The 72,089-nt window shown below is 37.3% G+C and overlaps 1 pseudogene; it reads right to left on the reverse strand.

The window, feature by feature from the left end:
* Positions 1–14,159: 14,159 nt before the first annotated feature.
* On the reverse strand, positions 14,160–22,882 carry LOC133256076 (mitochondrial adenyl nucleotide antiporter SLC25A23-like; annotated as a pseudogene).
* Between the last annotated feature and the right edge of the window lie 49,207 nt (positions 22,883–72,089).

The following is a 72,089-nucleotide window of genomic DNA, read 5'->3' on the forward strand; positions in this document are numbered from 1 at the left end:
AGTTTTCCAAATTTGCTGGCGTATTGAGTGCAACACTTTCACAGGATCATCTTTCAGGATTTGAAATAGCTCAACTGGAATTCCTTTCCTAGCTTTGTTTGTAGTGATGCTTTCTAAGGCCCACTTGACTTCACATTCCAGGATGTCTGGCTCTAGGTGAGTGATCACACCATCATGATTATCTTGGTCGTGAAGCTCTTTTTTGTACAGTTCTGTGTATTCTTGCCACGTCTTCTTAATATCTTCTGCTTCTGTTAGGTCCATACCATTTCTGTCCTTTATCGAGCCCATCTTTGCATGAAATGTTCCCTTGGTCTCTCTAATTTTCTTGAAGGGATATCTAATATTTTCCATTCTGTTGTTTTCCTCTATTTCTTTGTTCGCTGAGGAAGGCTTTCTTATCTCTTCTTGCTATTCTTTGGAACTCTGCATTCAGATGCTTATATCTTTCTTTTTCTCCTTTGCTTTTTGCTTCTCTTCTTTTCACAGCTATTTGTAAGGCCTCCCCAGAAAGCCATTTTGCTTTTTTGCATTTCTTTTCCATGGGGATGGCCTTAATATAGAGCAGGGGGTGGTGGTGGGGGTGGTGGTGGAATTTGTCCTTTCCTCCTCCTTGAAACTTCCAGACCTTTCTCTCCTTGGGGACCCCAGGACTTCTTATCAACCTGCCTAGGAATTGACCCTCTCACAGTGCTTAAATATGTTCCTCCATTACCTTTAGGCAGACATAGTTTCAGAAAACAAGACTGTTGTTGTTTTATCTTTGTTCTGTGTGCATACTCTGTCATTTTTTTCCTCTGAATACTTTTAAGATTTACTCTTTTCATTGATATGTAGGAATTTGATTTTGTTATGCCTTTAGGCATTTATTCTATATGAATTTTGATGATATTTTTGCATATGTAGATTTATAGTTTATGTCATATTTGGAAACATTCTTAATGATTTCTCTAAATATCTGGTTTCCCATCCTTCCTCCTGAAATCATATTTACTCATGTATTAGATGATTTTTTTTTGGTTTTTATGGTTCTCAGAATTATGCTTCCCTGCCATTCATATATCTTTATCTCTGGAGTCTGTGAATATGTCCCTTACAAAAAGGATTTTACAGATGCGACAATGTTAAGGACATTAAGATGGAAATATTTTCCTGGATTATCTGGGTGGGTCCAGTATCACATAGGCCCTTAAAAGCAAAGAGCCTTCTCTAATTGTGATAACAGAAAGAGCAATGGCCATTAGAGGGTCAAAGGGATATGAGGATTCAATTTACTGTTGTTGACTTAAAAATGGAAAAAAAGCTGTGAGCCAAGAAATGTGGGTAGCCTCTAGAAACTGTAAAGACAAGGAAACAGATTCTACTCTAAATTTTTGGAAGGAATGTAATCCTGCCTATACCTTGATTGTAGCCCAGTAAGTCCTATGTTGGACTTCTAACCCACAGAATTGTACCATAACAAATTCTTGTTGGTTAAGCCACTTAGTTTGTGGTAATTTGTATGAAAACAATAGAAAACCAGTAGAGTCCAACAGGTTACTAATATGCTATTTATTATTTTTCAGTGTTTGTTTTCCTCTGTGCTTTATTTTGAATAATTTCTATTAGGGTGTCTTCAAATTCAAATAACTCTTCATACCTTCTGCAGAATCTAATTATCTGTTAATCCCATCCAATGTATTTTCCATTTAATATATTTATTTTCATCTCAAGAAGTTTCAGTTTAGTTTTTGTATTTTTATTCACTCACCTCATTATATCCATGTTGTCCTTTACCTTACCTTTATGATGGTTAAAATTTTATCTTCTAATTCTATTCTTTCCACAAATTCCAGGTATATTTCTATTAATTGGATTATTTTCTTAACTTCATATGCCTAGAAATATATTTTGGATGCCAGATTCTCTGAAATTTCATTTGTCCAGTGCTAAAACTTGTATCATTTCTTTAAGAATGTTAGACTTTGTTCTGGCATGCAGTTAACTTACTAGCAGATCAATTTTATCCTTTTGAGGCTCCTTTTTTAAAGATTTATTATAGAAAATACAGTGAAACATTTATTCTGGGACTGCTGCTGCTGAGTCACTTCAGTTGTCTCTGACTCTGTGCGACCCCATAGACGGCAGCCCACCAGGCTCCCTCGTCCCTGGGATTCTCCAGGCAAGAACACTGGAGTGGGTTGCCATTTCCTTCTCCAATGCGTGAAAGTGAAGTCGCTCAGTCATGTCCGATTCTTAGCGACCCCATGGACTGCAGCCTACCAGGCTCCTCCGTCCATGAGATTTTCCAGGCAAGAGTACTGGAGTGGGGTACCATTGCCTTCTCCAATTCTGGGACTAATTTAGCCAATAGTGGAAAATTCTTCTGAAGATTCTAACCAGTGTTTGAATTTTTCAGTGAGGTTTTTACAATCCTGTCTAGTGATAACTTGAATTATTTCTAGTTTGATTTGGGGAGATTTGTTTGCTTTTTGGTGCTAAGAATCTTTAGGTCAACCTGAATCTTGTGAGCTTTTATGCCATACATGTTCACATTAATTCAGAGCCAAAGATACAGAAGATCTTACATATTATATTGTATTATTCTGCTATTTCTCTTTGCTCAATATTATATTTAGAGATTCATACATGTTGTGGCATATCATTATATTTCTTTTTTCTTTCTCTATAATATTATAGTATACGAATATACCAAGAATTATTTATTATCCTGTCAGTGGTTCACCCCTCATATTTTGCTATTACAGAAATGTCTGTAAGTTTTGCAAATTGTTTTCTGAAGTAGTAGTCCCAATTTATACTTCCACTTAGAGTGTATAAAATTTGACTGGGATCACTTAAAATTTTGACAGTGTGATAATTTGCAACAGTTTATTATTGAAGTTTTAATTTGCCTAACTCTGATTACTAATGGAATTAAGCATCTTTTCATATATTTATTGATTTTTTGGTTTCTATGAAATGTAATTTTATATTTTTGCCAAGTTTTCTAGTGAGTAGAATCTCTTTTTAATATGGAAAATTAACCTGAATACTAACCATTATTGTTTGGTAGTCCAAATATCTTCTCATTTTTTTAAATATATATAAAATTTGATAAACAGATGCGTAATTTTCAGTTCAGTTCAGTTGCTCAGTCATGTCCAACTCTTTACAACCCCATGGACTGCAGCATGCCAGGTTTCCCTGTCCATGAAAACTCCTGGATCTTATCAAACTCATGTCCATCAAGTCAGTGAAGCCATCCAACCATCTCATCCTGTGTCCCCTTCTCCTCTCGCCTTCAGTCTCTCCTAGTATCAGGGTCTTTTCCAATGAATCCTTCGCATCAGGTGGCAAAAGTATTGGAGTTTTAGCTTCAGCATCAGTTCTTCCAATGAATATTCAGGACTGATCTCCTTTAGGATGGACTGGTTGGATCTCCTGCAGTCCAAGGGACTCTCAAGAGTCTTCTCCAACACCACAGTTCAAAAGCATCAATTCTTCATTGCTCAGCTTTCTTTATAGTCTGATTCTCACATTTATTAAAGTACAATTTGTACAAATTTAGTTCTATAGTTTTGGGGTTCTTTGATCTTCCTTGAGAAATGATTCCTTAGCTCAGGACATAAATACATTATTTATCTAAATATTTGAAATAGTACTTTTACATTATTAATGTTGAACATTCTTAATTAATATATTTTTATAGAATTCTTGAAATCTGCTAAGTGGAGCTTCCCTTTTCAAGAGTGTCTTGGGTACTCTTGTGGTTTTCTCTTATATATTAAATTTAGAAAAACATCTATAAAGCTAAAAAAAAATACTCCTGAATTTTCTCTGAAATTGTACATGATCTATAGGTTAAAATAGGGAAAATTGATATTTTTCTATAATGAGCATTCCTATCCAATGTGTTCTATTTCTTAATATGTTTCATTATTATTGCTATTTACATTAAATATATATATTTCATGAAATTTGGACAAAGTATATTATAGGTTTAGTAACTGTAATGGTTGACATTAGGTTCAGCTGCATGTAACAGAAAATCCAAAGATAATATTTCTAAACAGGATATAATTGTATTTCTTTCACATGTAAAGTCTGGAGACAAATTTTTTATAACTCAGTTGTCATTAACACAAAACTTTACCCTCATTGTCCAAAATGACTGCTAGAACTCTAGCCTTTAGGTCTATATTGAAAAAAGATAATTTTTTTTCACTGTTAAGATCAGTGCTTAGAAGTTGCACAAACACTTCTGATTATATCTCATTAAATGAAACTTGGTCAGGGGTGACTAGGAAATATAATCTCGGTCCAAAAAGCAGCATGACCAACTAAGAATTTTGCCTTCCACTGATACTATAGACTGAATGTTTGTGACACCTCAAAATTCCTCTGTTGAAATCCCAATCATCAAGCTGTTGGTATTAGGAGATGGGTCTTAGAGATGATTAGGTCAGGGGGGTGAAGCTCCTAGGAGAAACCTTTAGATGATGCCCCAGAGAGCTCCCTTGCTCCTTCCACCGTGTGAGGTCACAGCAAGTAGTCAGCTACCTATGGACCAGTATCAGGCCCTCAGCTGTCGGTGCCTTGATCTTGGACTTTCCAGCCTCCAGAACTCTGAGTAATGAATTTCTGTTGTTCCTAAGCCACTCAGTCTATAGTATTTTGTTGTAGCAGCCCAAAGGGAGGCAATAAGTTACTATAAAGGAAGAGATAGTAATATAAACCCAGCATCACCTGTTCCTTGAGTTTTATTTTAATTAAACCACCTAAGTGTTAGAGAATTATTATACATACCCTAGGAACAGCACTCAGCCAATGACTGATGGAAATAAGTCTATAAATGCTAGGTTCCTTTGCCACATTGATGTGTGACTCTATGGTGCATATTATACAGACCCCCAGATTTCCTCAGCAGAAGTAAACAACTTGCTTGATCATTCCAACTTTAATGACTGCCTTCTCTTCCGTATGCCACTTTTACTGTCTCCTACCAGTGATTCCTGGGATCAAATCCAAAATGGACTTCTCTCTCTGAGATGGACACATATGTCTATATGTCTATAAGCATATATATATATATATATATATATATATATAATTTTTACAAAGTACATTAAAGGTCTTCAACTTATAAACAGTAACTGTAATGGTTCTATATGTCTGTTTGCAAATATACATAATGTACATGCTTTTTCTACTGGAAAAGTAATCTTTAAAGCTTAATTTTCAAGAAGAGAAAAACAACTTTAAGAATCATTACTTTTATAAGTGGTCTACATCCTGAATAGGTTAAAGAAATTGTTTTCAGTTCAAAAATTTTTAGATAAATTCATTATCACTTTCACATAGATCAAATATAGGCACACCTCAGTTGATTTCTAGTGGATAATTAATTTTTAGCTTAAAACGAAAGAACATTAACATTCAGAGGATTTTAGTAATCATGACCAGAGAGATGCTGACGATTTAGAGCAGAGAGAGTTCTGTTCATTAATGTACTCATAGCAGAAAACAGCCATCTTTTCACATGAGCCTGTTTTGTAGGTCCCTGGCTTCTCCTGTGGCTTTGTTAAACACAGGAATCTTAAATGGGCTTATTGACTTTTCCAATCCATATTAGCATAACTCTCTTGTGTAAATAGCTGGTAGTAGGGAGTTTGCAGCATTCCATTGTTAGCAACACTTACTGAAATCAGTAATAGAACAGTGGGAGTAAAATCACAGAGGGGTAGAAAAGCTAGCACACTAAAATATTAAAGTCTAACTGTGAAAAGCTTACTATGGTACTTTTTTCCATATCAAAATGCATTTTAAACACTTTTTGAATATTATTATAATTAGCCATAGTAGCTTTGTAAGCAGTTCCTTTTGTAAGCAAAAAACCTACCATGACTTAGAGGTTACTAGTTTTTGACATGGAGCCCTTAAGTGGATAATTATATATATTGAGAGGTGATGCTCACTTGACCACTTGGTGTTTTGGTTTAGGCCAAGGGGAAACAATGCAGGTAAACTGTTTTTATTTATAATGTAACAGATATTGCTATTGTGACTCCATTTCTCAGGCATAGTTGGTTAACTAAATCTTTATTTCCAGCAACTGCAGTGTTCTTCTCTTCCTTGTTCTTGGAAAATTAAAAGCTTCTACCTTAGTGAAGTGAATGATACATTATCCACTCGCTCTAAATTGAACCCATTTGGAGCTATTTGCATCTTGTAGAACCTACAGCTGAGTGCTGTGCGCAGAGGTGTAATGAGTGGTTGTCACAACACACTGGAGGTGGCCCCATAACAAAATGATCCCCTGTCAATCCCCTCACAGGAAATGCTTTGGCAACCTGTAATTCGGCCCCAGTATTAACATCCTGCCTGGGTTTTGTTAAATGGCACTTTCTAGGAAGTAGATCTGGGGAACCTGTGTTTAATAATGTTTTAAGAGGAATATTTGATGGAAGTTTTAGAAAGCATCACATGGGGTTAACCGTGATTTATCATTTGTTTCTAATTAAAGGACCTAATCTCTTATCACTGAAGCAGTTTTTTTTATACTAAAGGCACAGATGTGAATGGAAACATATTAATGAGATGTCATACTACATAGTCATTTAGTGTTTTGTTTAACTTAAACATAGCAGAAAATGTGTGTCTAAGTAGACACATGTAATGACATCCTGATAGAATTATAATTTCCTGTATTTGCATAATCTTCAGTAAAATTCACACTAGGTTCACCTTGCATTGCTAATTTCATTTCCCAAATCTGCCTTCTCAGAAAATTAAAGGAAAGCCAGACCTAAAGTACTATAGAAGCAGAAAGGGGCTTATTGTTAGTTTCCTTCAAATTAAAATTGGAATTGTAATTTAAATATAAGAGTGCCAGGTGTTCTAAAAAAGTGACAGGAACCATTCAAATTGACAGAAAGTTTTGCATTTCCTGAAGCTATTTAAAATCTTCTGTGCTAAATCATCCCAGGAGCTTGGCAGATCTTCATTCTGAGCTACAGCTGAAATGTGACTTCTGGGTCTAAGAATCTGTGTTTGATCAAGTGCCCTGGTGTGCCCAGGTCCAAGATTCCATGAGCTGTAACTTCCAAGAATCAGGTAATTGAACAATGAGAGAGGCATCAAGAACAAGCATATTTAACTACCCCCTGGTGTGTCCCACATGACTCTCCATTAGCCCAGCAAGACAGCGCTGGATGTGGGTTAAAATCAGGTGAGCTCAAGATAGGTTGAGGATGTGTAAAGACACTGAAATTAGACACCTACCTCAGATGATCAGTGTGGTTGCCTGTAGGAAAGCCTAATTATTCTAAAGCCTAGTTAAAAAGTACTTCAGAAAATATCTCCCAGGTTTTGTCTACATGGTATGTTGTGCTTCAGGGATCCCATTCATTTAGTGGGGAAAAAAAAAAAAAGTGCTCATTGAGCCTTACCAGCAACCAGACATTGCGAGGAACAAAATTATGAGTTTCTCTACTCTCATATATAACACCAAATATATTTTTACATGCACAAATTGCTTTTAGTAATGCAAATGAAAGGTGCTTTTTCACAAAGATGGGAAACAATGCAGTGGACTGTTTTTTTCTTTCTGCTAATTCTGTTGTCCCTTTAATTGTTCTTAAGCTCACCTAGGATCTACATAGTAGCATTGATGATCTCACTTGGCTACACACAAGTACTTACTCATGCCCAGTTAGACACAAAATAACCTATCAGATTAAAAGGGAATGGACTCTATAGTTTAAAAGTGCAACCCATATATGACGTGCAGACACAGTTGATTAATTCTGTAAAAGGTAACAACCAGCAAGAATATGCAAATGTTAAAACTAGTAGTTCTGAAGTTTTATTGCACAGAAATTGTATATTAAAATTTCATGTAAATGTAGATTCTTCTTCCCAATCGTAAGGGATTTCAATTCAGAAATTTTGAGCCTACTGGGATTCTGCTTTTCCACAGGCTCCAAAGATTATTAGGACTTGGCACATAACCAGGCTTGAAATAGTCTGTTCGGTTTTCAGTTTTTCTATTAAAGTTATTTGGTGCAAACTCATTGTAAATCATAATATTATTGACAAAGTGGTATTTCAACATTCAGAAAACAAAGATCATGGCATCCGGCCCCATCACTTCATGGGAAATAGATGGGGAAACAGTGGAAACAGTGTCAGACTTTATTTTTCTGGGCTCCAAAATCACTGCAGATGGTGACTGCAGCCATGAAATTAAAAGACGCTTACTCCTTGGAAGGAAAGTTATGACCAACCTAGATAGCATATTGAAAAGCAGGGACATTACTTTGCCAACAAAGGTTCGTCTAGTCAAGGCTATGGTTTTTCCTGTGGTCATGTATGGATGTGAGAGTTGGACTATGAAGAAGACTGAGCGCCCAAGAATTGATGCTTTTGTGGTGTTGGAGAAGACTCTTGAGAGTCCCTTGGACTACAAGGAGATCCAACCGATCCATTCTAAAGGAGATCAGCCCTGGGATTTCTTTGGAAGGAATGATGCTAAAGCTGAAACTCCAGTACTTTGGCCACCTCATGCGAGGAGTTGACTCATTGGAAAAGACTCTGATGCTGGGAGGGATTGGGGGCAAGAGGAGAAGGGGACAACAGAGGATGAGATGGCTGGATGGCATCACTGACTCGATGGACATGAGTCTCAGTGAACTCCGGGAGTTGGTGATGGACAGGGAGGCCTGGCATGCTGCGATTCATGGGGTCGCAAAGAGTTGGACACGACTGAGTGACTGATCTGATCTGATGTAGAATGAGAGCTAATATGTGTTCCTTTTCATTTATTTAATAAGGAATGTTCAAGTTCACATTTGTAATTCCCAGAAGACAGAAAAAATTATTTTTCTGTGATTTTTCTATACATTTTACCATTTTGTTTTTTATAGGCAAGCCTAGCACACACTATATACATGGGCCAAGGTGCTACTCAGTATTAGAAAAAAAATCAACTTGGAAATTAAATCAAACAATTTTGTGATTGACAGTTGTGGCAGATTTTCTTCATCCTTATAAAGTTTTAAAATTCTTTGAATTGTAATGAAAGCCAATTTTATTTTAGGCATACTTGAGAAGCATCATATTTTTAATTTTTAATTATTTTTATTTTAAATTGAAATAGTTATTGATATAATTCACATGCATTTGTAAGAGATTAAATAAGAAGATCCTGAACCCAGGGCTGCTGCATTGCAGGCAAATTCTTTACAGTTCAAGCCACCAAGGAAGCCCAAATATTTACCTAGTTTCCCCCAATGGTAGCATCTTACGAATTTATAGTAACACACTGTAACCGGGAGATAGATATTGGTACAGTTCACAGTTTTTCAGATTTCCCCACTTTATCTGTGTTTGTTTGTATGTGTGCATGATATTTTTTAGTAGTATCCAATTATTATATACTTTCTCACTTTTGACACTTTGTACTACTTTTATTTTATAATAAAATCAGAGAATATAAACTAACTTAAAAGAACATACGAGAAATCAGCATCCAACTCTAATAATGAGGGTGAAATCCAGTTATATAGTCATTATATGTTTCTTCTTCTTCCTCTCCCCTCAGAGGAAAACACCACCCTATATTCAATATTTTAATATTTTACTACATATATAGTGAAGGAAAGGAAGCCATGGTCTGCTGAAGTCCGTGGAGTCACAATGAGTCAGACACGACTTAGTGATGGAACAACAACAACATATATACAGTTAGATACAAGCAATATATGTTAAAGTTTTTGAAGTGTCAGACTCGGAACAAAGGGTATCATAAAGTACCTATAGCATCTGAATGTAAGCATAACATATTGTATGTTCCTTTTGTTGAGCCTTGAAATCATTTTCATTTAACCATGATTATAGCAGAGAATGCAATGAACATTCCCGTTCATGGGTGGATGTTGAGGAGTTTCTCAGAATAGTAGTGGACTTTTCAGATACTAGGTTAAGTGAAAGTCACTCAGTTGTGTCCGAGTCTTTGCCACCTCATGGACGATACAGTCCATGAATTCTCCAGGCCAGAATACTGGAGTGGGTAGCCTTTCCCTTCTCCAGGGGATCTTCCCAACCCAGGGATCAAACCCAGGTCTCCCACGTTGCAAGCAGATTCTTTACCAGCTGAGCCACAAGGGAAGCCCACTAGGGTAAGGGCATGGTCAACTTCCCTGAATATTAGTAAACAGTTCTTTCTATTGGCTGCACATTTACAGTTAGTAGAAGTATATTGGAGTTCCTGTTTGTCTATATCGTTGCACTAACTTTTAAATTCTTTTTCTGTAAGATAGGTCCTATACTTTTGCATTCAGTCAGTTTAGTTGCTCAGTTGTGTCCGACTCTTTGTGACCCCATGGACTGCAGCACACCAGGCTTCCCTGTCAATCATCAAGTCCTGGAGCTTGCTCGAACTCATGTCCACTGAGTTGGTGATGCCATCCAACCATCTCATCCTTTGTCGTCCCCTTCTCCTCCTCCCTTCAATGTTTCCCAGCATCAGGTTCTTTACCAGTCAGTTTTTCGCATCAGGTGGCCAAAGTATTGGATCTTTAACTTCAACATCAGTCCTTCCAATGAATATTCAGGATTGATTTCCTTTAGGATTGATTGATTGACTGGTTTGATCTCCTTGCAGTCCAAGGGATTCTGAAGAGTCTTTTCCAACACCACAATACCAGTTTTGCATTAGAAAACCTCAATTTCCTCACATAAAATTGTGTGAAATTTGTGTAAAATCTGTTCTTTGGTTAATCTGTATCACTTATAAATTTCCTTTTTTTTTTTTTACAACATAGTATTTCCTTATATTCTCAGAATTGTATTAGAAGTTTCAAGCTTCATTCAAATTTCTTTAAATCACTAAGAAAATAAATTTTCTAGACTTTCAGCAGTAGTATTAGATGCCAAAATACATGGAAGTATATCAAAGTTTTCAGTAAATATAAATTAGAAATCTAGCTGTCTATTCACACTAAGTCAAACAAGTGAGATGAAAATGTGATAAATATTTTAGCTAGGAAAAATTTATAAATTTTCTAACATATATTATACATGCTATATATATATATATATGTATATATATACACACACACAAAAGCTTTTTTGCTATGCTTCATAAAGGCTTGAGAAAGAACAACAACAGCAACAACAACAACAAAAAAAAACAGATGGAGAAATTGGAAAACATAAACTAAGTGAAATGAATATGAAATAGAAAAAGTGAAACAAACTAGATAAAAGTAAAAGTCCATCACAAAATCCAGTTGTTTTTAAACATGGCTGCTCATTGGAAACACATCTAGAGCTTTGGAGAAGAAAGCAATACCTGGGCATTTTGAGAATTTGATATTCAAACTCCAACTAAAAATCTTAACTTATCTACTTAAAAAATAATAATTATATACTGGACCTATAAAATAGAAAACCTCAATTCTCACATTTGTAAAATAATATCTACTTCACAAGTTGTGATTAGTTCTAAATATGAAAATCCATATGAAAGCACTTTGCATAGTTTCTGGCACCCAAAAGAAATTCAAACATTTTATATCAAAATGTGAAAAAGTACTTGGAGAAGGCAATGGCACCCCACTCCAGTACTCTTGCCTGGAAAATCCCATGGACAGAGGAGCCTGATGGGCTGCAGTCCATGGGGTCACGAACAGTCGGACACGACTGAGTGACTTCACTTTCACTTTTCACTTTCATGCATTGGAGAAGGAAATGGCAACCCACTCCAGTGTTCTTGCCTGGAGAATCCCAGGGATGGGGGAGCCTGGTGGGCTGCCATCTATGGGGTTGCACAGAGTCAGACACGACTGAAGTGACTTAGCAGTAGCAGTGAAAAAGTACAAAGTGTTCTGCTTTAAACTGCATCAATCAAGATGTCTCCTTAGGTGATATTTTTTGTTGTTGTTGTTAAATCTCTCAGTCATGTCCAACTCTTTGTGACCTCATGAATTGCAGCATCCCAGGCTTCCCTGTCCTTCACTATCTCCCAGAGCTTTTTCAAACTCATATCCATTGAGTTGGTGATGCCTTCCAACCATCTCATTCTCTGTCACTCCCTTCTCCTCCTACCCTCAATCTTTCCCAGCTTCAGAGTCTGTTTCAACAAGTTGGCTCTTTTCATCAGGTGGCCAAAGTATTGGAGCTTCAACTTTAGCATCAGTCCTTTCAATGAATAATGAATCCCATGAACATGTGAAAGGGTGATATCTTTGCTGTTAATTAATTAAACCCCCTTTTATTGGTGTTTATGGTTAAACATGATAATAACAACAGGCTCATGCAATCTAGTACTGTTTCTGGCTGTTCTCAGACCCTAAGACTATTGTAAATAGTGCAGGAGGCACAAGAGACTCTGATTCAATCCCTGGGTCAAGAAGATCCCCTGGAGAAGGAAATGGCAGTTGGCTTCAGTATTCTTGCCTGGAAAATTCCACAGACAGAGGAATAAATAATAATCTTCCAATCACCTAAAAGTCTTTAACCTAGTCCTACCTTAGTAAACATGAGATTGTCAGACTGTCAGAATTATAAAATTGCAATGACCTTGTGAGCATCCAGAAGAGGTGGTCCTCTAACAGAAGACTTCAGGCAAATAGATGGAAAGGCAAGGATAATTGAATGAGTTATGAGGTTACCTTGAGATTCCAGAATCCTCTCATATCCTGAGGACATGCCAAGGACATAGTTTCTGGGGACAAATTTGGTTTGATCTATAGTCACATTTTTGGCTATCTAGAATTGCCTTTGTTGTCCTGAGCGGAGTGTACATCCACTGAAGAGAGAATAGACCTCCAGCAGAATGAATGCCTGGCTGTGAATGTGAGGTTTGTGAATAGGGTTTAATAGCTCAAACTATTAGAATGATTAGAAATCTAGTATATTTTCAAAGATGAACAATAGTATCTTTGCTCAAATATTAGCAGACTTCATCATAGCAAATTTTTCTGGAAGTAGTCAGCAGAAAAATAGGCAGAGAATAATGCTGTCGAGAGAATGGCCTCTGAAATCAGAAAGCTATGCCAGATACCAGTTGTGTGATCTTAGAAAAGTTATGTAATCCCTTTGTCAATTTTCTCATCTTTAACAGTATTTACAATGTGAGTTTATTACGAGAATCAAGTAGGATATCTTATCAAAACAAAAAATATGCATGGTAAATTTTAACTTATCCACCAGAAAGGCCTCCTGAAGGGGAATGTCTAAACTATATAGAATTTCAGTCCACAAGGAGTAATTCCATGCTGACTTGGAAGTAACAAAAGCTAGAGAGAAACCAACCAAGCCACATTAGACTTCAAAAAAACTCAGTCAAGTGTGTGAGACTAAGTGTGACAGAATGGACAAAGTGAAGTTCTATGCATTCAGAATTTTAAAACCTCAGAAAGAATGAGAGAAACTCCCAACTACCAAGACCAGTTATTTGGAGGTGATCAGCCAGGTTCCTGGAAGGAAACAAAAAGCACCCACTTCTGGGGTTTTAAAGAGACTTTTTTTTATTGGGGTTTCTTTGCTTTATAATGTTGTGTTAGTTTCTGCTGTACAACAAAGTTAATCAGTTATATGTGTCATATATCACCACTGTTTTGGATTTCATTCCATTTAGGTCACTACAGAGTACTAAGGAGAGTTCCTTGTGCTGTAGAACAGGCTCTCAAGTTATATCTTTTTTATACGTATTAATGTATATATGTCAATCCCAATTTCCCAAATTATCCCAAACATCCTTTCCCCACTTAGTGTCCATGTTGTTCTCTACATCCATGTCTCTATTTCTACCTCACAAACAGGTTCATTGGTACAATTTTTTCTAGAATCTGCACATATGCATTAATATACAATATTTGTTTTTCTGTTTCTGACATATTTTATTTTATATGACACTCTCTAGGTCTATCCACGTCTACAAATGACCCAGTTTCATTCTTTAATGGTTGAGTGATATTCGGTTGTGTGTATATATGTGTGTGTGTGTGTGTGTGTGAGTTGTTCGGTTGTGTCACAGCCTTTTGCGATGCCATGAACTGTAGCCTGACAGGCTCCTTTGTCCATGGAATTCTCCAGGAAAGAATACTGGAGTGGGTTGCCATTTCCTTCTCCAAGGGATCTTCCTGATCCAGGGATTGAACACGGGTCTCCTCTTAGGTGGCCAGGTCAATGCCCACATAGGGGATGATGCCCAGAACCTGTTGGGCAGGTAAGCTATTGTAGAAGGCGCGGGGCCCCTCTCACTCCAGAACCGGCCACTCACAGTCCAGCAGCCTCTTTTGCTGGCCCGTCAAGCAAAGGGTCAGCCGCGTCTTCAGCACCTCCATGGGGTAGATGATGGTTTGGCATGTGGCGCCAGCCAGGGAGCCGGCCACAAGGTGCTCTTGCACGTGCAGTGTCTGCTGTTGCCCCTGGATGGCTCACTTGATCTGCTCATAGGCCATGAATTTGATGTCCGACTCAGGTGCAATCTTGAGCACGTTAATCCGTTGCCACACCACAGGGAGCGCACGGCCCTCTCTTGGATCATGCTCCTTCCGGAGGCCCCCCAGGATGTTCGGCCGGTTGCTCTTGGAGGTGTGGATCTGCGTGAAGACCTTGAGACGGTCCAGAGGGGCTGTGCCTCTACAGGGCATGGCACCTGCCTCTGCGTCCGCCACCAGCTGCTTCCACCACTCCCCAGTCAGCTTCTCCTGCTCCAATAACTCATCTGGGGTGGTCAGGCACTCGCCAATATCCAGGACCATGGAATGCTTCCAGAAATACAGCACGTCTTCTACGTTCTCCAGTGAATGCAACAGGAACTAGTCACGCCACTCCTGCCAGTCAATGGGCATGGTGCTATTGCGTGTCTATGCTGTGCAGGATTTTCTCTGCTCCAGCTAGATGGAAATGCTCAGGGCTCGGAAACTCTGCTGGATCTCAGAGACATTGAAATGGCCATCCTGATTGCGGTCCAGACTGGAACAGAAGTAAAAGGCGTTGTCCCTGCTCCTGCAGGTAGAGGATAAACTCCTTTAGGTCAAGGCCATCATCTGGGTCAGCGTCACCCTCAGGGGACATGCCCTGTTGGCCGCCGTGGTCCTGGTGGCCCCAGCCCAGGAAGGCCAGTCCCTGGAGCAACTTGCGGATGTCCACGCAATCATGCTTATTACTGTCCAGCTCCTTGAAAAGAAGACCCCAGCCCTGACGCCTCTCCCCACCCCTCCCTACATGGCGCCTGGCTACAGAGGGGAAGGGAGGCTCAGCGGTGGCCTCAGCCGCTGCTTGACGGCTTCTCCTCCCCTCCCTCTCCTGGGGCCCTGCCAGCCTCAGCACTGCCTGCTGGGCCCTGGCACTTGTAGAAGGCAGTGACTGTACACACACACACACACACACATCTCCTTTATCCATTCATTTGATGGACATTTAGGTTGCTTCCACTGTAAATAGTGCTTTTACAGAGGTTCCTTAAAAAGTGAAAATTGAATTATCATATGACCCATCAATCTCACTTCTGGGCGTATACCCAGAGAAAACCAAAATTTAAAAGGAGACTTTATTGAAGGAGATATTTACAGTGGTATAAGTGAAGTTAAAGAAATTCACAAAGAATGGGAACAGGAAGGGAGTAATGAGAATGAGAAACCATTGCTATCCCTGAGGTGAAGAGGCAAGGGAGGACTGGTGTTTTCAGAGCTTAGGGAAAGCTAGAGCCTCCAGAAAGAAAGGCCTGATGGAAGCTATGGCTGAAAAACAGCTCCTCAGAACTCCAGTTTAAAAATCACCTTGCTGCTGCTGCTGCTAAGTCGCTTCAGTCATTTCCGACTCTGTGCAGCCCACCAGGCACCCCCGTCCCTGGGATTCTCCAGGCAAGAACACTGGAGTGTGTTGCCATTTCCTTCTCCAATACATGAAAGTGAAAAGTCAAAGTGAAGTTGCTCAATTGTGTCTGACTCTTAGCGACCCCATGGACTGCAGCCTACCAGGCTCCTCCGTCCATGGGATTTTCCAGGCAAGAGTACTGGAGTGGGGTGCCATTGCCTTCTCCAAAGATCACCTTGAGTTACTGTTAAATAGAAAGTTCTGGTTATGTCTCTCTATAATATTTAAGCCCAGATTCTTCAGTTTTAACAAGACCTCAAGTGATTCCTGTGCTATTGGGATTCCATCCTTGGACCATGCTGTAAGAAGCAAGGACATAGAGAAACTAACTTAATCACTGCCACATCCAAGACATTTAAGCAGTGAAGCATCTAGCTCCCTGGCAGCCTAGATGTTAAAGAGTCTGCCTGCAATGTGGGAGATCCAGGTGATCCAGGAGATCCTCTGGAGAAGGAAATGGCAATCCACTCCAATTCTCTTGCCTGGGAAATCCTATATATGGAGGAGCCTGGCAAACTACAGTCCATGGGGTCACAGAGAGTCAGATTTAACTGAGCAACTTCACTTTACTGTCGTCACTTCACTTCTGCAGTTTTAACAAGACCTCAAGTGATTTCCTGGAGAAGGCAATGGCACCCTACTCCAGTACTCTTGCTTGGAAAATCCCATGGATGGAGGAGCCTGTTAGGCTGCAGTCCATGGAGTCGATAAGAGTCGGACACGACTGAGGGACTTCACTTTCACCTTTCACTTTCATGCATTGGAGAAAGAATTGGCAACCCACCCCAGTGTTCTTGCCTGGAGAATCCCAGGGACGGGGAGCCTGGTGGGCTGCCGTCTATGGGGTCACACAGAGTCGGACACGACTGAAGGGACTTAGCAGTAGCAGCAAGTGATTTTCGTGCTATTGGGGTTCCATTTTTGGGGCATGCTATAAGAAGCAAGGACGCAGAGAAACTTAGTAACTGCCACATCCAGGGCATATAAGCAGAGAAGCATCTGAAAAAGAAGTGTTCCTTGTCCCTGTGTTAATAGCGGATGAACCTTTTCCTCCTCTACCCTATGGAAACGGTATATAGGGTAGAGTTTCCTGATGTAAATTGGATTCAGAGTAGATGAGATAAAAAATCCCTTTTCTTATATAATACTATACTATAAAACTCATTTACCCAAAACTAAAATTAGATTTAGGGAAGTGAACAGAACATAAAGGAAAACATGATTTCAAATGCAGTTTTAAAACACACTGCCATGAAATAAGCATCCTGTCTTCAAAACTTACTACATTAGGTATAGAGAAATAATGGAAATTATACAAACCAAAATACTGTAGCACCTATTTCTGGATAATAGAATACCAGAGATTGGTATTTTCCTCTTGTTTAGATTTTTTTTTTAACTGTTTCTATACTCAACATGTATTATAGCAAAAACAATATAAATTTTAAAAATGAACAAATATAGATATTTGATAATATTTAAATTCAAAAGTTGCTTTCTGCATATAGTTCTAAGTGACAGATACCTCTAATAAATGGTTTGAGAAAAATATTTAAAACATGAATCAAAAAAATAAAAATAAAAAAAAAAACATGAATCATTATATTACTTACATGTGTAAAGCTTCTAGAGTATCATAGTAAAATAAACTTTTGTACCATAAATAAATCATTAAAGTTGAGATTGAAAGCTTCTATAGAGAAAATGAGTTGCTGGAGAAACAAACACAGCGCATCACTTATTACAGATGATTCTTTACCTGATCAGGCAAATGTGAGTGTCACTATGTCCATAGAATAGAGGAGAAAAAGACCATGAGCTATCACATGTACAAAAGAAAAGCTCTTTTATTTCCACCTGTGGGATTGTCCTATGATTTAACATTTGGCTCTGTTCTTCCCAATCCCTCATCCCAATAAGACAGTGCTTTTTATAGCTTTAACAGTCATTTTTTTTTTTTTTTTTAAGGCTACCCACTCCAGTATTCTTGGGCTTCCCTTGTGGCCCAGCTGGTAAAGAATCTGCCTGCAAGGAGGGAGACTTGGGTTTGATCCCTGGATTTGGAGGATACCCTGGAGAAGGGAAAGGTTACCCACTCCAGTATTCTGGCCTGGAGAATTCCATGGATTGTATAGACTGTGGGGTCACAAAGAGTTGGACATGACTGAGCGATTTTCACTTTCATTTCCAGAACTTTTTTTTTTTCATATATGATATTATACATGTTTCAATGCCATTCTGTTTTGACATAGCTTCCAAGTTTCTTTAACATTTCTGAGAATTTTGATATGGTTTTTCTGTTAGTATCTACCATTCAAAGTAAAGGGATGGTGGAGGAGGGCCAAGGAAGTTACAGAAAGTTTATATATATTTATATCTCTCTCTCTCTCTCTCAAAGAAAGAGTCCACTGTATCTCCTATTTTCTTATGTGGGAAATATGCATAAGTGAGATTAAATCTGAATAAATAAAGGAGAGTCAGAAAATCATTCTTAATGTCAATATCTTCAAAGTCTTGAGAGAAAATTATTTTCTCTCAAACTTAGGATCTTATATATAGTCAAACTGGCATTAAAATGACATGGCAAAGCATTTTCCAGAAAAGTGAAGATTCAGAAAATTTCTCTGTCTAAAGCTGTGCCTGAAAGAAATTCTAAAACCGGTATTCCATCAAACTAATTAAAAAAAAAAAATTGAAAGATATGGAACTTAAGAAAGAAAGTTGAGAGAAAACTAGCAAAGAGTAAATACATAGCTAAGAATAATTTGTGTCATGAAAGTGAAAGTGTTAGTCATTCAGTCGTGTCCAACTCTTTGCTACTCCATGGACTGTAGCCTGCCAGGCTCCTCTGTCCATGGAATTCTCCAGGCAAAAATACCTGAGTGGGGTGCCATTCCCTTCTCCAGGGGATCTTCCTGACCCAGGGCCTGAACCTAGTTCTCCTTAATTGCAGACAGATTCTTACCATCTGAGCCACCAGGGAAGCATACAGAATTATAAAATTATTATTTCAGTAACAATATCTCTTCTCCCAGCTGTAGATACTGGAAAGGGATCTTTCCTTCCTTTCCAGTAGCACTTCCTTGGCCTCTACCTCAATTGCCTAATCACTGTGCTATGTTAATAAATACCATGGTAATAGTATAATTGGTGTATCTAAAACTAAATTAATCATTTCATAATAAATTTCATCACTCCTACTGAGTTCAATATTTTCTTCTGACTTACTCTCAAATCTTTAAGATAGCAGATGACTGCTGATTGCTTTCTATTTTGTAGTATTTCTAAGAATTTCTCCACAGGAAAGATGTGATTCCAATTATTGGTCAAAAGACATTACAACCTAAGATAGTGTGGTATCAGGCACCCATGAAAATACATATATTTTTCTTTTCTGGTAAAGGAAACCTTAACATTTATACCTAGCAGTACTCTACTTGTAGAATGAGAGAGCCAACCATCGTATTTCTCTGTCTGACCTTCCCCAAGTTCCATTCATGTGTAGGAACCCTAGAAGTTCTAACTGTCTCTAAACTGATTATTGGGATTTCCACAGGGACATCATATTAGGAACTAGCTCCTAATTGTGGAATATAAATCTTCTCCTCTTTTCCTCTGGTGGCTCATTATGATGCTGCTTCCTATTAACTAAAGGGATCACACCAGTGTCTGCCTAGGTTTCCAGTGTACTGCTTAAACTCGCAGAAGCCAAGTGAAAGCTGCTGTTGCCTAAGGCCAGAATCTTGGGTACCTTTGCCAATAACTCACATTTTCTGTAGTGTTGGTCCTAGAGAGATCACTGCCATTGCCAGCCTAGCTGCTGCAGGCATCTGTACCTCAGCCATCTGCAATTGCCATACTTGCTTTAGCCATAAGACTTCCACCAGTGGTGAGACAGTGCTCTCAGAGTCCATGAGAGTGACAGAGTAATGAGATTTATTCATTTATTCTACTCTTTCCTGAAGAGTCAGGCCTGAGTGAACAGGAGATAGGCCAGTGGAGACAGGGATGAGGCCATATTATTTCTCTATGAAGCACTCTTGGTGAACACAGTTATCTTGTTTTTTGCACCAGTTCCACTCTCTTTCCCTCCATGTCCCTATACCCATGATTCAAACAGTCCATCCAAACTGACTATAAAGAGCCCATTTGACCCAGCCTTCAGATGAGTGCAGATCTCCTTGAAATCTAAAATTATGTTCAAGCTGAATCTCTACCAAAAAAAGAAAAAGAGGGGAAAAGGACATTTAGAAAATTATTTCTGTTCTATCTGCTTTGTATTTCAGAAACTGCTCTCAAAATAAGTTCAAAAGAATAAAAAAAAGGAAGAAACAGACGCAAATGCTAGTGATATGCTGAAAATATTAAAAAAAAAAAAACAGAAAAACAAACGAACAAAAAAACCTGATGATCATACATACATTAACTTTATAATAGTATTTACAAAATGGTAAGATACAGCAGCTACAAGGCATGCTGCCAGCGGGCTGCACAGTGCGGATTTCTGCAGTGCCCGTGAGTCTGTGCAGCAAATCTTTGGGAAAGAGAATGGTGGGGTCTAATGTTAGCAGCGGTGGAGCAGCCCCCTAGGGAAGGCCTATATAGATAACACAATAATAACTGCAGGGTGGACACCAGAGGTTACATGGCTGTTAGCTGCATTTGAGAAATCAATTAGGTAGGCCACTGAGAAGTTTAAACTGAAAAGAGAGTTATTTGATATTTTAGTAGAGAAACTCACTAGGATATATGAAGTAGAGTTTAAGAAAAATGGTATTGAGGAAAAATATTATTTTAGTATGAGTATACTCACTCATATGAGTGAGTATATACATAGACTCATATACTAGGAAACAGATTGTTAGAAATTTTAGGAGGAACTGAGGCAGATGCTAAGAGAAAGATATTTATTGCTTATGTAAAAATGGCTTAAAGAATACTTTTTTAAAATAATAAAAATGATGGATCAGGAATTAGAAGATTTAGAACTGAAATCAAATTATTTTTCTTTGAGAATATCAGTAGTTTTCAGAACTGCAATTCTTGAATAAAAACTTCTCTAAGTTGGATCTTGGGAGAGGTTGAAGAAGTAGTCGTAAGGATAATTGTCAAAGAGCAGCCTTTTTACTGAATAACTTGTGCTTCCTTTGAGGTTTTTTTTTTTTTTTCTTCATCTGTAAAGAAAAGAATATCTAACTTTCGGATAAGATTTTAGATTAAACAATGTACCTAAAACCACGTAGAGCTTCCCAGGTGGTGCTAGTGGTAAAGAACCCACCTGACAATGCAGGAGACTTAAAAGGTACGGGTTCGGTTCCTGGATCGGGAAGATTCCTAGAAGGAGAGCATGGCAACCCACTCCAGTATTCTTTCCTAGAGAATCCCATGGACAGAGGAGCCTGGTGTTGCTACAGCCCATTGGGTCACAAAGAGGTTGACTGAAGCGACTTAGCATGCAAAACCAAATAAAATCACCTAACACTGATTTCTATTTGAGAACATCTATGCACTAAAATGACTTCCCTCCTAGCTCAGGTGGTTTAAAAAAAAAAAAAAAAATCACTTGCAATGCAGGAGACCTGGGTTCAATCCCTGAGTTGTGAAGATCCCTTGGAGAAAGAAATGACTACCCACTCCAGTATTCTTGCCTGGAATATCCCATGGACAGAGAAGCTTGGCGGGCTACAGTCCATGGGGTCATAAGTGTTGGACACGATGCAACTTAGTGACTAAACCACAACCACCATGCACTAAAAATACAATGGGTTTTTATTTTTAAATTATTTTCCCAAGTTAGTATTTGAGAAGTTTCAAACCTACAGGAAAGTTGAAAGAATGGTACAATAAACTGTGCAAACTCTTCACCAAAATTCTTCAATTCTTAACATTTGCTCATATCCATATTCCTTTAACTCCATTGTGTTATAACTAAAATACCTTAGGATGCATCCATCTCCCAGAATAAGAATATTCTTCTACATACTCACACGTTAAAATACTCTAGAAATTTAAAATTGATCTTATTATCTAAAATGGATCCCATATTTAATTTTCCCCATCACAATAATAATATCCTTTGTAACTTTTTTTAATTGTTTCTTTGTATTTTCAGTTTTTTACTTTGTTTTTATTCCAAAAAGCAATCAAGGATCATACACAGCATTTATTGATTCCCAGCATTTTCCAATGGGATTGCTATATGGCACTAGTGGTAAAGAATCCACCTGCCAATGCAATAGACATGGGTTCGATCCCTAGTTTGGGAAGATCCCCTGGAGGAGTAAATGGCAGCCCACTCCAGGAAGCTTGCCTGGAAAATTCCACAGACAGAGGACCTTGGCAGGCTACAGTCCCTAGGGTCACAAAGAGACATGACTGAGCACAGAGTGTATAAATAATAATTTCATTTCCAAATTAATAACGCTGATTTTTTAAGTCTCTAAGCCCACTTTCTCTCAGTTCGGATTATCTGAGTGTTTCCTCATGATTAGATTCTAGTTACAAATAGGAATTTTGGGTTTTGGTTGGATAATGCATTCTTAGATATTGTGTACTTCTCAGTCCTTCAACCATGGAGAGAAATATGTTTGTCCCATTGTCAGGGAGACTGAATGATTTCAGGTGATGCTAGATTTCTCAATTATAAAGTTATTTTTGTTAAGGCAAGTTCATGTGCCAGATGCACAGAGAGACTAAACAAACTGAAATACTGACGTTTGGAGCAGAGAAAGTTAATTGCAGGCCATGCAAGGAAATGGGTGACTCTTGCCCTAAAAAGTCATGAACTCCCCAAAGGGTTTCAGCAAAGTCCTTTTTTTTTTTTGGCTGCACTGGGTCTTTGTTGCTATGCAGGAGCTTTCTCTAGGTGCGGGGTGCAGGCTTCCCATCGTGGTAGTTTCTCACGTTGCCCAGCAAGGGCTCTAGGGCGTGTGGGCTTCAGTCGTTGCAGCTCCTGAACTCTGGAGCACAGAATTAGTAGCTGTGGCTGACAGGCTTTGTTGTTCCGCCGCATGTAGAATCTTCCTGAACCAGAGCCTGAACAGATTTCCCCTGTGTGGCACTTTTAGAAGTCAGGTGAGGGGAGGTGGGTCACAGGGTCTATGATCAGCTTGTGCACAATTCTCTGATTGGCTGGTGGTGAGGTCGCAGTGAGGTGTCACAGGGGTTAGCATTCTCAGTCCTTAGGCTCCAGGAAGACTGGGGCTATGTATTCAGGGTCATCAAGTCATTAACATCTTCCAGTGGGGGCAGGAGTCCAAGGCTGCAAAACAACTCAAGAAATTTGCATCACATACTATAATCTGGGTACTTCAGAGAGGAGCTAAAGCAGAGAATGTGGGGAAGGCCTGTCCTGGGAAGACCCCCTTAAGGTCCTTCTCGGTTACACCTTTGCCTTTTCTAAGTATTAAGCAATATATGGCTATGATAATATGTTTTTCATAAAAAGGGTATTGCAAAACTCTTTAAAAGACAATTTTTAAAAATACTCAAAACACGAAGCAAGTCAGTTTAAATATTATCTCTTACTTTCATTGCCATCCTCCCAGCTGAATAAATGTAATCTTTTCAGCCCTAATCTCTACTAGGGAACACTATAAATGCCAAGGTAGTCTCTTGCATAGAGATACTAGAAATTGGAATGAGAGTATTTTCTGTATCTAGGAGGTGAAATCTTGTTTAAAATTTATCTTTCTAAACAAATACATTTGTGAGTTCTTGAATATTTATTTTCAGAAATGATTCAAAGTGTTGGTGCTGGAGGTGAGTGAAGCTGGCAGCTGCAGCTCTATTTCAAGGTCCTTTGGGATGGGTAATGCTGTGGTCATGACTTAGAAACACAACTTTCCCAGCCCCACTTCCTTCAATTACATGAAACTGGAGCCTGTTTTATATCTCTTTGACTGACTGAAAGTCCCACTAATGTCAACACCATACCCCCAATCCACACACATGATCCTTAGAAAATAATAAGACAATCCACATCTTTCTGCTGAACCTCAATTTTTTTTTTTTCTGCTGGCTGATGGCAATAGCCTGTAACTCTACCTCAATCCTTTTTCTTAAAAAAAAAAAAAAAATCCCCGCTAAATGCTGCCTGTTATTGGTAATTTACCAAATGTTTCCATCTCTCTTTTCTTCCTTTTCCTTCCTACTCTATCAATGACTCAAATGCACATCTAAAAGTAAATTAAATGTATATTCCATATATATTTTAAATTATAGAATATTCCTCACTTAGTGTATTATATTATAAAGCTAATTTAAATATATGAATATCAAAACTGGAGAAATTAATGTCAATAGTTTTCAAAGTTTTTTATTGAAATGTAATTGACATACAGCACTGTATTGGTTTCAGGTATGCAATATGATTTGCTATTTGTATATATAGTAAAATGATAAGCACAGTAAGACCAGTTAACATTCGTATCCAACACCCTACAGAGTTACAACTTTTCCCTGTGATGAGAAATTTTAAGATCTACTTTCTTAGCAGTATTAATAACTATAGTCACCATGTTGTACATTGTTATTTGATCATCTTCACACATTTTTCCTACTCATTCTCTCCCTTTCTTTGTTGATCTCATATCACTTTAATGGATTTAAATGGATTTACCTTGTTTCTTTTGAGATAAAAATAGACATGGGTCTTAAATATGGGCTTCGGTTTCCAACAGGCTAGGATCCTACCTACTCCATCCAGCCTTATCTTTTACTGTCTGTCTCATACACCTACCCTTCTTCCAGTTTCTTGAATAGGTGTTGCTCTCTCCTACTACAGGGATTTTACACATGTTATTTTATCTTCTGGAATATATCTCATTTTCTTCTGCTTCCTATTCTCATCTGGATAAATAGACTCTAAAGTTCTTGTTATAGATGTTTTTAATAGTTAAATACCCAAGATTTTAGTTAATTAATTAACTAATGGAGACATTAGTAAGATATTGTAACTAGTTCAAAAGAGATTTCAAAGAACACACCAAACACACATGTATATATACACACCTACGTGCTGCATGTACTAGCTGTCTCAGTCTTCTCCTACTCTCTGAGACTCCATGAACTGTAGCCGAGGCTTCCTTGGTAGCTCAGCTGATAAAGAATCCAAGTGCAATGCAGGACACCCTGGTTTGCTTCCTGAGTGGGGAAGTTCCCTTGGAGAAGGGATAGGCTACACACTCTAGTATTCTTGGGCTTCCCTTGGTGGCTCAGATGGTAAAGAATCCACCTGCAATGTGGGAGACCTGGGTTCGATCCCTGGGTAGAGAAGATTCCTGGAGGAGGGCATGGCAACCCACTCCAGTATTCTTGCCTGGAGAATCCCTATGGACAGAGGAGCCTGGCAGGCTGCAGTCCATGGGGTCACAAAGAGTCAGACATGACTGAGTAACTCAGCTCAGCACAACATAGTGGACTGTAACCCAGATATGGAACATGCCTCTCTTAAGTCTCCTGCATTGGTAGGCAGTTTCTTTACCACTAGTGCTACCTGGGAAACCCATACTTACCTCTACATGTGTGTGTTTGAGTGTGTGTTGTGTTGTGAGTGTTGTGTGTTTAGCTGTTTGCACATGTGTATTTATGGAGAGAGGCAGGCAATGAAGAATGCTGAGATGAGTTTATAAAATTAGGTAAAGGTGATCAGTATCCACAGGGCAACAATCAGTTGTATTCTACTGGATGAAATATGTTTGTATTTCTATGGACAAGAACCATTTGCATTATAATATGTGTTCTACAACTTATTAAACTGTGAAATGGCTCAAATATAATGAAAAGTGTAGATAATCTAGAGTGGTGCTCTGGTCATGACTTCCAGTGATCTTTTATGCCTCTTTCCAAGTCTCACCATTTTCCTCAATCAACTCCTCCATCATGATCATAAAATCTCAAAGCTTACTTCTCCTAGTAATAACATTCAGATAATTGAGATTACTGAAGTCATAAAGTAAATTCTCTTTGAAAGTTTTCATAAGGGATCTTAGATCAGATTTTTGAAAGCCTGTATAATTTACTCTCCCAAGGGAATAATACTAAGTCTAAGAAACTCCACCAGATTTCTCTAGCCATACATGTAAATTTTGATGACTGCCTTCCTTTGCTATGTCAGCAAATTTACTAATTTTCATGTCCTACATGACTTTCTTAATTCCTGTAAGGCTGGGACCTGGGAAGCCAGGTACCAGGCCAATTTTCCTAACGTCTTATTTGACATTGACTCCAGACATAAACGATTTTTTTTTTCTTAAAAAGTACCTATCCTACTTGAGTTAATCAACATAATTAAAGTCCCTTGGACTGCAAGGAGATCCAATCAGTCCACCCTAAATGAAATCAGTCCTGAATATTCATTGGAAGGACTGATGCTGAAGCTGAAACTCCAATACTTTGGCCGCCTGATGTGAAGAGCTGACTCATTTGAAAAGACCCTGATGCTGGGAAAGATTGAAGGTGGGAGGAGAAGGGGATGACAGAGGATGAGATGGTTGGATGGCATCACCAACTCGATGGACATGAGTTTGAGTAAGCTCTGGGAGTTGGTGATGGACAGGGAAGCCTGGAGTGCTGCAGTCCATGGGGTCACAAGAATCAGACATGACTGAGCAACTGAACTGAACTAAATTGTCAAATACAATACTCCAGATAAGGTCTTGGTTATGAATTGATTCCCCAAATTGTGTCATGATAAATCATGATAAATGGAAGACAGATTCTTATTGATCCCCAATAAATAACTATTTGCCAAAGTAATAAAAAGTAAGAAGATTTAGTAAGAGTTTCTAGGAATTAGAATCAGACATGATTTTTAAATATTTTATTGTAGTTTTTAAAAACATAATTATGCATTCAAGTTAAGTAGAAAGAAAAAATACAGCTTTTTAAATCCAGATAAATATGACAATGAAACCATATCAACCACATTCAGACAAATAATCATAATCAAATGTCCCTCATCAGCTCATTCAGTCCTATCTAATTGAGTCTTCACTTATTGGATCTTTGGTTAAGAGTCTGTTTTCATAAAGCCCTTTGGCTTTTGGACTAAAATGAGTTCTGAAAGTCTGTCTCAGTCCACTGGTACTGTATGGAAGTTTTATAGCTGATGTGAGTTCAGAAGCTTGTATTTGAGAGTTTAAAGTATCAAAAGTTCAAAGTACCTGGAACAGTAATTTCCCACAGGCTTTGAGACTGTCCTTGGTTGAAGATTATATTAAAGCCCTCTGGTAAACTCTAAATTAAAGTTTAGGTAAACTCTAAATTAAAATAAAATCTCATTTTAAATGATAGATTTAATGGCTGTGATTTATTTAATAATATAACCCAAAATATCAATATGGAAAAGATCACATTTCTCTTTTGAGGTAGAGAATAATTTAGAAGAATTTTGATGAGTGTTTCTGCAGGTAAAACATAGTATAGTCAGCAATGGCATTGATACATCTCCAGGGAATTCCTATGGTGGCATACAAATTCTGAAATATGTGCATTAATTTATCTACACACATTTAACAAAGGAAGATCTTGTTTCTCCTAATTGGACAGATTTTCCCATATAATAATTTACAATACTAGCATAGTAAAGAAATCTAATTCTATCTAGCATTTCTCTGGGAAATTTCAAAGTTAGTTTTACATATTAAAGTTATGCTGAGACTTTCCTTTTATTCCTTTAACATATTTGAAATTTGATATTGAGAAGACAAACTCAAAATATTTATCAGAAGAAAGAATTTGACACTTATTAAGAAAGGATCATCCGTGCCTAAAGATGCCTATTTAAGCACAGTGAGAAGAAAGCATTTAACAATACACGTGGAAGGTAATGTAATTATAAAGAACCCTAGGTCTTTCATATGTAAGAAAAATTTTTTTTTCTTTTTTCTTTAATATCAAAGCATAATTAATTCAACATAAAGCATAAGAAAAGTGTTTGGTAAAACATGAAATCTCTGCTGAGGAAATCAGGTGAAGCAGGTAAAAAAAAAAAAAAAAATTTCACAAAGTAGTCAAAGGCATTAGTCAGTAAACCTAGAAAGTAATTCTAATGAGATTAAGTGAAATTTGACAGACTTTTATTTAACACCTTTCCTCACTTTACAGACTTAGGTATTATATTCCACTGCAAATAAAATTTGCTTCCCAAGTTTTCTCTTTCATTAGTCTTTTTCATAGTGTAAAACTAACTGACTTTTTATTTGAGGACAGTGGTTCTCGCTTGGGTCTGAGAGTTCAAAAGTATTTTCAAAATAGTATCACGATGTTTTATGTTAACAGACAATGTGTTAATCATTGTTATCATAATTCAATAAATACAAATGTTAATTTTCCATTTTAACATCCAATTAGTTAAATATTGAAAATTATAATTCCCATAAACAAAAGCTATTTGGCATCCTTAGAGAATTTTAATAATTTTGGTCCAGAGACCAAAAAGATTGACAACTGCTGCTTTAGGCCAAAACACTTCTTTTTTATTGAAAAACAAAAGCACTCGCACATACACAGTTTGATGTCTTGGTTTTTATTGCTCTTAGTATAACTTCAACTAATTAAATTAATTATGGGTATAGGTATTTAACCATAACACCATCACAACAATAACAGAGACTTCTATCACCCCCCCACCACCACCACCACCAAAGTTTTCTTGAGGCTTTTTGTAATCCATCCTGCCTTCCATTCCCATTTCCAGATGGGGGATAGCTACTGATCTGCTTTCTTTCACTGTAGATTTGTTTGTATTTTCTAGAATTTTATCTGGAAAGGAAACATACAATATGTATTTTTCCCAGATTAAAGCATAATGATTTTAAGATTTATTCATGTTATTCTATAATCAGTACTTTGTTCTTTTTGTAGCAGTATTATATTATCTGGATATACCACAATTTGTTTGAGCTTCCCAGGTGGCTCAAGTGGTAAACAATCTGCCTGGCAATGCAGGAGACGCAGGGGATGTGGATTCCGTCCCTGGGTCAGGAAGATCTCCTGGAGGAGGAAATGGCAACCTACTCCAGTATACTTGTCTGAAAAGTCCCATGGACAGAGAAGCCAGTTGGGCTACAGCCCACAGGGTTGAAAGAGTTGGACATATAATGTGTTTACCTACTTAACTATTGATGAGCCCCATGTGTTGTTTCTAGTTTTATAAGTCAAGTTGTTATGGTAGTATACAAAAAAATTATTACCTTTAACCACAGTAAGTAACTGTTATTTCACAATCAGGGCACAGATACGTGAAAATGCCTGGCAAATGACAGCATTTTAGCAGATGAGCAGAACCCATGAGCACAGGCATCATACCTCTCAGCTGCACACATCCAGTTCTCACCTTCTAAATGTGTCAAGTATAGCACTTACATTATCCTGACCGAAAGCTCTAGTCTCTCTGTAATACATAGAAGTAATATATAAACTTAAAATTATGCTCAATGAACGATGTTTCAGTATTCTCTTACTCAGAAAATATTTAGCTATTTAGATTATTTAGTTAAAAGAATAGACTCAGGAAATTCACTTAATAGGGGGTGTATTTGCAATTCACTAAAAGTGAATCAGTGAATAAGCTTCTCTGTTATCTTGATTATGTTCAAGTACCATGGAGAGTCAGAAAACCTGATGCAACTCCAAGACAATGTCATTGCTTACAGCCTTTCTCTGAGTTTAGGTCCTGAAGAAAAAACTCCTTGGGACAGAGGAAATTATGCCTGCGTTTCCCAATCTGTAAAACAATTGTTGAGATTATTAAATGAGTTAACTTGGTAAAATTGCTTAGAACTGTATTTGACACATGAAAGTGAAAGTGTTAGTCAGTCGTGTTGGACTCTGTGACCCAATGACTGTAGCCCACCAGGCTTCTCTCTCCATGGATTCTCCAGGCAACAATACTGGAGTGGATAGCGAATCCCTTCTCCACGGCATCTTCCCAACTCAGGAATTGAACCAGGTCTCCTGTATTTCAGGCACATTTTTTACTGTGTGAGCCATCAGGGAAGCCCCTATTTGACCCATAGTAAATGCTCAGTAAAGCTTAATTTTCATCGTCATCTTTAGCATCATCATTGTCAGAAAAATCCTGATAATAGGTATTTAAGAAAAGGTATTTAAAAAATTAAGTTCATACTCGGTTAGAAATGAATTAGTGACTGCATGATCACACCATTTTAAAGATGAAAGTGCAGAAATTCAGAAGAATTCATAAATTTCCCATAATCACAGAACTTGTTAGGACTTTGCTACATCATATCAGTGTGGGATCATATCACAATTCTTAGAATGCCAAAGGCTACGATTTTAAACAAAATCTTTATCTTGGGATTAGTATGTGTGCCTCATCTGGTTAAGAATCTGTTTACAAAGAGGGAGACCTAGGTTCAATCCCTGGGCTTGGAAGAAGGGAAAGGTTACCCACTCCTGTATTCTGTTCTGGAGAATTCCATGGACAGAGGAGCCTGGAAGGCTACAGTCCATGGGATCGCAAAGAGTCAGATGCAACTGAATGACTTTCACTTTCACTTTCATGTTATGACTGGTGAATGCTTTTCTTCTAGTTATAGAGCATGGTCAGGTTAGGTGAATGGGTTAAGTTTAGAAAGGGGATTTTTCAAGGAAACTTTTTTTTTTTCTTTTTTTTAAGTAAAAAGGTACCTAATCATTGGAAAATATTTGTAAAATACAAGAGTATATATAAAAAGAACATCAGATCAAATCAAATCAGTCGCTCAGTCATGTCCAACTCTTTGCGACCCCATGAATCACAGCACGCCAGGCCTCCCTGTCCATCACCAACTCCCAGAGTTCACTCAGACTCACGTCCATCGAGTCAGTGATGCCATCCAGCCATCTCACCCTCTGTCGTCCCCTTCTCTTGCCCCCAATCCCTCCCAGCATCAGAGTCTTTTCCAATGAGTCAACTCTTCACATAAGGTGGCCAAAGTACTGGAGTTTCAGCTTTAGCATCATTCCTTCCAAAGAAATCCCAGGACTGATCTCCTTCAGAATGGACTGGTTGGATCTCCTTGCAGTCCAAGGGACTCTCAAGAGTCTTCTCCAACATCACAGTTCAAAAGCATCAATTCTTTGGCGCTCAGCCTTCTTCACAGTCCAACTCTCACATCCATACATGACCACAGGAAAAACCATAGCCTTGACTAGACGAACCTTTGTTGGCAAAGTAATGTCTCTGTTTTTCAATATGCTATCTAGGTTGGTCATAACTTTCCTTCCAAGGAGTAAGCGTCTTTTAATTTTCTGGCTGCAGTCACCATCTGCAGTGATTTTGGAGCCCAGAAAAATAAAGTCTGACACTGTTTCCACTGTTTCCCTATCTATTTCCCATGAAATGATGGGACTGGAGGTAATCTAATCTATAATCTTCCTTTCCATAACTACTCTAAACTGGCAGGTATTTCTTTTCTCTCAGTTTAGGTATGTATTTATTATTATTATTTTTATAAAATTGTTATGAAATTCAAAGTTCATTTATTTAATAAAGAGAATAGTTGGAAGGAAAGTAGATACCTCTCTTGGTAGCACTTATATCTGGGCCTTTTCATTTTGAGTGTCCAGTTTTTCAAGTGTAAGAAGCTGACTGCACTTTACCATTCTTTAGGGCATAAAGGCAAACCGTTTGTCTTTTGATTCTTAATTTATTACTTCACAGTTGTAATCTCCGGAGCTGTAGAGGATGTTCATCTCTTTACATTGAAATGTGCTCCCACCATACACACTTTTTATTTTCTTTCATGTGGATTTTAGAATTACCTTGTCAAGATCCACAATATTGGCCCATTAAGATTTTAATTTCTATCATATTGAGCCTATAAATCTTGAGAATTGTTATTTTTATATATTTATTTTTCTAAGATTTGGAAAAATCTGGATTTTATTTTCTATTAAAATATATTTGTTGGTGATTTTACAGAAGCTTACTTTTTAAAAATATATTGACTCTAATCAAACTTTGTTAAAATTATTCCTAGAATAATTCATTAAATTTTGCCATTTTAGCTTTTATTTTATTTTCCTTGCTATTGCCATCTAACTAGTTACTGTTACTAGTTACTAGTTACTGTTAATGTGGAGAAGTTTCTGAAAAAAATAAAATAAAACACAACACATCATTTTCTCTAGTATTTCTGCTTCTTTATATTTTATGGTTTGTTTCTGTAATTAGAATTTCCAGAACAGTTTTCAAAACAGTTTTTATATAATAAATCAGATCAATTGTTGTTGGATTTAGAGTTCTACCAGTCAGCATGGCATAGACTGTAGATTTTAGACAAAAAATTAACCCTGGCATTTCATAGTGTTTCTTTTTTCAAGAACTAGCATTTTATCATATTTTATTTTGCATGCTTTCTTTTTATGTCTGATGTTGCATATACATGTGTTTAGTGACCAGTTTCTTCTTTTTAAACTCTGTTGTTCTTGGAATGCACTCACTTTGATTTTGATGGTTGATGAGAAATGAGGGATAGAAAGGAGGATTGAGAGAGTTCTCCTTGATTGAGAACTCTAAGACTTAACACATTCTTATTTTTGAAAGAGAAGCACATCTTCCTAAACTAATTGCACAAAGCATTATATAACAAGGAATTATGTTTTCTGGTGGCCAGATTCTCTGATTCTTGAGACACAGCCAGATGTGGAAGCCTAACTGCTATAACCACAAAACCCACAGAAATAGATTTTGGGCTGATGGTGAAGGCTTTGGTGTGTGAAGTCAGCACCAAGCATTTATCACTGAATTTTTCACAAAGTGCTTTGGAAGCCAAAAATAGTGGTAGTTGTGATTCAGGAACAATACATGTATAATTCGTTATGTGAAGAAGAAGTAGTCTAAAACATCTTTTAAACTTTTGCTTTTTCCCTGAGTGTTCATTTGTGCATAATTTTGCAGAAAGTAGGCTATTAAAATGAAGCATTTAAAAATAAATGAACATAATTTGTATTAATCTTTCATTTGCCTTTTTAGCCATACCTACATTTATCTATTTGATCTAACACTCTTTAATGCATATTATTTCTCAGTCACTGCCAACAGTGGTAAAGGATTATATAGTAGCTTAGGCAAAAATACAGTGAGGACATTCTCATTTTATTTGGTGGTGGTGGGTATGTGTGAGAGTGTTCTAATCTTTATAAATAGAGTTCCGGACATGAGAGTCATATTACTTTTATTCTCTGTTCCCCTACTTTGTTCTCCCCAAAGCAAGCACAATCTTCTGTTTTACACCTACAAGTATTTTTAAGGCATGCATTTATAAGTGCATACGTCTGTGTTTTAATAAAACATTAACTTTTATAGCAAGAATTGTCTATACAGCTTAAAGCAAATGCTATTCTTAACATATATCTCTAAAAGTCAGTTTTTAAAAGATAGGCATACTTCTATTTAAGCAATATTTTATAATTTATGAAATATCTTTGTTGGATTTAGAGCTAAGAAACACTTTAAAGATCATCTAGCCCAAATTTACCTGTGCTCCCAGATCAGAAAGACAACCAAAACCGAGATGTCCTGCTGGGTATAGGCCTTTTAATCATCTCATTCGTATTTACTCTGTCTTTTGCCATGTTCTGATGCAGTCCCACTACAAACCAATAAGGTGATAGATGTGTGTACATTGACAGAGTCCGGCACATTATGTCTAAAGGTTAGTAATTTCTAATGATGATCCCCATCATCTAAAATTATGCATGCTTGTCTCTTTTCAATGTTTGAGGAAGAGCTCTTAACTTTATCAGTATTAAGATGTGCTACTTGCTTTTGGCAGTTGCTATAGAGATTTTAGGAGTGGAGACACTGACACATTAAGTATATACATCAATTTGATTATGTATTTTATTTTCTGAAAGTTTAAATGTGGGGGAAAAAACAATATATTGTAGTTTTTTGTGGTTTAAGGATTCCCTCTATCTAATCAGGTCATGACATGCATTATACTACTTTAAATCTTATTTAGATGCATATTTTGCTGTTAATCTCATTTTAAGAAATTGCATTATATGACCTAACATGTGTAAAATGTTAGTTCAAAGAAGACATTCACAAAATAGAATTCCAGTTGTTCCCTTTTATTATTATCATTAGTATTATCGTTATTACTTTTCACACTATGTGCTAAGCTTTTAGTAAGATTTCCTCCTTTTTCACCTGGAAAAAGGAACTAGAAAATAATGTAGGTTCTCCTTTTACAAGAAACATAACTTCAAGATAGGTTCTGCACTTTTTTCCAGAAAACTGAATGGCTTAAAATCTCAAAGAGCTGTGTTTGGGATGCTCAGTTAAAGCATTGGAGATGCTGTGCTCATCTAGAGACATGAGGAAATTAATTTCCTACTAGAGCTTTGAATGCCCTGCTATAGAAATTGGTTTCTATTATTTGGTAAGTCTAATAAAATGTGCCACTGGGGGCAAAAGTAATCTTTGGTTAAGTTGAGTGTGCTAGTTCTTCAATTCAGATTTTTACTCAGCCTCTCACCAGCTGTGAGACCTTAGAGAAGGAACATCTTTCTCTCTTCAGCTACTTTTTATAACATCCAGAGTGAAAGGGAGCATGTTAGTTTCTGAGAATTGTTACAGAGGTAGAACTATGCTGATTGCATTGGAGATGACTGCTAGTATTTCATGGAAGTTTTCAAGCTTTCTGAAATAAACTGTGTATTTGCATCTTTCAGACAGATACCATTTATATTAATTTTCCTCCTATTATTATCTAGTGTGAAGTCATTTTGGTTTTAAGTTTATGGTATGTTTTTATTCATTATAAAGATAGGGAAAAAAGAAGAACCTAGACATACTGTGATTGTTCTTATCTTTCTGTCTAAAACACATGAATTTAGGTGCCTCACAATTACTTTCTGAGGTCTATGATTAAAATCATCTACATTTCAATCTTTTCACATCAGTAAGCATTTATTTATACAGTATTTTTCAAATCTCTTGTCACTTTCTTCCTCTTAAAATTAAAATAAAAATTGCTAGTAACTGGAAATAAGGCACAGATATTCAGGAAATGTAATTTGGCAATAAATGCTGTTTTAAAGTACACTGCATGGTTTGTGGATAAATATTTCTTTAATGTGTGTAATTACTGGATCAGCAGAATAAATGTGGTCATGTCCTTGTAATTAATACATTGTCAAAAGTTCATTTAAGTATAATAATTTTACTGGGAAAATGCTGTCTATGTGTTTCCTGCAATAATTTGTTAAATTAAGTGCAATAAATATAAAATTACTCTTAGGAATATATTTATTTTTTTCAAGTTCTTTTTTACTAGGTGTCACATAATGCTTTTAGGAAGCCCTTCCATATCTCCCCTTTACACTAGCCCTTACCTCTTCAATTAAAAGCCCTCAAGCAAGGGTAAGGATAGATACTAAATATTACAATTAACTTTTCTATAAATTTCACTTTATCTTTAGAATTATTATAATATAGTGTATATTGCAGCTTAGGTTGAAAATATTTAGCCAGAAATCATGCATGCAGACTGCCAGGTGGTCTTGGCCTTAATACAGAATACCGGTAAAGCATGCTGTCCCCTTCTGCACTCAACTGAATATTTCTCTGTGGAGGTTGGAGTCACAGCAGTACAGAATTCTAGAGCTAGAAGGGATCTCAGAGATCACCCTGTGCAACCCCTTCATTTTATAATCTTGCCACCTTGCTCCAAGCCCTCCATACAAGGATTTAGGCCTCTACAAAGTGAAATAGCTGTGGGCACTCAAGGAAGACATGATAAATTAAAGGTGCTTTCTTTTTAATGTTACAGCCAAAGGGCTGCAGAGAGATATGTTTTCCATTGTCTGACATTTTACTTGTGGTGGGCATGTAACTGGAAGTTCTATAAATAAAGGGCAGTGAGGAAACCGAAGATACTGAGCAGGGTTGGGAGAAGAATGTACTGTGTGGAAGACATGGCTGGAAGTCATATGCAGCTAGCAAATACCTTGTTATTTTTGCTCTACTCAAGTTATTGATGGATGAGGGATAAAGGACAAGATAAAGGCTGGAGCAGGTAGGAAGGAGAATGGACAGTTGCTAAGTCCAGCCTAGACTGATAGCTGCTGTTCTTAGATCCAGTAAACTGAGGTGGGTTGACCACTTGAAAATGTCTTCATGACCTCTTTGCACCCAGTTTTCTTTTTAAAAAATATTAAAAAACTTTGACTCCAGATCAACATTTCAAATATTATACATTTCAATCATTATGAGTCCAAAATCTAGCCTGCTTCAGAGAATATACCAACTTTACAATTAAATCAGGTTTTTCTTATTTTGCTAACTTGCCCTATAATAGACTACCCACCCTCTATATACTGTTGCTGCTGCTGCTGCTAAGTCGCTTCAGTCGTGTCCGACTCTGTGCGACCCCATAGACGGCAGCCCACCAGGCTCCCCCGTCCCTGGGATTCTCCAGGCAAGAACACTGGAGTGGGTTGCCATTTCCTTCTCCAATGCAGGAAAATGAAAAGTAAAAGTGAAGTGGCTCAGTTGTGCCAGACTCTTAGCGACCCAGTGGACTGCAGCCTACCAGGTTCTTCCTTCCATGGGATTTTCCAGGCAAGAGTACTGGAGTGGGGTGCCATTGCCTTCCCCACTCTCTCTCTATATATATACTAATGTACCACTAACTTAAATTTACTGTTTGTACTTGATGTTGACTGAAGAATGTTAAATAGGAAAGAGTTACTATAATTGAGTGAGGTAAAACAAATTCTTAAAATTCAATATTAAGCATTGTGACACCTAAACATATATCACCATTTCCCATCTTGGAAATCATTGCACTGATTGTTTCTCTCTTACATTGACCTCTTCATGTAAAAACTCAGACTCTCCATTCATACCTGGTTCTTGTGTATATCTTCTTCTTTCCTCATCACACTCTTTCTGTCTTGGGCTGATTTTTCCTACGCTAATGTAGAATCATTCTATTCTGTCTTTATATTGCCTCTCGCCAAGATCACACACTGATGGGCTCATCACCTACACAGATATCTAACAATATTCCTAAACAAGAAGCCATGGCCTTTTATTATACTACTCCCTAATTATACAAAAACTGCACAATGTATTCTTATACTAATTTCTTTTCCTTTCTGATCATTTAAGTCTTATTTGAGCAACCGTAGAAAGCATATGGGGTTTCCATGGTGGCTCAGATGGTAAAGAATCTGCCTGCAATACAGAAGACCCAGGTTCAGTCCCTGGGTCAGGAAGATCCCCTGAAAAAGGTAAGGGCTACCCACTTCAATATTCTTGCCTGGAGAATCCCATGGAGAGAGGAGCCTGGAGGGATATAGTCCATGGGGTCACAAAGAGTTAGACATGACTGAGCGACTAACCCTTTCACTAACTTTTTCAGAAAACATGTAAGAAGAGGGAAGAAGGGGAGCCTTCACAATACATTGCATGAACATAAAATCTAGTTGTGAAAATATGTAGCAGATAGAATAGACAGAGAGAGAAAGAGAGAGAGATAATGCTGATAACTAGCTGGGAAACAGAAAATAACCAAGCCGTTGGTTATAATCAATTAAGCACGAGGTACTGTACAATGATATGAATATATGAATGTTCAGAGTGTAAAGAATTCAGAATTCAGAGGCTGAGTTGGTAGAATTTTCTGGGTAGTTTCAGTGCATAGTCATGGACCATGGACATGTATAACAGTTGTTTTTAGATCCAATGAACTGAGGCAGGTTGACTTTGAAATTAATTAACCTAAGCTTTTGGGCTCTTCACTTGCATGGATCCTTGGTACTGGTACGGGCTCTGACAACATGCTTATATGGTCCTATATTTGCGTTTATGATCAAAAGTTATAAAAGTAGTTTAGTTGATTTAACCACACTTGGTAAAACTCCTGCCTATTTTCCTTCCAATTTCCTCTGTATGACCCTCCCTCTTTATCAAGTGGTATTACAGCAGTCATATCCTGTTTGGGGCTCTTACTCAGGGGAAGTTAAGTTGGTGATACGTTAATTTCAGTTTAATGGGTTAGGTTTGTGTGTTTCACGACCACTTTTTCAGAATTTCCAGATAGAATTCAATACATTAGCTAAATTTTAATTTCAGATAATGAATAGATAATTCAGTTGTAAGTATGTCCAAAAAATTATCTATTCATATGAATTACAAGCTTCGCTGGCCACCCCCTATTTTCCTTTGCTAAATCTTACTATAGCACACTCGTGTGTTTGGTTTCTGCTGTTCGTCCTGGTGGGGAATGGCCACCAGGTGTGGGTCTCATCCACTGTGCCTACTCCCCACTCATCAAGTCCCAAAGGTGTGGGTTCAGAGGTCATATAGCAAAATGTCATGGTCAGTGCTGCCCTGGCACTGGAAGGATACCTGTCTGTGGTGGAAGAGAAACAAGGTTCAGAATCTCCTACATTAGAAGCTATATTGTGAAAAATTTTTCTCAAATTTACAGCTCATAAATAAAAAGAAGAATCTCACAGAAGTTTCCCCAAATTTGACAACAGTGCTAATAGTTCACATACTTTTATCAATAATGACCTGTGATCCTGAAAATAACTCTTCTAAACTACCAATATAGAAAAAAAAATCAGATATACTATAAGGGAGATTTTATTATCTTTTCATTGTATAATAAATGATAATATTAAGATATTATAGTCCTATGAAGAGCCAAAGAATACACGAACAAAAATTGGAGGGGAAAAAGATTTTAGAGATGGACCAGGTAGCCAATTGATACAATTATTATTTTTCAAGTATTTGTGATGATTACTCTATTTAACTGCTTTAAAAATGATATTTTGGTGTGTTTTCTCATTCTAAGCAAATATATGTGCATTCTTAATTTTGCTTCCTTCTTAAAGAGGATTCTCAAAATTGTAAAAGCTTTAGACTTGGTGTAATGGCTTGAGCATCATCCAAAGATTCATAGAGTTATTTTCGTACTGTGTTTGGTGTGTTTTGTAAATCTTGATTCTTTTCCATTAAAAAAAAAAAAGAAAAAAAAAAAAAAACTATGATTTTGAGTTAGTTATAATCTACATTGGGCTTCCCTGGTAGCTCAGCTGGTAAAGAATCCTCCTGCAATGCGGGAGACTTCAGTTAGATTCCTGGGTTGGGATGATCCCCTGGAGAAGGGATGGACTACCCACTCCAGTATTCATGGGCTTCCCTCGTGGCTCAGAAGGTAAAGAATTTTCCTGGAATGTGGGAGACCTGGGTTTGATACCTGGGTTGGGTAGATCTCCTGGGTTGGGTAGATCTCTTGGAGGAGAGCATGGCAACCCACTCTAGTATTCTTGCCTGGAAAATCCCCGTGGACAGAGAAGCCTGGCAGGCTACAATCTGTTGGGTCACAAAGAGTCAGACATGACTGAGTAACTAAGTACATCACCTACTGTGGCTCAATAGTTGGGAATTAACTGTGATATCAGATTGCCTGTGTCCAATTCAAACTTTTTCCTCTTTTTACATCTATGACCTTAGGTGAATTGCTTGGCTCACCTGTGCCTCAGTAGAATAAATAAGATTATTGTTAGAACTAAGTGAGATAATTGTGATAAAAAAAACTTAGAAAAATAACTGACACATAAAGACTTAATAAATTGTGAACAATATTAGTACCATTATTATCAGTGTTATGATTAGACCAAAAATTCACCCCATGTAATTTATTAAAAAGCAGTAGGTACAAATGGGAGTATATTAGGCTCACAGTCTCATGGATCACTTAAGTTATTTCATGAGCATGTCTACATAAAGATACACAGGTTTTAACAATGAAACTCAAAGAAAGATGGGTGACCACAAGTGTCCCTTACTGTGCAGCCCCAAATGCGAACCATCCACAAACTCATAGGGTTATCTTCTTATTGTATTTGGTTTGTCTTCTAGATTTGAGGTTCTCTTCAATTATAGAAAAAAGAGCATCTGTGATTTTTGAATCAGTTATCAACTACTTATTCTTACAAGGCAGAAAAGGAGATTTACTTCTCAGTGTAAAAGAAGAAAAAATATCATAATATATGAGTCTCTCCTTTAGACTGTCAAAGTGATTCAGAATAAAATTATACCACTTAAAGTCACATTTGCTCAAGTCCCACTACACCACATAATAATCAATGTGCTTTCACCAGGATAAAGCAGAAACTGGCCATCAGTCTGGATGGTCTTGGGGCACTTATGTCTGCCTCAGTGGGAATCTCAAATACTTGCTGACCCTGAACAACTGCTCATGAAGTTCTATGACATCCATTAATTCAGTGTAATAATTTCATGGTGGACATTCAAAATAGATTCAAGTGCATGTTTGAAGCAAAGGAAAAGTAGTCATTTTACATATACAGAAATAATCATACATTAATATAAACAAGACAGGTTTGTGTGAGATGACACAAACTGAATGTTAAGAACTGAATGGTTTCATCTCCCTAAAATGTGCATGTTGAAGCCCTAGCCCCCAATATGATACAGATGGCACTGCTGCTGCTGCTGCTAAGTCGCTTCAGTCATGTCTGACTCTGTGTGACCCCACAGACGGCAGCCCACCAGGTTCCCCCGTCCCTGGGATTCTCCAGGCAAGAACACTGGAGTGGGTTGCCATTTCCTTCTCCAATTCATGAAAGTGAAAAGTGAAAGTGAAGTCGCTCAGTTGTGTCCAACTCTTAGCGACCCCATGGACTACAGCCTACCAGGCTCGTCCGTCCATGAGATTTTCCAGGCAAGAGTACTGGAGTGGGGTGCCATTGCCACACTAGATGAAATCATAGGAGAAGGGCCTCCCTCAATGGAATTAGTATCCTCAGAAGTGGACAGAGAAAGACCAGAGCTAGCTTGTACTCTATCTCTCTCTCTACTGTGTGAAGAAACAGTGAAAAATTATCCATCTGTAAGCCAGGAATAGGGAACCAAATTATCCATTACCTTGATCTTGAACTTTCCAGCCTCTAGTATTGTGAGAAATAGTAGTCTGGCAAAAAGTTTGCTTAGGGGTTTCCATAATGTCTTATGGGAAACCCCAAACAGAGTTTTTGGTCAACTCAATAAATTCTGTTATTTAAAACATCCAGTTTTGTTATGGCAGCTTGTGCTGACTATGACAGTATGTATTGAAGTATATCCTCTTTTACTGTATGGAATCTTGTTGTTAATTCACTAAGTTATGTCAGTCTCTATGACCCCATGGATTGCAGCGTGCCAGGCTTCCCTGTCCTTCACTATCTCCTGGAGTTTGCTCAAGCTCCTGTCCATTGTACCAATGATGCCATACAACCATCTCATCCTCTATCACTTCCTTCTGTTCCTGCCCTCAATCTTTCCCAGTACAAGCATCTTTTCCAATAAATTGGCTGTCTGCATCAGGTGGCCAAATCATTGGAGCTCCAGCTTCAGCATCAGTCCTTCCAATGAATATTCAGGACTGATTTCTTTTAGGTTTGACTGGTTTAATCTCCTTGCTGTCCAAGGGACTCTCAAGAGTCTTCTCCAGACTCACAGTTTGAAAGCATTAATTCTTTGGCACTCAGCCTTGTTTATGGTCCAACTCTCGCATCTATTCATGATTGCTGTAAAAACCATGGCTTTGACTGTACAGATCTTTGTTGGCAAAGTGATGGCTCTGCTTTTTAATATGCTGTCTAGGTTGGTCATGGCTTTTCTTTCAAGGAGCAAGCATCTTTTAATTTCATGGCTGTTGTCACTGTCTGCAATGATTTTGGAGCCCCAAAAATAAAGTCTGTAACTGTTTCTACTTTTTCCCCATCTATTTGCCATGAAGTGATGGGACCAGATGCCATGATCTCAGTTTTTTGAATGCTGAGTTTTAAGCCAGCTTTTTCACTCTTCTCTTTCACCTTCATCAAGAGGCTCTTTAGTTACTCTTCACTTTCTGCCATTAGAGTGGTATCATCTGCACATCTGAGGTACTTGACATTTCTCCCTACAATCTTGATTCCATCCTGAGCTTCGTCCAGCCTGGCATTTTGTTCAGTGTACTCTGTATATAAGTTAAATGAGCAGGGTGACAATATACAGCCTCAACCTACTCCTTTCCCAGTTTTGAACCAGTCTGTTCTTCTATGTTCAGTTCTAACTGTTGCTTCTTGACCTGTATACAGGTTTCTCAGGAGACAGGTAAGGTGGTCTGGTATTCCCATCTCTAAGAATTTTCTGCAGTTTGTTGTGATCCACATAGTCAAAGGCTTTAGCTTAGTCGTTGAAGCAGAAGTAGATGTTTTTCTGGAATTTCCTTGCTTTTTCTATGATCCAACAGATGTTGGCAATTTAATCTCTGGTTCCTCTGCCTTTTGTAAATCCAGCTTATACATCTGGAAGTTCTTGGCTCACGTACTGTTGTAACCTAGCAAGAACTTTTTTATAATACTTCATGTGACACGATGACATTCTTTGTCAAGGTAACTTATGCTAGATTTCCCTGCAGTGTGCTCCCTTCATCATGGTGCTCCCACTATGCTCTTTTCCATGGTGAAGCATTTATCCGAGTCAACTGAAATGACAGATTCTGTCTCCCCCATGGTTTCTGAGGTCTGTTAGGTCCCCATTTTTCTGAATCCCTAGTACCTACTATGATGTCTGGCACAACGTTATGCTTTCGATAATGTTTTTTATGTGAAAGAATGAGATGGGGTACATATATTTTACTTGCTTAACATTTCACTTGACTACTGTCATATCTGCTGTCTGCCAATAAATGAAAGTGAAAAAGTGAAAGTGAAGTCGCTTATCCGTGTTCGACTCTTTGCGACCCCATGGACTGTAACCTATCAGACTCCTCCAACCATGAGATTTTTCAGGCAAGAATGCTGGAGCAGGTTGACATTTCCTTTTCCAGGGGATCTTCCCAACCCAAGGATTGAACCCGGGTCTCCTGCATTTTAGGCAGATGCTTTACCATCTGAGGCACCAGCCAATAAATAGTTACATTATTTTTTTTTAATTTTATTTAATTTTTAAACTTTACATAATTGTATTAGTTTTGCCAAATATCAAAATGAATCCACCACAGGTATACATGTGTTCCCCATCCAATTCACTTTGGACCTTACTACTGTTATTTAAAATTCTTGATCTTATCTTGTTATTTATGTATTTGGCTATGCTGGGTCTTCATTGCTGCATAGGCTATTTCTCCAGTTGTGAAGAGTGAAGGCTATTCTCTTGTTGCGATGCACAGGCTTTCCATTGTGAGGACTTCTCTTGTTGCAGAGCATGGACTCCAGCATACAAAGGCTTCATTAGTTGCTGCACATGGGCTCAGTAGTTGTAGCTTCTGAGCACAGACTCAATATTTGTGGCAGATGGGCTCAATTGCCCCATAGCATGTGGGATCTACCCAGATCAGGGATTGAACCCTTGTCTCTTGCATTGGCAGGTGAATTCTTCACAACTAAGCCAAGGGAAGCCCCTTGATCCCATTTTGAAAAAGAACCTCATGCTATGGATTTTGTAGAATGTGTATCTAATATGTACATATATCAAATAAAGACAATACATAAGAGGCACAACTAAGCATTGAGCTTGGAAAAACACTAGACAATCTTGATCTTCACATCTCAGAATATGATTCTAAATTCCCAGCAAAGTTGTAGAGAGTAGAGAGTTATCATGAAAACATATATCCTCCTGAAGTCTGTATTCTTATAAGTGTTTGCTGCCCTGGACCACTGTGATTATAGAACACATATTGAAGAAGCACAGAGTTCTTTACTGAATTCCAAACATCATCAGTTCAGGGACAAATGCTTAGCTAAGGCTCACATCTATCATTCTGGTTGGTACATATGGTAATTTTCTCTAAATTGGCTGGTTTTCTCAGGCTACTGTATCATCCTGAGATATTAAGTTTTTAAATTGGCTCTTCCCACCTCTTTTAAAGTTAGATGGCTGATTGCTGTCACATAATTTAATGATCTAGTCCAATCTATACAATGACTGTGTAACATGGGCAAGATAATTGTAGATGAATTGCATGCCATTAATCAGTTGGCTTTTTGTTCTTACATGTTCCATTGCTTATCATTCAAGGAAGAAAATTGTCTTTTGACAGGGGTCCCGTTGCAGCCTTTTTACTATCCAATAACATCAAGGCTGAGATTTCAAAAGATAAATGAGAATGATATAAGTGTTAGGGGGCGAGACTTAGTTAAAAGGCCTGTTTATCTGGGAATAGTTTATACAGAAATTAAAAATTTGCCTCTATCGCTAGAGAATAAGCTGTAGAAGTTTGTTACATGAAAAAAAATATGAAGTCTAAATATAAAATAGATTTTTTCATTAGAGATCCCCCAGTTTATACAAAAGACTACACTTGGATATGAAAAGGATAGCACCAAAGCTCTAACTCTTGGTAAGCTCCCTTACTATTTCACCCCCTAATAAACAGTGGCTATTTTGGCAGTAGGATAAGGCAATGGCACCCCACTCCAGTAATCTTGCCTGGAAAATCCCATGGACAGAGGAGCCTGGTGGGCTGCAGTCCATGGGGTCAGGAAGAGTCTGACATGACTGAGTGACTTCATTTCACTTTTCACTTTCCTGCATTGGAGAAGGAAATGGCAGCCCACTCCAGTGTACTTGCCTGGAGAATCCCAGGGGCGGTGGAGCCTGGTGGGCTGCCATCTATGGGGTCACACAGAGTCAGATACGACTGAAGCGACTTAGCAGTAACATTTTGGCAGTGGAACTTTATCTTAAGTGATGGCCTAGGCACTCTATTCATTGTTACACATTACTGTCTCAGAAGTGGGAAGCCTGCCTTTTTAATCATGTGTTCCCACAGCCTAGCTCAATTTATTAGATGCTCAGTTAATATTTCCTCAACTAGACTAGTTTGTTTTTGATTTAGTAAAGCTAACTCTGCAAATAAAGAGTGATTACTAGGGAAATAAATCAATATGAGCCTTCTGGATGGGGAGTCAACACAGTGAGTAAAATAGTGACATTTCCAACTGTATTAGATGATGTAATTAATAGCTTGAATGCAAAGTCAGAAGCCCCCTTTTATACTCAACATGTGTCATAGAGTTTTTATTTCATGTTGTTTTATTTAATCTCTAAGGATGACAACGAACTCAAATGAGATTGTAGAATAATCTCTTGTTAAACATATCCATATAGTCATATTTTATACACATATGCATATATGAGCAAGTATATGTGTTTCTTTCTTTCTTTTTTTCCTGTTAACTGTAGGCTTTATGAGTTAAATTTCTGATTGAACCACTTGTCATAAATTACTCCTCTAATGCATCTCAGTGCAGGGATGAGGGAAGGAGATGGACTTTGCTTGTCTTGTAGACAGATTTTCTCAATGTTATACCAGATGTTCTTAAATGTACTCTTTGTTCCTCTTTTTTGACTGTTCCCACTTGTATCCTCTGGGGTAAAGCTGTTTCTGTGGGAACGACTGTCAATCAGGAATGTATGTTTCTTGATAATAACTTGAAGGCAAAGTCAACTATTGTAAAGAGACTGATGGAGTCTAATAGTCATGGAAGCAAAGTTAAAAATCTAGGGGGAAACATGAAGTTATTTCAGCATTAACATAAAACATTATTTACCTCCATTAAGCAGAAAATATTTGAACAATAATGTCTGACAACTGGCACTTATTTTATTAAAGTGAAATAGTTTTTTAGGAGAAAGAATGACATATATATATATATATATATATATATATATATAATTTCTCCAAGTGTTTTCTAGCTGCATCTTTACCTCAGAAATCTTTGCATATTCATAACTTCTATTTCTTTATCTTAAAACTTCATTTTAGTCTAAGCTATAAGATGGCGCCCCTTGATGAAAAGCAGATGGTTTTTTGTTGTTTCTTTTTCTTTTTAAGAGCATTTGGATTTTTTCAGTACAGTGCAGAATGCTAACTCTTTTTAATAAGCAAAAACAGCCACGGCACTTCCATGAAAACGGGGCAGAGGGGCTGGCAGCCATAGACGGAGGGCTTCATCAAACACCAGGACGTGCGGACGTGCAAGAATGAATGATCAGAAGTGGGTTTTAAATCAATTTTATCTTCACCATTTTAACATTGAGAAGAGTTGTTAGTTGTAAACCAATTGTTATGCAACCTAATGAACTAATTAGGAAAATCAGTTACAATAATAGTATTGGTACAAACTGATCTGAATATAAAAAGTAGAATTAGAATTCTAATACAAAACTTTTCCAGCTAGAAAGACTACATAATACTGTTGACAGGATCTGCTCTTTGTAAAATTAATCATAGATAGTTCTTCGTTTACTGCATTTGACTTTTATAGTCCATTCCTCTGTTATAGTGCTGTATCACACTTATGATTTTTCTGTTTGTATATATGTCTTGCAGTCTGCCAGTATGGTCTAGTTCATTTCTTAACAGTGTTGTGTAAGCTGGCTTTATTATTATGTTTTCTGTTCCTTTGCTTCATTTAGTGAATGAATGCCTGTCATTCAGAGGTATAAAATATCAAGACCTCTGACCAAAGACCACACTTGGGTTGACAAGAATGCCGCATCTGCCTGGTTAAATCCTAAACAGAGCTGGAGAATACTGGAACAGAGTCACAAATAACAGAGAAAAGCCATGTGAATATTGCTTAGCCCATTTTTCACATGAAATTTTCCAAAGATGGAATCATAAACTCCAGAAGACATATGCCAGTTGTCACTCCTATCTTTTGTTCCCTAGGTTGTGCATTTTAATATGAATGAAATATTTTCCTCAGAGGTAACTGGGTAATTCTTTTGATAGTTACATAATTTTATATCTCAGTGATGATATATTTATGTATGCAATTCAAGTTATCTGTTATAAAGGGAAACTATTTAACCATAGTGAACTAATGGTACGTGGGGAAAATGGGTGTCAAAAGGAAATTTATTCTATCTTCCAAATACTGCTTTCTGTGGTAAAATACAATTGTGTGATTGTGAAGTAGCGCTGTTTATTTTTCCAGTCAAAAAGTCACTGTCAAAAGTATGTTTGGGGAGGGAAAAAATGGCCTTAAAACAAATGTATCACAGGGAATATCTAAGTTGTTTAAAAAAAAAAAAAAAACCTAGGGCAGCATGTTAAAAATGAACATTTCCAATACAATTTGTCACCCATGCATAAATCTTGCTGACATTTTCAGTCACTTTAATAGCTTGCCCATTTTATAAATCAGTATGAACTTGCACAGTTGCAAAAAGTGTGTATTTTGAACATCTCATTTGCATACTTTACCAAAAGCCAATGAGGCAGTGGGAGCAGCACTGGTGATCTCAATACGTGTTTGGGAGAGGCAGAGGAATCAGTAATGGCTTTGCCTTTAGGGATTGCTGTACTCCATAGGGGACGAAAATGAGAAATATTTTTCAAACAGCAGGGGTAAAGGTTTTAAAACTAGAAACACATGGAGTGATAAAGATGTTAGTGCCACAGGGCGCATAGCAGGAAAAATTTACAATGTAAAAACTGTAATTTCAGCATTAGGAAGTAATAATCGTGTTTCATCATTGTTATTAAAGCATGACCCTTAAAGTCACATAAATTAGATATAAGTTTCAAGAGAAGTTTATTAATCTTTAGCAGGAAAATATTAGGAAAGTTTATTATCAGATAAGATTTTCAGGGGGAGACACGTTCTTTTGATTGTGTGTGTGTGTGCGTGCGTGTGTGCGCGTGTGTGACTTCTCAAGGAAGTCTGTATAATTTCAAAGGGTAAATAAAACTTTGCTCCCTATTAGTGGGTATAAATAATGACTTCTGACAGTTAGCTTTTATTCTTTTAAATTAGCAATTGGAGTTAACATGATACACAAAGAAGGGGGATTAACCCATCTGTAATATTCTACTTGTCCAGAATAAAATGGGAGCTAAAGCTTTTAATACAGAATGTTGCTTAGATGACACTGATGGTGAACTCATGTTGCTAGCATAATTATTAAATTGTTAAAAGATTTAGGCTTCTTAGAATATTGAACAATTTGTAACTAAATAATCAGGTTTTATCACTAGATCTGTGACAAAATAAGTGAAAAATTATACTCTAGAGAAAAGCAAGAGTTGATAATTATCAACAGGCATTATAGAACTATTTACGTAAATAAGGTAAATTATTGATGGTGGATATATTAATCTGGAATGGAGTATCTAGATTATGGATGAAATATTATTTTTACCAGTTAAGACTTACCTCAAAAGTCCGGTTTTAGAAGTTGTGAATGAAACCTCTTTGTTTGCATAATTATTTAGGTAGAACTCAAATCTTGCCAAGTTAAGGGGAAAAAAACTTTCTTTCATTTTTTTTTTCTAATAATCTGTTTTAACATTTAGGGAATACGATGAGGACTTGTAAAACATAAACTGTTGTAAAACACAAATTTTATAAAACATAGCTGTAGGACAGCAACACTCCTCAAATGTTATAAACTGAGATAAAACAAACTTGTGTTAGTGCAATATCAGAAGCACATTTTTGCATACAAGTAAAAGTTGTTATAGAATATATTGGAAAATATAAACAAGCATAAAATATAACTTTTCTACAAACACAGCCACTTTTTAACGTTCTCATATGTACTATTCAAAAATTCTTTTAAGAATATGTACTTAGCCATATAATTTTATTTCGTATACATTATTATAGAAATATATTTTTAAATGTATAAGTCTTATTATTTTGGCAAAAACAATGAATATGTTATCACTTAGCAAAGTGTGCCTAAGTAGAAAGCATATAGACTTTGATAGAATGATAATTGAAGATCATTAAAATGAGATTAATTAAGTGCTGCTGCTGCTGCTAAGTCGCTTCAGTCGTGTCCGACTCTGTGTGACCCCATAGACGGCAGCCCACCAGGCTCCCCCGTCCCTGGGATTCTCCAGGCAAGAACACTGGAGTGGGTTGCCATTTCCTTCTCCGATGCATGAAAGGGAAAAGTGAAAGTGAAGTCGCTCAGTCGTGTCCGACTCTTAGCGACCCCATGGACTGCAGCCTACCAGGCTCGGCCGTCCATGGGATTTTCCAGGCAAGAGTACTGGAATGGGGTCCCATTCCCTTCTCCGTAATTAACTGCAAAGGACTTCCAATAAGATAATAAGCTTGTGTACTATGCCCCATCTGAAAAATATCTGCTACTGATTTATTTAATAGCACCTTCTCATTCATAGATATTGCTTATATTGTTCTGAGTATTTTAGATGTTTTGTGATATTTTCAAATGCTTTCAGATAAAGTGATATTTATCCTCTTTCAAAAGAAGTAGTCATCCATAACAGTAAGTTGACTGATAGTCTGTATTCCTTTGCAGAATCATGAAGTAAATAATTTTCATTGCATTTGTTAATTTGCTGCAGGAAAACCAAAAAGAGTCAGTGATAGGAAATTAATGAGAAACAAGATGAAGAAACTACAAGGATCACGAAAATAACCATTCCTGAGTGGGACTGAGTTGCAAACTATTTGCAGAGGGAAAAGATTTGGTAGAGTCTGTGTTATACTTAACACAGGGTGAGATACGAAAAATAGGGAGAAAAAAAGTCAGTGAATGGAACTAACGATGATGCTGCAATGCTAAGTCACTGGGAAAAATAAACCACAATTAAACCAGCATATGAAGAGCCCTGGCAGGCTGTAAATGACAAGGGTACAGTAAATTCAGACTTTGGTTCATCTTTAAGGCCGGTAGAATTTGAAAAAGAATAGAAATAATGAGGAATGCTTTCTGTGCTTCAAGAATGAGATTGCTTTCCTTTGAGAAATCTTTTATGTTTTTCTGTCATCAACTATCTCTGTTCTATTTAATATATATCATAGTAATGTTATGTCAATGAGATGTTTATTCAGCAAAAGAGTGATATCTTAAGTTTGGGTTATTTCCATGAGGAGATTCACATTGCAAAATTTACATGTCAATATGAAAAAAAGAAAGTGAAAGTCACTCAGTCCTGTCCAAATCTTTGTGACCCCACGGACTATAACAGTCCATGGAATTCTCTGGCCAAAAGAGTGGGTAGCCTTTTCCTTCTCCAGGGGATCTTCCTAACTCAGGGATCACACCCAAGTCTCCCTCATTGCAGGTGGATTCTTTACCAGTAGAGCCATAAGGGAAGCCCAGGAATACTAAAGTGGGTAGTTTATTTCTTCTCCAGTGGATCTTCCCAACCCCGGAATAGAACTGGAGTCTCCTGCATTGCAGGCAGATTCTTTACCAACTGAGCTATCAGAGAAGCCTCTCATATCAATATACTCACTCTATAAAATGAGAGCTGTTCTAATAAGTTAGTCAGCATTTGCTAGGTTATGTGCATTAAAAAATCACTATCAACTTTATACTAACATTTATTTTTTACCATATTAAGTAAGTAAGTGTTAGTTGCTCAGTCGTGCCCAGCTCTTTGTGACTCCATGGACTACAGCCCACCAGGCTCCTCTGTCCATGAGATTTTCCAGGCAAGGATACTGGAGTGGGTTGCCATTTCCTTCTCCAGGGGATCTTCCCAACCCAGGGATCGAACCCAGGACTCCTTAATAGTACTCTTAAATCCTTCTGTCTAATCACCTCATATTTTATTAATCAGAGAAAGTCACAGAGTAAGCCTGATATCCATGCCATATCCATGTGGCAAACCACAAGAATATTCTACAAACAGCTAGAATGGGTTGCAATGTATAACCCTTTTAGGGGAATACAGGATAATTTTGCACAATAATAAAATTTGTTATATTTGTAAATACAATAATATAATTTAAGCTTTGAAATGAGTGTCTAATTGCAAAGTTTTTCTCTTCAATTAGATATTACAAATACAGTTTTTAATTTTTCCACACTGGCTTTTTAGATTTTTTATCATTTTGATTGTTTTTGTTCTTGTTGGCTATGCTTCTAGTGTCATATCCAAAAAAATCATTGCCAGTATAGTTTTATTCTAACCATGAGATTGGGTGGAATGTGGAGGGTACAGGAGAGTTGAGATTGAAAGCAGTGTTGATAATTTTATTGACAAAACGATTGGATAAGAGAAATCAAAAGAAATCACCAAAGAGGTGGGAAGCCCCTTTTTGCTCACTTTACTGTAAAAAACAGAGTTGTTAGTATTAACAGCTAGATACTAGTATTACATTATCTGTAATGCCACCTGTTGGTTGTTCAGGATAATCTGCGCTCTTTTTCTTCCATGGTTTGCCCCAGGGATGGAACTGCCCAGCCACACAACTGAATTTTCAGCCTCCTCTTTAGTTAAACAGGCCACATGATGATGTGACTCTAGGATGGAATACTTGTAGGTGCAATGCCTGCCGCTATCATATCTGTTTCCATATAAATTCCTTTGCATTCTGATTCTTGCTTTCCCTTCCCCCTTCCCTGGAGATGGAAAGAGATGATTATTCTGTCTTTGAAAGACACCTGTTGAAGATGGAAGAGCCACTATAGGCTGTGTCTGTGAATGTGGCAGAGCCTCTTCCATTCCTCAGCTCTATCAGGAATGCCTGCCCTGTGCTGTTACAGGAAAAAGAAAGAAAATGTTACTGTGTTTGAGCCAGTATTATGGGATCTATTTATTATAGGAGTTTACTTTTCCACTCACTTGAAAAGACCCTGATCCTGGGAAAGATTGAGGACAGGAGGAGAAGGGAACAACAGAGGATGAGATGGTTGGGTGGCATCACTGACTCAATGGACATGAGTTTGGGTAAACTCTGGGAGTTGGTGATAGACAGGGAGGCCTGGCATGCTGTGGTTCATGGGGTCGCAAAGAGTCGGACATGACTGTGTGACTGAACTGAACTGAATATACTCTTCTAATAAATTTTCTTCTTAGTGATATTTTCTGTGAACTTGCCTTTTGTTTCTTCTCTACTCAAAAATCTTCAAATGACTTCCTATTGCCTAGAAAATAACGTTAAAATTCTTTAGTGAACCTTTGAAAGTCCTTACCAAATGTTCTACATTTCTGCCACTTTACTATTACACATTCTGTAAATAACAAATGCTTGTTGAGTTTCTCTAATACTACACATTTTTTAGCTTCTATGACTTTGATTATTGTATTTTCCTTTCCAGTAAAGCATCTCACTTTTTTGAAAAACTATTGACTCTTTAACTCTGCCATCTCCTGCATATGTTATTCTCTCAAAACAAATATTAAAATTTATTTGCTGCCACCATTAAAAAATTAATACGTTTATTAGCACATGCCCTATATCATAGAGATTGCTTTAATTTTTCTGCATAAAGTCATCTACTCCTAAAAAACAGAGACTGTTTCCTCTTCAACTGTATATTCTTAACACTGTATATGGTTTTAAAGTGCTCGTTTCTTCTAATGTGAAAGACTATCAAGAAAGTCGACCCAGAAATTAATAAAAATTGATTGGTGGATTCTATACAATTCATTGGTGATACTTTGTCCCAGAGATTCAGTTAAAGTTCTAAGGGGTATAATCAGAAAAAAATTGACTCATATTGCTGATAAACAATGAAAATGATCATCAATTATAATATGACGAATTCGAATATTTTCTTAAATTTTGAAAGACTAGGTGCTGCTAAAGAGAAGTTGCTTTTATAGAATTAAATGTCTTCTGTTTTTAAGAACTTCATCCAACTTTCAAGCAATGGATACCATGTTTTCATACAAAAGGGAACATATCAATACTGAAGGTGGAGGTCTCCATCAATGAAAGGCAAAATTTATGTATTAAATATTGGTCTGTCTATTGACACATAAAATTTCAATTTTTGCAGCTCAAGTCAATTATCTCAGTGATTTTTTCAGTTCATATGTGGTCATGAAATATTTTCACATAGAATTTATCTAAAATTTTTATCTGTGATCCAAGTCATCTTATAATTAGTTAAGGATATCACTTCTTTTAAAAAATAACTTAAGTAATTATTTTATAATTTATTTGGGTTTTTAATGTCTCACTTTGACTTTAAGGTTTTTTAGGACAAAATTTTTCCATGTAATGAGTTATAAAATAGATAATGAAATATATTAGAAAAAGGGATCATCTTACTGACTTTTCTATAATGCATTTGCAGTTACAAAATGACAAAAAAAAAGAATGAGCTACAAGTCTTGTGAAAAATTTGGATTACTTTTAACAGAAGAGTTTTTATTATACATAAATTTTAAAAACTAAAGTTCCAATACTAAAAACTGAAAACTGAAGTTCCAATACTCAACTCTCAGTTTTCTTTATTTTTCAGTTTACTTACTTATTTTTTTCAAGTGTAGTTGATTTATAATGTTTTGGTTTTACATGTACAGCAAAGTGATATATATATATATATATATATATATATATATATATATATTCTTTTTCAGATTCTGTTCCCTATAGATTATTGCAAAATAGCAAATATAGTTATCTGTGCTATACAGTAAGTCCTTGTTGGTTATCTATTATATATATATTAATCCAAAATTCCTAATTTATTTCTCTAACCCCTTCCTGCTTTAGTAGCCATAAGTTTGTTATCTATGTCTATGATCTGTTTCTGTTTTGTATATAGTTCATCTGTATCATTCTTTTTAAGATTCCATATATAAGTGATATCATATGATATTTATCTTCTTCTGTCTGGCTTACTTCACTTAGTCAATTTTTTGATAGTAAGCTAACATAGCATCTATTATAGGATATTAAGATAAGATAGAAATCATATAATGACTCTGGTTATCCAGGGAAACAACAGAGTAGAAACAAATTTGTAATTTTTTGAAATTGAGAAAAGGTTTTCAAACTAGAAGTTAAATATGGCAATGACAAAGTTCTCTGACTCTTAAGTTAAAACTGGGATAAAATATCACAGATCTCAAAGTTTATGAGAATCAGTCACAGGTTGTCCATATGAACTTGAACTTTCAATACTGATGTTGATAATGTTCTATTACTTTTGGTAAGATTTCTAAATAAAGGCAGAATACTCTCTAGTAAATTTTGCACAAGTAATTCTGGACTATTTTATTAAACAGAGATGACAAAGACCTTGGACTTTATGGCTCATCTAAGAATCTATAGATAATCTTCTTGATGTGAAGCATGTATTGGCTACATGCAGATGATTAATTTTTTAGGAGGAAAATCTGTGTTCTTTGGATCCATCATTAGCATATATATTTTACTGGTATTTCTGAAACCAAACTATGTTATCCAGTCTTGGTTTAATTGATTAATTAACTGATTCATTAAAAATTAATCAATGTATGTCAATAATTGTCCTAGGTATTAAGGATAAAACATATACAAATATTTAGTATCTTTAAAAGATCTCAGGAGGAATGTAATGCTCTATCAGCATCTTCAAAGGAAACATGCCACATTTAAATTAAAATTATTCAATTAATTAACACAGAGATTAATTCAAAGGGTCAGGCAGAATTTAGGTAATCCAAACTCTGCAAGGGCATGGGTGGCTCTGCCATCCTTAGTCTTTAGAGAGGAGAGAAAAGTGGAAGTGGCTCAGTAGTGTCCGACGCTTTGTGACCCCATGGACTGTAGCTTGCCAGACTCCTCTGTCCATGGAATTCTCCAGGCCAGAATACTGGAGTAGATAGCCTTTCCCTTCTCTAGGGGATTTTCACAACCCAGGGATTGAATCCAGGTCTCCCTTATTGCAGGCAGATTCTTTACAGTCTGAGCCACCAGGGAAGCCCATGAGAGGAGAGAGTGGTTGCCAAATTTAAAGACAGAGAAAGGGCTGTTGTGGAGGTACACACCTTTCAGGTGCCAAAATATACCAGGCCTCTTGACCCTGTGAAGCACTCCTCGTGCGCTTCCCTCTGCCACTCAACCTCTAAGACCCAGTGGTGAAAGGTAACCAGAAGCCAGAGGGAAAGGACCGCATTCAAGTCTTTAATTATCAGCCCCAGAGGGCAAAGACAGGTGGAGTAAGAATGGGAAAAAAGACATCCAACACAATGATTGTATCCGATTCACAGAGGAGGAAACTAGAAAAGTCATAACTGGTAAATGGAAGAGCCAAAATGCAAAGCCAAGTTTGCCTGATTCCAAAGCTTTTTCTGTCTTGCAGCAATGTTGGAAAAATGCCTTTAGCTCTCAAGGCACTTGCAGTTTTGTAAAGAAGAGGCTAAACTGCAGAGAAAAGAACAATGCATGTGTCATCAGTATCAATATGTCAGGTGGGTTTCGCAGCCCTTGGCCATGGCTTTCCTTTGTACCCTATTAAAGATGAAGGAGGAACCATCAGTTCCTTTAATCTGTGAATGAGTTTAGAATTGGGCCTCTGTCCAGGTGAGAATTTTGACATCCTTGAGGAGCATCACTTAAATGTTGCAGCTATTTATTTCATTGGTTGGTTGAAAGAGCAAATCAGACTTCGTGGTCCCATACCTTCTCTTTCTGCTACCTTTGTCCTGAAATGTAGTTTTTTGTTTGGCATTTGGGGAAAATTGGTGGAGGTTACCAATACTTTAACTTTGGGATCTTTAGAGTGTTATTGTTGTTATTGTCTTTGAAGATGCAGGTGGTGTGAATTTCATCTCCATTGATGCTTCTATTCCTCTAAATCTAAAATTGTCCTAAGAATACAAACTTTGTCAGATGGCAACATTTTAAATTATCAGAAAGGACTCTAGAAAAGATGAAGCCTATTCTTTCCTCGCAGGCCTGCATGTGTGGAAATATTCTGTAAAACTCCAGCATCAGCATCCAAACACTATAAAGGATGCCACTGTGCATTCATAAAACCCCTTACGTTATACTGTGGGATCATTTTCAATCGTTGTCACTGTGCTACAAAGGACAGCTTAATAACTCTGGTCTAAACTCTGTGATTACATATACTCAGATGCTAATTTGATATAATTGAGTGTGCTCTTTTGTTGCATTCTACATTCAGTTTATGTTTAATATGTGAAGACTATATTTAGTGGTGGTTATCAAGAGTGGAGTAAACCCCACAGGTGCTCCACCCATGCTCAGGCATCTAAGTCACCTTTTCCATTAGCTGCTAATATTGTTAATGGCTGAGGCAGCTGGTACAGGAACGAGAGTTCTGCAGTTCCTTTACTTAGGACAAGATTCATTTAATCCAGATCTGAATGCTCTGTCTATGGCACATCTGTCTGGGAGACACAATATATGCATTTTTTTAAACATCTGAAACATTTTGAATTTTTTAAGATTTTCTGTAGGAAAAATGTTTATTTATTTATCAATTCTTAGTCTTCTATATGTATCATTTAATTACTAAATCCCCAAATGCAAGATCCACACATACTTTGTCACCAAAGGTGCAGAGTTTTTAAATTTGTTCATTCTGAATGAGTCTTTTTTTTGAAAGAGAGTTGTACAGTTTCAACTGTATATATGTCTGCATATTTACATGATAATGATAAAACTTAATGTATTGCAAGTGAGATGATCATTGTTTGAATGATTCCCTTTCAAGAATATCACCTAGCACTCAGGTTTTGTATTTGACTTCGCAATTTGTCGGTTTTTTTTAATTATTGATTTTTCCTCACAAACATAAGACTATGTTTTTATTAAGCTTTTAACTTGATTGTAAATATTTTTAAAGGGTTGATAATTGTTTATTATATAAATACACATACTCACCCTGCCTGGAAATTTAGGATCCAGTGTCAACACTTTTTCACATAATTTTGAAACAATGAGCTGTGATAGATTGTATTACTATTTGAAATTAGTTGCTTATATCTAAACAAAAAGGACCGTTTGGGGGATTTGGTCATGTGACTTATTAATAGTTTAGCCAATTGAATGTGACCAGAATTGGCATGCACTGTGTCTGAGCAGAAGCTTTAAGAACTATTAGGTTATATCATTTTCTTTCTGCCATGAGAGGGGCAAAGCCTATAACGGTGACAGTTCCTTCTGCCTCTGTGACTCCTTCACATGGCTGCTTTCATCCTAGACTTTTTTAAGAAAGACAAATGAAGCAGAGATGATTTCTGAATTCGATGCAATGCAAGCACACAATCTTTCCATTGTTAACCATGTTTAGTTTGGTTTTCTCTTACTAGAAAGAAATAACTGATATAAAAATTGGTACCTATAGATAGGATGTAGCCATGGCAAAATTCCTAAAACACGTGGCTTTGGCTTCAGGGCTATAGGGTTAGAAGTGCAGAAACTCTTAAAAGAGACTGGAAAAATGAAGGAACTTTGTGGAGTGGTGGTATATTTGGTAAATCTGTCTCATGCAATAACTTGAAAGACAGATAATATATTAACAAATTTGCAATTTTATTTTTTTATTTTGTATTCAGGTATAGCCAAATAACAATGTTGCAATAGTTTCAGGTAAACAGTGGACTCAGCCATATATATACATGTATTCATTCTCCCCCAGACTCCCTTCCCATCTAGCCTGCCATATAACGTTGAGTAGAGTTTCATGTGCTAAACAAGAGGTCCTTCTTGGTTATTCCTTTTAAGTACAGCAGTGTGTACATGTCCATCCCAAACTCCCTAACTATCCCTTATCCCTATCTTTACCCCCAATAATCATAACAATTAACTTGCAATTTTAGATGAAGAGGTTGATAAACAAAGTGTGACGAAGTTACTTGGTTGCTTTTAGCAGCATTAAAAAAAGTTATTAAAAGAAAGAGCTTACACTGTTGGTGGGAATGCAAACTTGTACAGCCACTATGGAGAACAGTGTGGAGATTCCTTAAAAAACTGGAAATAGAACTGCCTTATGGTCCAGCAATCCCACTGCTGGGCATACACACTGAGGAAACCAGAAGGGAAAGAGACACATGTACCCCGATGTTCATCGCAGCACTGTTTATAACAGCCAGGACATGGAAGCAACCTAGATGTCCATCAGCAGATGAATGGCTAAGAAAGCTGTGGTACATATACACAATGGAGTATTACTCAGCCATTAAAAAGAATACATTTGAATCAGTTCTAATGAGGTGGATGAAACTGGAGCCTATTATACAGAGTGAAGTAAGCCAGAAAGAAAAACACCAATACAGTATACTAACGCATATATATGGAATTTAGAAAGATGGTAACGATAACCCTGTATACGAGACAGCAAAAGAGACACTGACGTATAGAACAGTCTTATGGACTTTGTGGGAGAGGGAGAGGGTGGGAAGATTTGGGAGAATGGCATTGAAACATGTAAAATATCATGTAAGAAACGAGTTGCCAGTCCAGGTTCGATGCACGATACTGGATGCTTGGGGCTAGTGCACTGGGACGACCCAGAGGGATGGTATGGGGAGGGAGGAGGGAGGAGGGTTCAGGATGGGGAACACATGTATACCTGTGGCGGATTCATTTTGATATTTGGCAAAACTAATACAATTATGTAAAGTTTAAAAATAAAATAAAATTAGAAAAAAAAAAAGGCCATAAAAAAAAAAAAAAAGAAAGAGCTTAGACAACTAAGATATAAGGATAATGAAAGAGATTTGCAGGTTCTGAAGATGCTACAGTTTTATTTTCTTCAACCAGTAAATATAAAGTTGAGAAATGCTTTGAATAACAACGATAGGTTTGGCCTAGGGCAAAGATCAAATTAAGAAAGTTGGTGACTTGCTGTAGTTAAACTCCATGTTGTTATTCAGACACTAAGTCCTCTCCAACTCTTTGCTATCCCATAAACTGCAGCATGCTGGCTGTATCCCTGTCCTCCACAATCTCCCTAAGTTTGCTCAAACTCATGTCCATTGAGTCAGTGATGCCACCCAGCCATCTCATCCTCTGTTGCCCCCTTCTCCTCCTGCCCTCAATCTTTCCCAGCATCAAGGTCTTTTCCAATGTGTTGGCTCCAATCATGTGGCCAAAGTATTGGAGCTCCAGCTTCAGCATCAGTCCTTCCAATGAGTATTCAGGGTTGATTTCCTTTAGGATTGACTGGTTTGATCTCCTTGCTGTCCAAGGGACTCTCAAGAGTCTTCTCCAGCACCACAATTCAAAAATATCAATTCTTCGGCACTTGATCTTCTTTATGATCCAGCTCCATAAAGGGATTAAATTGGCTTTCATAAAATCTATCCATTTGGACAAGGTGGCTTACAGAAAAGACAAAAAACAGCAAATCAACAGGTTCTCTGCTGAAGCTTAATAGTCTCAAGGTATTGACAGTAAAGTCTAGGGAGAAAAAGGTGCATCTCATAAGGAATCATACACATCTTTAGTGGAACATGGAGCTTATTAAGATCATATACATAAATATTCTAGAGGCTGAAAGAACTCCTTGACTGGACCATAATCCAAAATATGGCAAAACATACCAAAACAAAAATATAAGAATTAAAGAGAACTTGATCTCCCAACCTTCTATGGGCAAGATACACCTGTTAATGCTAGTTAGCCTCCAGAGAGGGTATGCAATTTAATACTTTCTTTAGATGTGTCAAAGGAGGTTGAAAAAGAAAGGATCTTTTTCTACCTTTTTGAGGTGAAACTGTAACCAAGAGAACTTGGTGATATCATCATGCAGGAGAACTGAGGGCTGATCCTGGAAGGTTCCCTATCCCCAGAGTAGGTGAGCTCTCAAAATGTTTCTGAAATAATTTCAGGCTTCTTATGTACCAATTATTTTATGCTTCCTATTCTCCTTTTCTAGCACAATGTTTATTAAGATCAATACACTCCTGTTCTGCTACTAAATAGTTGGTGTGCATGGAGGAAATAACTTGTCTTTATGGTTCACACAGCTCTAATTTAAGAGAAGTTGCACTTATGATGTAGAGATAAGCATGGATCCTGGACTGGAGTCTAATTTCATGGTTGGTTGAGATTTTTTGAGATGTCTTCTTTGGGGTAGAATGTGTTTATTTTGTATGGAGATAGAAAGGAATGAATGTTATATAATTAAAAGGGTGAGATATAATAGGTTGCATTATTGTTCCTAATTATTGGCTTCCCATCATAAGAGATTGAGATATCTTCCTATTGCCATATGAGTGAAGGTGAATGTCCTTGGGTGGCATTTCCATCTTTCACCCATTGATATGAGACACAGCCATCTGATTTAATCTGGTCAATGGGATAAAGGTTGAAATGCTGACTCCGTATCTGAATGGAGCCGTTAAGTGAATCAGACTCTCTCATTTTCTTCTGCTATGGGAGCAGTATGTCTCAGGGTGCAGCTGCTTCTGCAGCCTCAATCCTGTAACATAGACATGAAAAGCAAAGTAGGGCCTCATCTGGCACATAACCAATATGTAACTGGAGTTAAGCAGTAGATTTTGGTTACTTTAAAGGTGCTAAGCTTCAAAGGGATCACCTTGGAAAAGCTGAGTGGTACGTGAATATTTTAAAATCTTTTTTTCTTCTTTTCCCACTTTTGTTTGACAAGGGTGTGAAAGGATAGCAAAGGCATTTGCCACTGAGATATTAAGGAAAACAGCTAGGCATTACCAGCAATAGTTTGTATGCATGATAAGGCAAAGTAATAAAAAAGAGGTCAAAATCAAGATATAGCCAATGGTTTCTTAATTCCACAATATAAGACACATGGGAGAATGTTTAAGTGTAGTCTCAAAGCAAAGCTTTCATTCTTTCAACTTTCATACAACACTCACTGCCATCAATATTAATGAACACATTAATATTTATTTAAAAACACATTTATTATTGTATTAAAGCGCAACCATTTTCTTGACCAGGGGATGGATTCTTTCACTATCATCTGTTTTCTCCAAAACAGTCTCAGCTAATGTTAAGATACCCTTGCTTTACGAGTTATCCACACAATTCATCTTTGGCATTTCAAAAGCTCATGGATTTTGTGAAGCAGCCTTCTATTTTCACCTTTTGATAATGCAGCATATAATGAGGTTAGCTCATCTACCATACTGAACTTGACACAAAGAAAACTAGGATAAAATATTGGTCATCAAATCTAAAGATTCAGATTGTACTATTGCAACATTACACAAGAATGCACATTAGGAAAAATTGTCAGAGGCTTTTAAGGTGTCAAAAAGGGCAAGATCTGCATGGATAAATTATGAGAATTTTTTCCCTTTATTCTATTATGCCAAAAAATACTACCACCAGTCTGGTCTTCTCTATTGTTGAGCCTGATCTTTTGAAATAATAAACCCTAAACTTTCTAAAGCATTTTCCTATTTATATTGGTTTTATGTTCATATATTTATGTTTCTGAGCAGTCAATTCATTCACACTTTCTTCTCAGGTTTCTGTACATTGTGATACCAGTCCTGTGCTAGACTATTCAGCAAGTATAATTATGAAATTTTTACAGAAATTCAACTTTAATGTAAATAATATAATTTCATTGTGCTATTATTTGCTTAGAGAAACAGTATTTTAATATTATTTAGGAGTGTTAGTAGTTTTTAATGTTAATAGGAAAATAATTCATAAGAGATTACCAAAAAGGGGGATTGTGGGAAAACGAATTCTATAGTGATGTTGGTACTCATTATTTCTACTAAATAATTGCAATGATAAATATCAAATATTTTTATAGCCCTTGTTTTATGCCATGTATAATTCTAAGCTCTTTAAGTATGTTAATTCATTTAACTTTAAAACAATACCAATAAGTGGCTATTTTATAGATATATCTATTTTACAGATGAGGAAATTTAGGTGCAGATAAGTTAAGAAACTTAACTGTGGATACACAGCTAATAAGTGGTGGATTTATCAAATCCAGGCAATCTGAACTAGAACCTCTCTTTTAAACTACAATAGGTTCACAAATACCAGTGTTAAAATTTTGATTACCGTGCAAATATTCTCCGTTTTATGCTAATGTGCCATAAACCACAAGGCTTTTGAGTTTTGTAGGGAAAAGTTCATTAGTGGGATTTGTTGTTCAGTTCCTAATCTAAACCTTTTATTTTGCATAGAGATGTTTGCCAAAGTTTGTGTTTACTTTCCATACAATATAGTTTTGCTGCCCTAAGTTATCTTAAGTTACTGAGTATTTTTTTATGGGTCTTACTCACTAAATTAGGTACTTCTAAAAGGTAGGCAGGATGATTTATTTATCTTGCTGACTCTCTATCATCAATGCCTGTCTTTGGAGCCTCTTGTAAGTAAAAGACACCTTCTCATTGCTTATGTAGGTTCATTTATCTTCAGTTTAAGTCAGCCCTAACATTTGACTTATTGAAATGGTGTGGTCTTCCTGTTATTGTTCCCCAAATATGGACCAATATATGGCACTATATGCAATCATCCAGTATCTTAGGGCAGGCCCTCTGATCACACGTTTGCCCAAATTATTCTGAAATAGAAACAAAACATTCTACTTTTGGAGTGTATACAGTGTGTTTCTTTTTCTTACAGGTAAGGAATAAACACTTGCAGAAAACTAGAAGAATGGGATTCACTAGAGAAACTATTTTAAAAAATATTATAAAGTGTTTTATTCATTGATGATGAGGGAAGAATGATTGATTTTCATGATTAGGCATTGGATTCCAAACCAATAATAGCAATGGCACTTTTGCTGGAGAGATTAAGGCATGTATAGTAAGAAACAATATGACTGATAAATAACCTATACTGAGCAATTTAAGATAGTAAAAGAAAACAAAAACACGGAGGAGGAAAAGTAAAACCATTTTCTAGTACACGGAATAAATATCTGAGCTAGGTGCTGAAGGATAGGCAGGAGATTTGGTCTGCTGCTGCTGCTGCTAAGTCGCTTCAGTGGTGTCTGACTCTGTGCAACCCCATAGACAGCAGCTCACCAGGCTCCCTCATCCCTGATATCTTCCAGGCAAGAACACTGGAGTGGGTTGCCATTTCCTTCTCCAATGCATGAAAGTGAAAAGTGAAAGTGAAGTCGCTCAGTCGTGTCCGACTCCTAGCGACCCCATGGACTGCAGTCTACTAGACTCCTCTGTCCATGGGATTTTCCAGGCAAGAGAACTGGAGTGGGGTGCCATTGCCTTCTCCTTTTTCCTTTATAGATAGTGAGAAAAAGTCCATGGTGTAGGTAGTGACCGGAAGTATATAATTATATTCCAGAATAGCAGTTAATTTCAAGGATATGCGATAATTTATTTTTGGATGGACCAAAAAAATAGATCAAAGGTGAGCCCCAGGGAACTTACTATTTGAAGTTCAAACAGGCAGTTGGTATCTGGGCTGTCCATAAAGTAAGAAGGTCTAATCTTCACTGTGACTCAGATGCAGAAATCCATTGTCTAGAGAGAAATGTGCATGAACATAGCTGGGTTCTCTAACTAGTGGGTTGTAAACATTGATTCACAACTCTTCTAACCATTAGAATCATCTGGCAGAAATTTAAAATATCTAGATGGCCAGAATCCAATGCTAGATAAGTGAACCTGTAGTTTAATTAACATTCATTAACTAATGACTTGATCATTAGTTAGGTGTTTTGTTGTTGTTTTCTGTCTCCTGTTGTTTGTTTATATTTTGGTTTTAGTTCGTTTGGTTTTGTGGTTTAGATTCCTGGTGGTTCTAACCTACAATCAGGATTGTGAGCTTCTGCTTCAAAGTGTGCATAGCTACTACGGATTTTGTAGAAACATATTTTGATTCACGAGTCTGCGTGGGAGCCTGCATTCCTACCAAGTGCCCAGGTGCTACAGGTTCACACACTACACACAAGCCCATGAGGCTCTTCCCCATGATAACAACACTTAGACATAGGGTAAAAAAGGTTTTTCTTATTAGAACCAGATAAGTACTTTTGATGAGCTCACATTTCAGAATTAAAGTCTAAAAGTAAAAAAGGACATAGTTTAGCTTTAGGTTATCCATCTGATCAGTGCTAGGGAAAGTTTTAAAATTAAGCTTCAAGTTTATTACTGGTGTTTCTCATTCTTTTAAAGAATTCTGATCTCTATATGGCTTCAACTTACTTTTTATAATTTCTACAAACAGCAGTATTTTGCCAAGCTTTACTTTTTGGAGTGTGTATCATGAATTGATAATTTGTGTATAAAATAATTTATGTAGAAAATATACATATTTTTGAAAGGCTAATATTCTGACTCTTGCCACCCTTACTAATAGTTTGTACCACAAGAATACAAACTTTGTTTCCTATTTCTTTAAAAAACCTTTGAACGTTTTATGACAAGATTTTACTTACTGGAAGTGTGAATTTTTAGGTGACTTTAATAATAGCAGCTACCAGACTCATTTCAGAAGAATCATTCCATTCACTTAATCTGTTTTGAAATTGCATTAAGGAATAGTTAATCACTATAAATTTGATATCATGAATTATTTATAGAAAAATGCATTAATAAAAATTAGAGAACAAATTGTTAACAAAAGTAAAGTTTGCTTTTTTGAATGTTGTTGCAATGTTTTAGGGAATCTACTAGGGTCATGAAGTGCTGATATAAAGTACATAGTTATCACTATTTGTTGTTGTTGTTTGTTTGGTTAGTCATTAGAATAAGCAATGGCTTTCTTCTGAATCCTGATATTTGAATGAATGTGCATTGTACTATTTAAGTTAAGCTATTATGTTAGGCAGGGTGGAAAGCCATGTCAACACTTTAAGTCCACTTGCTGCTGCTGCTGCTGCTAAGTCGCTTCAGTCGTGTCCGACTCTGTGCGACCCCATAGACAGCAGCCCACCAGGCTCTCCCATCCCTGGGATTCTCCAGGCAAGAACACTGGAGTGGGTTGCCATTTCCTTCTCCAATGCATGAAAGTGAAGAGTCAAAGTGAAGTTGCTCAGTCGTGTCCAACTCTTAGCGACCCCATGGACTGCAGCCCACCAGGCTCCTCTGTCCATGGGATTTTCCAGGCAAGAGTACTGGAGTGGAGTGCCATTGTCTTCTCCATTAAGTCCACCTACTTACTCTTAATGGAATAAATAATGCATTTTAAAATTTATGTGTTGCAAGTCTGTTTTCATGAATTTATATATATATATATATATATATATATATTTGTACATAACAGTATTGGGATTTTAGAAAATATGCATGCATCTTATAACAGATTTCATCTCTTTATTAATAAGATATGTGGAAAGTCATTTGTATTTGTTTGCTATTGCTGTGCCCCAAATTATTACACCTTTTGGAGCCTAAAGGAACACAAATTACAATCTGCTAAATTAGAACAAAATTTCCATGGTCAGGATTCCTGCTGTTGGTGAACTGGGTCCTTTGCTCAGGTTTTCACCGGGATGCAATTTTGGTGTCATTTAAGGCTGTGATCTCCTCTGAGGCTTGGAGTCCTCTTCCAAGCTCAAGCCCAATCTTGTTGCCAAGATTCAATTATTGCAGTTATAGGACTGAAGCTCTCAGCTCTGCACAGGTGCTCTAGCATGCTCTAGCATGTGACTCTCATCAAAATGTGACTGTTTTCTTCATTAAGGCCAACAGGAGAGCACATCTGACATGTGAAATCTCTCTGACTTCTTCCTGACTCTGACCACTAGATCTTTACAAGGGCTCATCTAATTGGATCTTGCTCAGACTGGAGACCTGAGTTCGATCCCTGGGTTGGGAAGATTCCCTGGAGAAGGGAAAGGCTACCCACTCCAGTATTCTGGCCTGCAGAATTCCATGGACTGTATAGTCCATGGGGTCACAAAGATTCGGACATGAATGAGCACCTTTCACTTTCAGACATAATAGATTTTAGACCTACTGATACTTAGGGTCCATTTTCCTCACAACTTCTCCCCTTTAGAATGAGACTGTCTATGCCTTTTTGTCGGAGAAGGCAATGGCACCCCACTCCAGTACTCTTGCCTGAAAAATCCCTTGGACAGAGGAGCCTGGTGGGCTGCAGTCTATGGGGTGGCTAAGAGTTGGGCACGACTGAGCGACTTCACTTTGACTCTTCACTTTCATGCATTGGAGAAGGAAATGGCAACCCACTCCAGTGTTCTTGCCTGGAGAATCCCAGGGACGGGGAGCCTGGTGGGCTGCCTTCTATGGGGTCGCACAGAGTCGGACATGACTGAAGTGACTTAGCAGCAGCAGCAGCAGCATGCCTTTTGCATTATTGCATTTTGGAAGTACATAACTTGCCTGGTTTGACAAAGTCACAACTACAGTGGGATTTTGCCTCAAGATGAATTGGATCTCAAGTCTAATCCATGATGTCATCTTAAGTGAGACTCTAGAGTTGATGCTGCAATGAGTCAAGAATTTCCGAGCGATTGTTATGAAATTAATATAACTCATATGTGAAGAAGATATGAATCTGGAGAGCAGAATGTTAGAGGCCAAAAATTTGTATGGTGTGGTGTGTGCATACTCAGTCGTGTCTGACTCTTTGCGACTCCCATGGACTGCAGCCCTCCAAGCTTCTCTGTTCATGGAATTTTCTAGGCAAGAAATACTGGAGTGAGTTGCCATTTCCTTCTCTAGGAGATCTTCCAGACCCAGGGATCAAACCTGTGTCTCTGGCATCTCCTGCTTTGGCAGGGGGATTCCTTACCACTTGTGCCACCTGGGTATCTCCCCCTCAAATTTATATGCTGAAGCCCTACCCTCACCCCCAGTGAGACTGTATTTGGGGACGGGGCCTCTAAGAGTTATTAAGGTTAAGTGAGGTCGTAAGGTGAGGCCTTGATCCAAAAGGATTAATATCCTTATATGAGTCACCAGAGAATGCTATTCCTTTACACCTTTCTCTGTCTCCACATGCAAAGAAAGGCCATGTGAGCACAAAGCGAGAAGGCAGGTCTCTGCAGTCCAGAAGGAAACTTTCACCAGACACCTATTAGCAACTTGACCTTGGACTGTTAGTCTCCAGAACCGTGAGGAAAACAGTTTCTATTGTTTCAAGCCATCCGGACTGTTTCATGACGACAGCGCAAGTGGACTGATAAACTAAATCCTACAGTATGTTTGGTTAGCTAAAGTAGATGATGTCACTGTTATGCAGCCTCTGCTAATGTGTTTCCCACAGCAGTTTATCAGAATTTTCAGTTGATCCACATTTTTGGTAACACACAGCATTTTCTATCTTTTTAATTTCAGCCATCCTGGTGGGTAGATAGTGATACATTAGTTTTATTTAACATTTCAACAGTAATGAAATTTAATACTTTTTCTTACTTTTACTGGATATGGAAGTATTTCTTTCATTAAGTGTTGAAGCCATTAGCTCGTTTTTTTTTTTTTAAAAGATGAGCTTTATTTTCTTATAAATTTTTAGTCTTTTATATCTTTTGCACATGATTTAACACCTCTCTAGTAAGATATACATTTTGCAGATACATTCTTCAAATCCATGTATCTCTTTAATGCTTTTGATTAACATAAATTCTTAAATATATTTCAATTAATATTTTATGGTTAGCATTTTGGAGTTTGGCTAAAAATTCTCTGTTTACCCCAAAGTCATGAAGATGTTCTTCTGTGTTTTTGATTAAAATCTAATTGCTTTATATTCCCATTAAGAAATATTCAATACAATCTATATGGAATATCTATGTGTATTTGCTGTAAGAAAGGGTCTAAATTCATTTTTTCCCATATGGATAAATAATTAGTTTCATTTACTGAGAAAATACCATCTTATCTCCACTAAATTGCATGCCACCTTTGTCATAAATCAAGTGACTGGATATATATTCATATGTTTCTGGCCTTCTTATTCTATTTCACTAGCTGGTTTTTTTTTTTTTCCTTTTGCTAAAACCCTGCTATATTAATTAATATTAGTTACTAAAGTTTTCATTAATGCTTGATAGCTGGTAGTGAAAAATTTCTGGCTTTATTCATCTTCTATAACATTGCCTTTCTATTCTTGGCCTTTTGTATTTTCATATGGATTTATGGGTCAGTTTTAATTTCCATGAAAATGCTCAATTATATTTGAGAAAAATTGGATTGAAATCATAGATTAATCTGACACAAAACGACATTTTTACGCATTGGGTCTTCCATTCCAATCTATACTCATTATATGGGGCTTCATTTTTACAATTTTTCTTTAAAAATTTGATCTAAATAATGTTTTGTATCTTTAGTATACAGGAATAAAACACAACTTTTGGTAGGTTGCAATGGTTTTGATTCTAATATAGTTGTTATTATTTTAAAGAATTTTATTTAATTTGCTTGTTCGTGTATAGAGGTACATTTTTTTAAATTAATCATGTATATAGGAAAACTATGAGATTCACAGATTTATTCTATAGGTTTTTCTGTAAGATTTTTTTAAATGTCCTAGGTACAAAATCATTTCATTCCTAAGCTGGAAATTTTAATTTCTTCCCTTCCAATTGTTATAGTATTTCTTCTTTTTTTTTTTTTTTCCCTTTTCATGTGTGTATTTGTCCACTAGCTAAAACCTCATAATGTGCTCGGCATAATGTTAAACAAATAGGGTGACAACAGACAGCCCTGTAGTACTCCTTTCTCAATCCTGAACCAATCAATTGCTCCATACAGGGTTCTAACTGTTCCTTCTTGACCCATTTACAGGTTTCTTAGGAGACAGGTAAGATGTCTGGTATTCCCATCTCTTTAAGAGCTTTCCGTAGTTTGTTATGATCCACACCGTCAAAGGCTTTAGCATAGTCAATGAAACAGAGGTAGATGTATCTTTCTGGAATTGCCTTGCTATCTCCATGATCCAGTGAATGTTGCAAGTTGATCTCTGGTTCCTCTACCTTTTCTAAATCCAGTTTAGACATCTGGATGCTCTTGGTTCATGTAATCCTGAAGCCTAACATGCAAGATTTTAAGTATAACTTTACTAGCAAGGGAGATGAGTGCAATTGTCTGAGGTTTAGAACCTTCTTGGGAATTGGGATGAGGATTGACCTTTTCCAGTCCTGTGGCCACTGTTGGGTCTTCCAGATTTGCTGACATATTGAGTGCAACACTTTGCTGGCATCATCCTTTAGGGTTTTCAATAGCTCTATTGGAATTCCATTGCATCCACTAGCTTTATTGACAGCAGTGCTTCCTAAGGCCCAGTTGACTTCACACTCCAGAAAGTCTGGCTCTGGGTGACTGACCACACTATCATGGTTATCCGGTTCACTGAGTTCTTTTTTGGACAGTTCTTCTGTGTATTCTTTCCATCTCTGCTTGATCTCTTCAGAATCTATCAGTTGCTACTGTTTCTGTCCTTTATTGAGTCCATTTTGAGGGGGAATGTTCCTTTGATATTTCCAATTTTCCTGAAGCAATCTCTAGTCTTTCCCCTTCTGTTGTTTTCTTTTAGTTTTATGCACTGTTCATTGAAGAAGTCCTTCTTGTCTCTCCTTTCTATTTGGCTGCTCACTTTAGTTTAAGTATGAATGTTGCTAACAGAAGCTAATGATCTGAGTCACAATCAGCTCCAGGTCTTGTTTTTGCTGACTATATACAGCTTCTCCATCTTTGGCCACAAAGGATGTAATTAATTTGATTTCTGTTATTAGTTCAGTTCAGTCACTCAGTCATGTCCGACTCTTTACAACCCCATGGAACTGTAGGACACCAGGCTTCCCTGTCCATCACCAACTCTTGGAGCTCGCTCATACTCATGTCCATTGAGTCAGTGATGCCATCCAACTATCTCATCCTCTGTCATCCCTTTTTCCTCCAGCCTTCAATCTTTTCCAGCAGCAGGGGCTTTTCTAATGAATCATTTTTTGCATCAGGTGGCCAAAGTATTGGAGCTTCAGCATCAGTCCTTCCAATGAATATTCAGGGTTGATTTCCTTTACAATTGACAGCGTTGTTCTCCTTGCAGTCCAAGGGACTCAAAAGTCTTCTCCAACACCACGCTTCAAAAGCATCAATTCTTCAGCGCTCAGCTTTCTTTATAGTCCAGCTCTCATATCCATACATGACTACAGGAAAAACCATAGCTTTGAGTATATGGAGTTTGTTGGCAAAGTGATGTTTCTGCTTTTTAATACACTGTATGGGTTGGTCATAGCTTTTCTTCCAAGGAGCAAGGGTCTTTTAATTTCATGGCTGCAGACACTGTCAGCAATGATTTTGGAGCCCAAGAAAATAAAGTTTGTCACTGTTTCCATTGTTTCCCCATTTATTTGCCATGAAGTGATAGGACTGGATGTCATGATCTTTGTTTCCTGAATGTTGTTTTAAGCCAGCTTTTTCACTCTCCTCTCTCTTTCACTTTCATCAAGGTTTCTTAGTTCCTTTTCTCTTTCTGCCATAATGGTAGTGTCATCTGCGTATCTTAGGTTATTGATATTTTTCCCAGCAATCTTGATTCCAGCTTGCACTTCAATCAGCCTGGCATTTTGAATGATGTACTCTGCATATGAGTTAAATAAGCAGGGCAATAATATACATCCCTGACGTACTCCTTTCCCAAATTGGAACCTGTTTATTTTTCCATGTCCAGTTCTAACTGTTGCTTCTTGACCTACATTCAGATTTCTCAAGAGACAGGTAAGGTGGTTTGGTATTCCCATCTCTTTAAGAATTTTCCACAGTTTGTTGTGATCAACACAGTCAAAGGCTTTAGTGTAGTCGATGAAACAGAAGTTTTTCTGGAATTCTCTTATCCAGAATCCAACTTATGTTGGATCATAGAAATTTGATCTCTGGTTCCTTTGCCTTTTCTAAATCCAGCTTGACATCTGGAAGTTCTTGGTTCATGTATTGTTGAAGCCTAACTTGGAGAATTTTGAGCATTACTTTGCTAGCATGTGAGATGAGAGCAATTGTGTGGTAGTTTGAGCATTCTTTGGCATTGTCTTCTTTGGGATTGGAATGAAAACTGAACTTTTCCAGTCCTGTGGCCACTGCTGAGTTTTCCAAATTTGCTGGCATACTGAGTGCAGCACTTTCACAGGATCACCTTTTAGGATTTGAAATAGCTCAGCTGGAATTCCATCATGTCCACTAGCTTTGTTCATAGTAATGTTTCCTAAGGCCGACTTGACTTTGCACTTCAGGATGTCTGGCTCTAGGTAAGTGATCCCACCGTTGTGGTCATTAAGATCTTTTTTATGTAGTTCTTCTGTGTATTTTTGCCAACTCTTCTTAAAATCTTCTGCTTCTGTTAGGTCCATACCATTTATGTCCTTTATTCTGCCCATCTTTGCGTGAATGGTTCTCTTGGTATCTCTAATTTTCTTAAAGAAATCTCTAGTCTTCCCATTCTGCTGTTTCCCTCTATTTCTTTGCATTGATCACTTAGGAAGGCTTTCTTATCTCTCCTTGCTATTCTTTGGAACTGTGCATTCAGATGTGTGTATCTTTCCTTTTCTCCTTTGCCTTTTGTGTCTCTTCTTTCCTCAGCTACTTGTAAGGGCTCCTCTGCTGCTGCTACTGCTGCTAAGTCGCTTCAGTCGTGTCCGACTCTGTGCGACCCCAGAGACAGCAGCCTACCAGGCTCCCCCATCCCTGAGATTCTCCAGGCAAGAACACTGGAGTGGGTTGCCATTTCCTTCTCCAATGCATGAATGTGAAAAGTGAAAGTGAAGTCGCTCAGTCGCATCCGACTCCGAGCGACCCCATGGACTGCAGCCTACCAGGCTCCTCCATCCATGGGATTTTCCAGGCAAGAGTACTGGAGTGCGGTGCCATTGCCTTCTCCGAAGGGCTCCTCGGACAACCATTTTGCCTTTTGGGATTTTTTTCTTGGATATGGTTTTGATCACCGCCTCCATATAATGTTATGAACCTGCATCCATAGTTCTTCAAGCACTCTGTCAGATCTAATCCCTTGAATCTATTTGTCACCTCCATTGTATAATCATAAGGGATTAGATTTAGGTCATACCTGAATGGTCTAGTGTTTCCCTATGTTCTTCAGTTTAAGTCTGAATTTTGCAATAAGGAGTACATGATCTGAGCCACCATCAACTCTCAGTCTTGTTTTAGCTAATTGTATAGAGCCTCTCCATCTTCCACTGCAAAGTATGTAATGTGTCTGATTTTGGTATTGACTATCTGGTGATGTCCATGTGTCAAGTTGTCTCTTGTGTTGTTGGAAGACTGTGTTTGCTATGACAATGCATTCTCTTGGCAACACTGTTAGCCTTTGAACTGCTTCATTTTGTACTCTAAGGCTAAACTTGCCTGTTATTCCAGGTAGCTCTTGATTTCCTACTTTTGCATCCCAGTTCCCTGTCATGAAACGGACATCTTTTTTTGGTGTTAGAAGTTTTGGTACTAGAAGATCTTGTAGGTCATCATATAACTGCTCAACTGATATTAGTAGAACTGTACAAAGTTTCCTTTGGTTAATATATGTATGCTCTTTGTCCTTTCACTTTCAAACTTCCTCTTGCCCTAAGCAAATTAAATGTATATTCATATTTTTAAGTAGAT

The sequence above is a fragment of the Bos javanicus genome, chromosome 2 (assembly GCF_032452875.1).
Source record: "Bos javanicus breed banteng chromosome 2, ARS-OSU_banteng_1.0, whole genome shotgun sequence".
NCBI classification, from domain to species: Eukaryota; Metazoa; Chordata; class Mammalia; order Artiodactyla; family Bovidae; genus Bos; species Bos javanicus.